General features: G+C 35.9%; 1 protein-coding gene across 2 annotated transcripts; it reads right to left on the bottom strand.

Moving 5' to 3' along the window:
* Positions 1-36016: 36016 nt before the first annotated feature.
* On the bottom strand, positions 36017-50595 carry LOC140142890 (uncharacterized). Of its 2 annotated transcripts, none has more exons than XM_072164912.1 (5): positions 50468-50583; positions 47305-47547; positions 43029-43139; positions 39253-39408; positions 36017-36294 (listed from the first exon to the last, which is right to left on the bottom strand). In XM_072164912.1, the coding sequence occupies exons 2-5, from the start codon at positions 47510-47512 to the stop codon at positions 36194-36196; spliced, it is 576 nt and encodes a 191-aa protein (XP_072021013.1). In that variant the 5' UTR covers positions 47513-47547; positions 50468-50583; the 3' UTR covers positions 36017-36193. The 2 variants fall into 2 exon arrangements, with proteins under 2 accessions (XP_072021013.1, XP_072021012.1); XM_072164911.1 differs by having other exon boundaries at positions 36019-36294; positions 47305-47540; positions 50468-50595.
* Between the last annotated feature and the right edge of the window lie 21494 nt (positions 50596-72089).

Here is a 72089-nt window from a genome sequence, read left to right as displayed (position 1 = left end):
TTGGGATGTAAACATCTCAAAGAAGTAATTAACCCCCCTTAAATAATGACCATTATTTCAAATACAAATCTGTCAAATGCGTTGGAAGTAAAATGTATTTCTGCACATTTTGACACCTCATTTGTAGCAATTGACTAAATATTGACGTCATAGCGTACATATAAGTCAATGTAACCCAAGATTTGAACGTTGCAGTAAATTGTATAGATTTTGTATTCAGTATAAATGGAAGGAAATCTGTGTCATGATATCTGAGTGTTTTTGTATTGTATGTTAGTGCAACTTTCAAATCTGTACCTCACTACATTAAATTGACCGGTGTTTTATTGTTTTTTGGGCTCTTGTATCAAATGAGATGTCAAAATGCGCTCAAATAAATTCTACACCTTTTTGAATAATGGCCATTATTTAAGGGGGTTAGTTACTTTTTTTGAGATGTTTATTATGCAAGGGGCAGGTTGAGTTAGTGGGTAGTAATGAGTATGTGGGTGTGGTATTACCATATAACATAACCATTGTAATTATGAGGTTTTAAAGCTGTGGCGCATGTTGTGATCGTTTGTGGGGAGGGGTGAGGTGAATGGGGGTGAGTTTGTTTGGTGTATGCGTATGTGGGTATGTGGTGAGCACTCTTTCCGTTTTCATGATTGTTGTAAATTATAAGTGGTAAATGTTTATATAGCGTGGTAGATGTGAGAGTGAGAATGTGGTGTGTTGTGTTGGGCGTGCGGGTGTATGTGTGGGTCGTTGGGTGTGTGCATAGGGTGTTTGTGTGCGATTAATTCCCCAAAGATAATGGATAAAAGGTGTTTTTTTTCGTTTCAGCAACATTTTCTAACGTCAAGCATTCTGGTGAGACTTCATGTTCATCACGTGTATGCGATTGGGCTGTGACAGCAGTGTTTTGTAGATATTAAAGAGAGTGTTTACCTGTGGCACTCATATAAAGAAATATTTGCAACAAACCAACCCGCCCTGGTAGACGAAGGTTTATGCAGGAAGTAAAGGGAATCTGGACCCGATCTTCCTCAAGCCTTCACAATTTCGTTGTGAAATTTTTAGAACCAAAATTTAATTAATCCTGATCTAATAAGTCCCTGCATAAACGAAACAGGCGCAAGATACATGACAATTTATGAAATAGAGGGCATAACATAATATCAGAATGTGGATAGTCAAACGATTAATGCTGATATAAAAAACGCTAGGCAGAGAAAGTGCATGATGAGGCTACGCGTAACAAGCAAAGTGTTAAGACAGTGGTTTTAAGTACTTCCATGCAGTCTGATTAGATACTTATCTGCCTGTAATGATAAAGAGTTATCAGAGTGAATATAATACTCTGGACACGACGTTACTTAGGGTAAATCCGGCTTAATTTGAACCCATTTCATTTGCACTTGAACCCATTTCATAGTACTTGCTATTTTATACAAACAGGTTACATTAGAATTCTGCTCTCTCTCATGATATATCACTTGAAATGAGAAGCTTAAATCGCTAGCGTGAACCATCCTTTAAGAGGACGTTTTAACAAGTACAAGGACCATTAAACACGTAACTATTATTTAACTTAACGTTATCGGAATCAACATTGACGATTCAAAACCTGTATTTTAATGGTAAAGATCTGTATAAAAGATACTGCTACTGTTGTTAGAAATGCAAATTGTTTCCATATTTTTTGTTATAAAGAACGGTTTAAGCAAAAATCTGAAACCTGGGACGTGATAATTATAAAAAAAATAACACGTCAGCAAAATATATCTATTGTTTTTGTTTTCATTATGTTTAATATTGGTAGCAATCGCACACTTATACTAAACAACAAATACCAGAACTAGGTAAATTCACCAACTGTTTACCCGGATTGTTTGCTTTGTGTGTATTTGGTCTTGCTTTATTATGTTCTTTGTACCTTTGTCTCATCATATCATACGAGGTTTGCCTTGTATACAGCTGATGATGCAATTATCATCTATCTCTAAAAAATACAATACATATATAGTCAGACAATAATAACATGAACGTGTACTCAGCTACATATACTATGAAAATTATTACTTGCTTGTAAATGTATAATATAGGGGCAAGAAATCCAGTTACTACACGGAATTTCAGTGACTCAAGACAAGCGGTACGTTATTTATGATAAGAAAAGAGGTACCGTAAGAATGTACCTCATTTCTTAACATATACAATGAACCACTTGTCTTGAATCACTGAAATTTCAGTGAAGTAATTGGATTCTTTGCCCCTATAATATATATAACGTTTGTTACCAGGTTGTAGTTATTGTTGAGAAAAATGTAATATAATCCACAACATTTATAAAGGGGTGTAGTACCACTTTAACATCGAAATGTCAAAATATGTTATTTAATGCAAAAACGTCAGTTAAAACATTATCAAATAATGTGTAATGTTGGTCAAACTTGGTAATGTAATATTTTCATGTATGTTTGCTCAACCGAAAGTTAATTGAACGTTATAGTCTATACTAATGTTATCATACATTTTAAACGATACTACATGTAAAAATGTTTTTTGAATCGTAATACTAGAATTGTGTTGCAAGGTTAAAAATTTGATACGTATGGATGAAAAATGCAAATCACAGATTAAGTTTACAATAATAATTGTAATTCTACACTAATTAATGGTGCCTTTCACTAATTACTCCGCCCGATTGTATTCAGTTTAAAAGCCCCTTTCTTACTCCTCCAGGGACCAATGTAAATGTATCCTTAAACGTGTAACATTATAACACTGAATAAACTGAACTAGTGGTGTACCATTTCAAAGTTACGACAGTGTGTACTACTGTATGCAGCAATATTACCAATAATTTATGCGTAAATCAATCGCTTAGTCCTGCAATCTCCAACTTTGTTAATTTTTAACAGACTGATTAGTACTTTGTCGGAGACTGTTTCAAACTATTTGACTCCAAGATAGAATTGTACTGGTATGTATTGGTATGTTGTTCCTACATTGTAAATGTGTGAGCAGACTGGTTAAAAACACCTGTTTGCAAGTAAAATACCGCATCTGTTTCATAATTTGTTCACATATGCTGCGGTTTTTATTTGGAAGGGCAAATATGAAATTAATTCACTGATAACGTAACTAATGTTTGAAAGTCGATAATTTTATAGTAAAAATATATTAAATAAAGTTCACATTAAAGATGCTATATTTTTGTTAAAATGTATGCTTTGTATGTTAATGTTACGGATTTCGCAGTGTTCGCATTGTGTCATTGTCAAGGTGGAAAATAAATATGAAATCTGTTAAGGTTTGGGTTCGAAGTCAATTTTGTCGCATTTGTATTTTGATGAATAGACAGTTCGTATTTAACAGCACACTTCAAAAATGTATAGACCGATCGAACCATACGGTGCTTAAATTAAGTTCACCCTTGTATTGTAGAACGCGCATGTAAAGAACGAGGAACTCAAAACTCGAACTCGAAACTCGAACTCGAACTCGAAACTCAAAACTCGAACTTGAAACTCGAAACTCGAACTCGAAACTCGAACTCGAAACTCAAAACTCGAACTTGAAACTCGAAACTCGTAAAGAACCATGTTATTTTTAACAACATCCCTTAGATAGAACCTCGTAAGCTTTCCTTTATCTCTATGGGGTATTGAATTCATTGTAAAGTATCAATGCATCTTTTTTTAATAGAGGTGGGTGGTAATTAAGGGTACTGTGAATCATACCCCTTCCATATACGTGCTTACCTCAACAGTTTGAGTATCAACGCACGGGATTTACATGGGGTTACACGTCGCTAGTCATAAGCGTCGGTAGTCATAAGGTTCATAAGTCATAAGGGTCGCTAGTCATAACGTTTAGTTTCCTATACCATGAGTTCGCTAGTCATAAATAAAACAAAAGGTTCGCTAGTCAAAAGAAAAAGGGTTCATTAGTCATAAGGCCCGCTAGTCATAATAGAAAAAAAAGGTTCGCTAGTCATAATAGAAAATGAGGACCGCTAGTCATAATAGAAAAAAAGGCTCGCTAGTCATAATAGAAAAAAAGGACCGCTAGTCATAATAGAAAAAGGCTCGCTAGTCATAATAGAAAAAGAGAACCGCTAGTCATAATGAAAAAATTCACGGCCGCTAGTCATAATATAACAAAAGGACCGCCAGTTATAATATATATATTATTTACGACGGGAGAATCGCTATGATTAACAGAACGACCGTGGCCCAATAGCCACGGATAGCAGACGGTGGCCAGGGTTATCTGATGTCAAATTACTAAAAACTGTAGTATGGACATGAAACGTGGTGGGTACAGTCAACACTTAGAGTGAAATTTTTGGAAGGTCATTTCAGGGTCATCTAAAAATCCGCCTTGTTTTTTAATGAAATCAGCCAAAAAATGTATCTGCACAAGGTCGCGTTAGTTGAGGCTAGAAATGTAATGAATCAAAGAATGACCACGGACTCCATAGTGGTCCAGAATTCAGACCCCTCAAATCACTCAATTAATTGCTGTCTTCTAAAGATAGCAATAATAATTGCACAATTACTGACCTAAGTGGACACCAAATGATCACTGACCACAAAGTGACCACGTAAGAATGTTCCTTACCAAATGACTCAAAATCCCAGAATAACCACCGACTCAACAGTGGTCTAGAATAAACAGACCCCACATGATTAGTAGGCCTATATACTAGTAGCTAGTAATAATAAATTAAATAATAATTGTCTTCAGTTAATAACAAAATTATACTAGTGTTGCATACAACACGAACAAGCCGGCCGGCAAAGATACCACATAATCTATACACTGGGTAACATGGGTGAGCATACAGGCTCTCTGCTATGTTTTTCCTGTCTAATGAAAATTGTTGACGGTATTTTGTTTTAGACCGGAAATAACCCCTTAATGACCTCTGATCCCAATTAAAATAATGTCATATTTACAATTCATATGTGAACATACCGTGACTGTGGTATGTTTTCTTGGCTAATAAAATTGTTGAATGTATTTGGTTTTAGACCGGAAGTGACCCCTTAATGACTTTTGACCCCAAATCAAAAATACCACATGCACTGCGTAACAACAAGTCATGTGTGAACATACCGGTTCCCTTGCTAACAAAACAAACAAGCGACCCTTAATGACCTTTGACCCCAAATATGTGAACACCCTTTAGACACTCGCTAATGTCGAAGCACATATGTGCAAGTGGAGTCACTCTGCTATGTTGTTTGTAGCAGAAGAAGCATTTTGAAGATTTTTGTCTTGGACCGGAAGTAACCCCTTAATGAACTTTGACCCCAAATTTGTTAACACCTTGTAGACATTGAATAATAACAATGTTTATGTGCAATTGTCGTCACTGTACTACTATGTAACTGTAGACAGAATTCAATTTTCATTTTTTTAAATTTCAGACCGGAAATGACCCCCTTGATGATCTTTGACCCAAAATTTGTGAACACCCCATAGACACTATGACTTGCTAGTGTCAATGCATGTGTGCAAGTGGCGTCACTGTGGTATTATCGAATACATTAAAAATGTTGAAACTTGAATGCAAATTAATTAAATATTTGGTGATTCGCAGCGAACGATATTTAGTATGTATGGCGAGTGGAAAATTGCTCACTAGAAATCGAGTTTGTGCGAGCGGAGGTGAGTGAGAGCAAGGCATGTATGCTACGAAGATCTAAAATGGTTAGAAGAACCGCAGGGTCAAAGTTCGTAGGCCTAATTATTTTTCATACGTAGGGGTTGAAGGCTGTTTAGGAGAGGTTAGGTGTCATTTCCTATAAACTTGTTAAAGTTTATTAGAGTACTTATGAGCTACTTGAACTTATTTATCATAAACATGATAAATGCACAGTTTTGGAATCGAGTTGTAGTGAAAATGTCTTAAGAGTCCGTGCGGGCAAAAACCGACTCTTTCCAAGAATATTTGAAGAAAAATAAATATTTCAATATTAAACATTAACTATTATTAAATAGAGAAGAAGTAGCTCTATTATCGAATATTTGCACATGAGTCAATACAAAATGACTGATGCAGGTTCCAAAAACAATGCATACGTTTGAAAGATGCTTCTTCATTGCATATATCAAAATTATGTTGATTTTTTAAAATTTCGTATGAGAAAGAATTCCATCTTTAATTGCACTATGTAAAATGTGGAAGTAGGAATTTGGACCGTAAACCTACACATTCTAGCTGCGTCTCGCACCGTACCGATGAACCTCCGAAACCCTTTCAAATTGTCCTTGCAAATAAGAAATATTTTAAATAGCTTTAAATGAATCATTGCAAATTATAGGAGCCTGGCATAAACGGAGAATGTTCAAATTGATTTCAAATTTTAACGACGCGTAATGAAAACAATAAGATACAAAGCAATCGTACCCTTCTTTTATCCAAATCTCATTATCATTACCATTTTAGTTTCTCATAGACAAGATGAGAATATTTTATCAATAAATTATGTAAATTTGTTTTTGCAATCGGCAGTATCAGCAAAGCCAATACAAAATGTGATCAAGCCTAAATGAGGAAAATATGCATACAACTATTAATGAGATTTTGCTAAAAGAGTGGTACAACATTGTTCTTATATTTTATTATTTTTATATTTTATATTTTAAATTTGATAGATATAATTTAATCATAATCATGAATATAACCAGGCATGATAACTGGTATATTTGCTTGATAATATAACACTTAAAACAGTTTGCAAGATAGAAAACAATTCAGGAATCCAAAGGTATGATCCTAAAATATTTTTGATATTTTATAATTACCTTAATAATTAGTACTCTTTATGTTGCCAAAGGCACAAAATATATACATTTAACAAAGAACATGCCACGAGTGATGAAAAATGTTGCCAAATTGAAATTAATTATTTTAATATGGAAAAACAGTGACATGATCGACGGGAATTATATAAATACACACGACGGCGATCCTGGTTAAAAATTTTTGTATAACATTTTAATATTACGTTCAGAGACCACGTTATACGTCGTTTATTTACATCAAAATATTACTACCGCATACGCAGGATCAAAATATTGGGTTTGTAATGGAAAGATAATCTGCACAAGTTGCAGTAGTTTCAATGTAAATAATGGCGATGTTAAGCTGATCTTCAACAATTGGTCCATGCTTGTCGACAATCGGGAACGATTTGTCGACAATATTTTCGACAACAACCTTGTCGACAACAGCCCAAGCTATGTTATTTGTAATGTTTGTAGAAGAAGCATTTTTAGTGTCAAAAATCATGTTTTTGGCAGTAAACCGGAAGTAGTTACCCCTTAATGACCTTTGACCCAAAATCTGTGAACACCCCAAAGGCACAGCATAACAACAATGCACAGGTGCAAGTGGCGTCACTGTGAGATGTTGCTTGTGGGAGAAGAAGCAGATTGACAGAAGAAAGAAAGAAATCGGCAAAAACAATACAAGCCGGCCTCGCAAAGACCGGCTTGTAATAAATAATTACTCATGTTCCAGTATTAGATTTAATATTTACAAAATAAAATACATTTTATCATAAATGTCTTAAAAAGAGTATAGTAAAAAGGAAGCAGCGTGGCACACTGGTTAAGGTCTTTGCCTTTGGTGCAAGAGGTCCCGGGTTCAATTCCCCGCAGGACCAAAAATGACCGCAGATGACCCATGATAAAAACCTCGTTTCAGTCGGTTCCAATCAGGGTAATAAGCCCGATTGTTGGCTATACTTGACTGTCCTGTAAAAAATCCCCCGACCAGCTATCTACGGCGACCCCCTTCGTTCACTGTTTACTTAGTGGGTAAAGTGGGTGAAGTTTGCATGTGCTGTTCATGTATCAAATCCAAATTAAAAGGTCGTTCATAACATAACCTTTTTTAATTGTTTATGAGTTTTTAAGTTGTGATGCAGGTTGTGATCGTTTTGGGGAAGGGTGGGAATGTGCGTGAGTTCGTTTTATGTAGGCGTATTAGTCCTGGCCCTGTCCTACAGACCCGTATACAATTCTCAAAGAAGAAAGTTCGAAAGATGATTCGAGTAAGGTATGCATAGGTCTTCCAAATTCTACTAGGTGGAAAATTCCAAACCCGGGCAAACTCTGTATATGGCCATTTTTCAAAATGGCCGCCAAAATGTACTTATGAACCAGGTAAAATGACTATAACTCTGAAACTACTTGACCTAGAGGGGTGATTGGGGTGTCTACCCCCCACTAAATCAAGGCTGTCTGATTGAATGAAGGGGGTTTCATGGATGTCTGAGGTCCAGGACACCTGGAATCCAAGATGGCCGCCCGTAGCAACCATAATCATCATATTAGCCAGATGATATGACAATAATTCGTAATCTGCCTGACCTACAAGGGTCATTGAGGTGTCTATCCCCACTAAATCAAGGCTGGCTGAGTGAATGAAGGGGGTCATGGATGTGTGAGGTCCAGGACACCTGAAATCCAAGATGGCCGCCGCCAATAGCAACCCTAAATCATCATATTAGCCAGGTGAAATGATAACCCATATCAAAATATAATAGGTATCGGGATAGTATCTGATACTAATACCGGAATAGTACCCGCTACCTAGTGGGATATTAGTATCGGTATAGTATCCGGATATGTTTCACATGCAAATTTTTTGCCCATATATGGACATATAGTATCGGGATAGTATCCGATACTGTTACTGGGAGACACTGACAAATAGTATCGGAATAGTGCCCGATACTAGTATTGGGATAGTACCTGATACTAGTATCGGGATAGTATCTGATACTATTTGTTTCGCATGTAAATTGTTTTGCCCAAATATGGTCATAGAGATATGTCCAGAGATTTACATGGTATACGGACAAGGTCACTGGAAAAGTTCAAATGATTATAGTCGTACATACATTAAATGTGAAATGTGTAGCAATTGATTATTGCACATACATGCAGCATTGAAATTTGTGGCAAAAAGCAATTGAAAATGTACCTTATGAATGCTCAATTGCATGCTAAAACATATAATATACACATTCACATTTATTGCATGCATTGAGCACCATTTTGTCTTGGGTGCAGAATTCAACATACTCCGTGGTTTGATATAGCCTACATTGTACGATGTTCTTAAGCTTATACTAAATTTAGATAAAATATAAAGTTCTGTTAAAAAACTGTCACCCAATACAACCATACCTGTATTGTGAAGCCCAGAAATAGAACACACTGTACAATTCCTTGTACAACAGTATATATTATCCTTTGAATCAGAGGAACTCATTCCCTGACTGTATAGCAATTAGGCTCCAAGCCGATATGGCAGTTATTCTAATTAGTCATGTGACATGGATTGGCGCCAGCTGAAAGCGGGTACTATTCCGATACTATATAGTATCAGATACTAGTATCGGGATAGTATCGGAATAGTACCACTATACCGATACTAGTATCCAACTAGTATCTGCTAGCAGATACTTTTGGATAGCTCCAGAATACCTACCGGATACTATCCCGTATAGTAGCCGCAACTATACCGATACCTTTTCTTTTTGCTATTGGAATGATTCGGAATCTGCTTGACCTACAAGGGTCATTGAGGTGTTTATCCCCACTAAATCAAGGCTGGCTGAGTGAATGAAGGGGTTTTCATGGATATCTGAGGTCCAGGACACCTGAAATCCAAGATGGCCGCCCATAGCACCCATAAATCATCAAATTAGCCAGGTGAAATGACAATAATTCGGAATCTGCCTGACCTATACAAGGGCCACTGAGGTGTATAGCCCCATTAAATCAAGGCTGGCTGAGTGAATGAATAATCATCATATTAGCCAAATAAAATGACAATAATAATCGGAATCTGCTTGACCTAGAAGGGTCATTGAGGTCTCTGTCCCTACTAAATCAAGACTGTCTAATTGAATGAAGAGGGTGTCGCGGTTGTCTGATGTCTAGGACACCCACAATCTAAGATGACCGCCCATAGTAACCATATAATATTCACATTAACCAGGTGAAATGACAATGATCTCGGTAACTATTTAATCTAGAAGAGCAATTAACTTCGCTGAATCAAGTCACACCAAATCCAGATGGCAGTCATAGCAACCACTATAAACCAAATGAAATATCATCAATTAGAACCAATGTAGGCCTACCTAAAATCAAGGCTAGTTTCCATGGTTATCTGAGGTCTTGGACCCCTAAAATACAAGATGGCTACCCATAGCAACCAAATGCATATTTCCACAGTTATAACTCTTGCAAATGATTTGACTCGGGGTAAAGGTACATGAAATGTTGCCCACTTAACCAATGTTACGTTATTGATTGTTAATTTTGTTTGTTAATGTTACAGGTGAGTAGAGATTGACAGACATGACAGGAAAAGAAAGAAAGTATACATCTGAGATCGATGGACTTAATCTCCCCAGCAAACACAAAAACGTTTTAAAAACGTTTTTAATAAGTTATATTTTGGCTTTTGGTTTACATAAATACGTTTTAATAACATTAAAATGTCGGGTTATATAAAGGTCATGAAAACGTTTTAAAACGTTTTGTATGAAAACACACTACAATAATGTTTTTAAAATGTTTTCAAAAATGTTATTGTAAACTATTTTTGCAAACATTTTTTGCCAAATATTTTGTCAACACTTAAATAACATTATGTTAAAATATTTGCACTCAGCAAACACAGAAATGTTCTTAAAATGTTTTTTTCAAAACGTTTTAATAACATTTAAATGTCGGGTTATATAAAGGTCATGAAAACGTTTTTAAAACGTTATTGCAAATATTTTGGGCAAACATTTTTCGCAAAATATTTTTTCAACTCCCAAAATAACATTCTATTTAGAATGTTTTGTATCAAGTTTTCAAAAATGTTTTTGGAATGTTATTAAAACGTTTTATACCTTTTATATAACCCGACATTTAAACGTTTTCTCTAAAACATATTTGTTTGCTGAGCAGTAGATTATAAAAAAATGATTTTTAATGTTATGAAAACGTTTTATACCCTTAATATACCCTTTATATAACCCGACATTTAAACGTTTTCTGACAACCTTTTATAACCTTTTGCGAATGATGTCGAAAACGTTTTGTGTTTGCTGGGTCCTTATTCCCAAGCCTGCTCATACTCCTCCAAATGTCTCCTAATGAAAAATGTATCATTTGTCAAAAGAAGAGCAAGACATCACAGTCACTTCAGAGTGGTGAAACTGGTAGGAAATGTGTACGAGCAGTGACGAAAGGAGCTGAACTCAAAAATGATGATGTTCACAAAAAGCTTAAGGTTCTTGGACCTGATTATACATTCAAGTACCATAACATGATTGCATGTTATAAAAGGTATATACAAATACACGACACGTCCACATACCACCAGAGGAACCTCGGGTAGATGAGGGTCCTTAAGCCCACCTCATGCCAGTCACGCGCAGCATCGTCGTTCCCCGTGCAGGGCCAAGTAGCAAAACCAAACCTATTTATATTAACTGTGCGATATGTTGCTCTGATAGGGTACGAATAAAAGAAACAAGAAAAGAAAAGACACATTTTCAGGGTCTGGAGGAGCATGAGCAGGCTTGGGAATAAGGAGATTAAGTCCATCGATCTCAGATGTACTTTCTTCCTTCTCCTCTGTCATGTCTGTCAATCTCTACTCACCTACAAATGTATAACATTAACAAACAAAATTAACAACTAACGTAACATTGGTTAAGTGGGCAACATTTCATGTACCCTATACCCCGAGTCAAATCATTTGCAAATGTTATAACTGTGCAAAATATGCATGTGGTTGCTATGGGTAGCCATCTTGTATTTTAGGTGTCCAAGACCTCAGATAACCATGGAAACTAGCCTTGATTTTCATAGGTGCATTAATTGGTTCTAATTGATGACATTTCGTTTGGTTTATAGTGGTTGCTATGACTGCCATCTGGATTTGGTGTGACTTGATTCAGCGAAGTTACACACCTTAATAATTATTGCTCTTCTAGATTAAGTAGTTACTGCGATATTGTCATTTCACCTGGTTAATGTGAATATTATATGGTTACTATGGGCGGTCATCTTAGATTGTGGGTGTCCTAGACATCAGACAACCGCGACACCCTCTTCATTCAATTAGACAGTCTTGATTTAGTAGGGATAGAGACTTTAATGACCCTTCTAGGTCAAGCAGATTCCGAATTATTGTCATTTCATCTGGCTAATATGATGATGATGGTTGCTACGGGCGGCCATCTTGGATTTCAGGTGTCCTAGACCACAGACATCCATGAAACCCCCTTCATTCACTCAGCCAGCCTTGATTTAGTGGGGGTATACACCTCAATGACCCTTGTAGGTCAGGCAGATTCCGAATTATTGTCATTTTACCTGTCTAGTTTGATGATTTATGGTTGCTGTGGGCGGCCATCTTGGATTTCAGGTGTCCTGGACCTCAGATATCCATGAAACCCCCTTCATTCACTCAGCCAGCCTTGATTTAGTGGGGATAGACACCTCAATGACCCTTGTAGGTCAAGCAGATTCCGAATTATTATCATTTCACCTGGCTAATATGATGAGTATGGTTGCTACGGGCGGCCATCTTGGATTCCAGGTATCCTGGACCTCAGACATCCATGAAACCCCCTTCATTCAATCAGACAGCCTTGATTTAGTGGGGGTAGACACCTCAATCACCCCTCTAGGTCAAGTAGTTTCAGAGTTATAGTCATTTTACCTGGTTCATAAGTACATTTTGGCGGCCACTTTGAAAAATGGCCATATACAGAGTTTGCCCGGGTTTGGAATTTTCCACCTAGTAGAATTTGGAAGACCTATGCATACCCTACTCGAATCAACTTTCAAACTTTCTTCTTTGAGAATTGTATACGGGTCTGTAGGACAGGGCCAGGACTAATGTAGGTACGTGATGAGTGCTATCTTTTCAATTACAAATCTATCAAAGCAAACTTAATAAGTACTCTTTCCGTTTTCATGATTGTCGTAAATTGTTGATGGTAAAATGTATTATGTAGAGTAGACGTGAGAGTGAGAATTTGGTGTGTTTGGGTGGGCATGCGGGTGGAGTGTGTGCAAAGGGTGTTTTGTGTGCGATTAAAGATAATGGATAAAAAGGGTGTTTTGTTTTTGTTTCAGCAACATTTTGTAACGTCAAGCATTCTGGTGAGACTACATCTTCATCATGTGTATGTGATTGGGATGTGACTGCTGGGTTTTGTATATAGATAAGTGTATGTTTACCTGTGACACACATATAAAAAATGTTTGCAACAAACAATACCGCCCCCCCCCGGTAGAAGAAGGTTTATGCATGCATCAAAGGGAATCTTGACCCTACCCCATTGATTTGATTTGATTTGATTTTAGTCAGCATGTTAAAATGGATACACATTACAAACATTATATTGCACTTACAGGGAAAATACTTATTATAAACATATAATTGTTTTACATACAGAATCCATAACACCATGCCAAGGATAGCCCTTTAAGCTTAAAAACTTATTTCCAAAGGGGTCCTTATATTACAGAAAAAAGATATTAAAAGTTAAGACTGGTAAAAAAAACAAAACAAAAACTACATTCGTTTGATTTAAAAGGTGAGGTTTGACATCTTTTTTAAACTTGTATTTCAGTGAAACAAATTTAATATCTTCCGGCAAGCTATTCCAGTTTTTGATAGCATCAAAATAAAACGAACCAAACAATTGAACCGGGGAACCTGAAAATTAAAGTCCCTTCCCCTTGTGTTATAATGATGCACACTTGATATTCTAGTAAAATTCTTAGTAAACCCAGAGTCTAAAAAGTACTTTTGTGGCATCCTTCATTACTTTGGTTTTAGTTTCAGGGTTAGTTCCAAATGTGTGGTGAATTAGTTTGTTGCAATACTTATATGGTAGAAAATAATGAAGTATCAAAAAAAAAATCAAAGTAAAACAAAGTAGTTGACGCAATGTCATTGGCATAAATAGGAATTTTGGTTAAATTATTTTGTCTAAAGCCAGAGAAAGTGCATGATGAGGCTAAGCGTAACAAGCAACGTGTTGAGACAGTGGTTTATAAGTATGTCGGTGTAGTCTGATTAGATGTTTATCTGCCTGTAATGATAACTCGTTATCAGAGTGAATACATAATACTCTGGACACGACGTTACTTAGGGTAAATCCAACTTAATTTTAACCAATTTCATTTGCACGTATTTGTTATTTTATATAAACCATGTAAACAGATTATATCAGAAATCTCTCTCTTGATATATCAAGGGAAATGAGATGCTTTTAAGCTTAAAAATCGCCTTAGCGTACACCATCCTTCAAGAGGACGTTCTAACAAGTACATAGATCATAACACGCAGAGAAAGAGAGAGAGAGAGAGAGAGGGGGGGGGAGGAGAGAAAGAGAGAGGGAGGGAGGGAGAGAGAGAGAGAAAGAGAGAGAGAGAGAAAGTGAGAGAGAGAGAGAGAGAGAGAGAGGGTCACCCTTGAACTGAAAAAATGCACATGTTTTATAAAAGCCCAGTTTCAAAGAACTATGGCTCTATTACCACGTTTTGCTGGATTATATTTAATTTGTTTAATTCACACTTTCACCATATTTTAGTAAATGGGATCTGGGCAAGAATTACGAAAGAAAATCAACGTACTCTCCACAAAATAATAGGTAAACATTTTATTTCAGGAAATGGCATATTTTTTTAATTAACAAAAATAACTTAAGCGATATGTTAAAATATAATAAAATATACAAACTTTCTATTTTTGAACTGGGAATTTTGTAAACATGTTGAAAAGTGATGATATTAAACACAATTTAATGAATAACAATGAAACCGAATTACACTTTAATGTAAAACAAAACAATATAGGGATGCAGTGTACGCATTTCACGCCAGCACACACAAGTGAAAAAATCCAAAAACAAATGTGACCGTACATCACGAATCGGCCGTAAAGTCGGCCCGGTCAATTTTCTTTTATTTCGTGTTTAGAAAATATATAAGACGATATCCAGAAGCGGGGTTAGGGTTTGTTGAACTCTGCTCCTTCAACAAAATGGTACCCTTTTTCTGTTCTACATTTGTCTCTTTTGCCACATTGCTAGTAATAAATATCAAACAGTCATAATTGGCGGTCATTTCAAATCATCCCCAAGTCAACGAGGTTCAGGAATGTCCTCTCATTGTTAATTGTTGGTTATACATACCTAGACAAAATACAATGCTTTGTTATCCACCACTTGAACAGGATTTAGCCAAAGCAAACAAAGACTACAGCTATATAAGGATTCTATAGAAATAGGTAGAAGCTTTGATATTATCCTCTTCAGCAATAGGATTATCGATTGGTTTAAATGAGATATATGTCGCACCAAATTGAGGTACCTATGAATACGACCTTCACGCACATGTTACACTATTACTCAGAATTCCATTTGCCGACTTTACGGCTCATTCGTGGTGTACGGCCACAAATATATAATGGAAGAAATGTATACATGCGTTCAACGCCAACACACACAGGTGGACGAAGCAACATACGAAAGCAGTGTCCGCTTTCCATGTTCAGGGTTACCGCATTTCATCACCATTGTTCTTGTGTGGGGGTAGGGGTGTAGGTGTGTGGAGGATAGAAAGGGTTGGTGGGGGTGTGTTTGTGGGTGTGGGTTATTATTTTATGTGTCAGTACATGCGTTGAGACAATCATTTTGTGCAGAAAGTATCCAACATCTGTCGCAAATATAATTGGAATAGTACACACTGCTACAAATAAATTCTTCTCCGTGTTGAAAAAGCACCCATAATGTTTGTGATTCTTTACTAATTTATGGTATTTTTACTGATATTACTCGATTGTGTTAATTTTGAGAGTGTTTGGTTACACGGCAATGTAAATATATCTTTAAACGTGATAACAATATAACACTATTATGAATGACCTGAACTAGCGTTCTGACCATCCCGAAGTCACAATAATGTGCATTAGGAATGCAGCAATATTACTAATAATTAACTTAAGTGTAAATCAATCGGGCTGCAATGTGAGCAGTGCACCTGGGGTTTATCTTTCTTACACACATACAGCTAGCTATTACGGTGATAATACCATCGGGTAATTTTGTATTGGTGAAGTCAGCTTTCCAAAAGCTTGTAATAGGCGATATAGAATGCTCAGAAAAAAAAACTTTAAACATAAATATATAGCCATTTCAGTGTATTTTTTTATCAAATATACTTGCCCTCTTGGATTTATTGATGACTTGATTACTCAATGATATTTAATTGGTAGTAATATGTTTCTTAACCCCTAGAACCTAAAACCACAACTCTAAGGTCAATAAGTAAATTACTTTAAGCCATTTTAGTGTATCGGTGGTCATCTTGGATGCCATAGTAGATTTTTAGGTTACCTGATTACTCAATGACCCTTCTACTGGCCACTGAGGTGTGGACACCAACATTACAGCACTGGCGTAAATAGTACAACCTTTCGGGGTTATTAGAAGCCATCTTGAACGCCATCGTTTATCTTATAGCAACTATTTTAAACTGTTGCAAATTGGTAGTTGGCGTTGGCAAAAATTACATTGATCATTTTATAGCGAACGTGTGAAGAATCAAAGATATACTTCTGTAGGTCACGTGGTTCTTGAGAGAGCTGAAACAACACCACTACTACGTACATAACTCTTTAACAACAATCAAGCAAGTTTTCAAAGTATATGATTTGTAGCATGATGAACTTAAACATCAAAGTGTTATTTCAAATAACATATTGATAAAGAAAACGAAAATAGATTTTTATTACGGAAGACCGATTTTCTTAGATTTTTAATGTTATTCTAGACTCCGTTGTCCACTTGCCCATTGTCATGACTGTGCATACTCTGGATATTGCATTTAAGCTTAACACTCCGATTTAATTAATTTGTGCACAATTGATAGATTTTCACAACTGATCATCTTTTCAGTCACCGTACTCCCTCTGTATGTTAGCTTCCCAAGTGGACTACTGACTTTGGATTGCGGTTAACATTTTTAACATGGGACTCTATGGAGAGTTGGTAACGGTAACTAAAATTGGTCATGATGTAATGCATCTTTAAATGAATCTGGCTTCTGATTGGTCGCCCAGATCTCGTTATTGTTTAAATCCTCCCGACACGTACCATTACCATTAACAATACATGGTACACATCTATCTTTGGAATGCGGCGCTTTTGTGCTGGCGCGAAAGTTGGTGGATGAATGTACGCATCTAGCGCGTATTGTACCACCATGCTTAGTCTTGTGGTTAGATTTGATTGATAAACAAGTATGATTGACAGTGTGTTTTAGAGAACGAAGTCCCTGGGTAAAGTTCTGCTTAAAAGTGAAAGTCCATAGTCGATTTTTAACTCGTAATAAACTGGCAGATTCTAAAATTAGAATTGTTCAGTATTAAAGTACCATTATAGTTATGCCATTATGATATGTTGCATTCAATAATATAAGCCTACGTATACTTTACTTTTACTGTCACAAATATAATTATATAAAGTTTTTCATAACCATTTTATACTAGTATTTTGATGTAATAAATATCAGTATTTCAACTGAATGCGGTCATCACGATTAATAACGTATTTTTATGTATCAAAAATCGACTATGGCATAGTCTAATGTTATTCCTGATGTCAAATACAACCAAAACCCGTTGAAAACCCATTTAATTCGTAGCAATTTGTTTGATGCCTCCAAGATTAAAAGTGTAGTGTCCGAGTAAAGGGAAAGTCATTATGTTCTTAATTAGTTCACACTGCTTTTGTACTTAGGAAGGCAGACATGGAAATAATTCCGCTCATTGATAACATAACAGATATTTGAAGATCGATAGTTTTATAGTACACAGGATATCGTTATAAACGTATAGTTGACATTAAGGTGGTACTACACCCCTTGATAAATTTAAGATTATGTTTATCATAGGGGCAAGAAATCGTGTTACTACACTGGCATTTCAGTGACTCAAGACAAACGGTACGTTATTTATGATAAGAAAAGAGGTACTGCTAGAATGTACCTCATTTCTTAACAAATATAATGAACCACTTGTCTTACATAACCTTTGTTACCAGTGTGTAGTTATTTTTTGAGAAAAATGCAAAATTAGTCACAAAGGTTATCAGGGGGTGTAGTACCACCTTAAAGATGATATAATTATTATTGTTAATATATTTGCTTCTTATGTTAAAATTGGGAGGTGTTCGTATTGTGTGCTAAGTTAATATACATGTATCATGTCATTGCTAATATATATCAAGGAAAATCAAAATAAAATCAGTTCAAGTTTTGGATTGGTAGCATTATTTCTCTCAATTGTATTTTGATGAATGGAGAATTCGCATTTTATAGAAGATTTCAGAAGTATAAATTCAAATCAAGCTATTACGTTATTGACGTACATCCATGCAGCCTAGGTAGTGGAACGTACCAAAGCAACAAAGTTAGCGATTGTTTTACTACATTCCTTTCATAGAACCACGTAAGAGTAGCTCTCCCTAATCTCTACGGGGTAGACACCATTAACATTGATTGCTGTACTCTGGAGGAAAGAATAATCAACATTGTATGTTTATTAATAAGGGATAGTATCTATATTGGGTGTTAAGTTGGCGCAAAGAAGTAAGTCAGTGTTTGTGACCTCGTTTTTATGTTTCAAAAATGCCGACCGCTTTTGCGATTTGGTTAAGATTCTTGTCAGATTTCATCTTGGACATACCTGTTCGTAGTTGATGACTTTTATTGAATGATCTTTTGAATGTTTGTTTCTCCTTCTCAATGTTATACAGCCATGCACCGCGAAATTTCTTTTTACAGCTTTTAATGTAATTTAAGGGGATACACTATAACATAAGCAAGTATAAATACTTGTACAAGTGACCTAACGTGTAACTTTCGATAAACCAAGGTTGTCAAATTGTCACGGGATACACTTTCATACCATTCTCACTGTGCTCCAATAGCGTTAAAAGATATTTCGATAAATGGATTGAATCATTTTCATATATCTGAGGATAATCATGTGCTCGGTTGATTGCTGTACTCTGGAGGACAGAATACTCAGCATCCTATATGTATTACTATGAGATAGTATCGATATTGGGTGATAAGTTGGCTCAAAGAAGTAAGTCAGTGTTTGTGACCTCTTTTTTGTTCGCAAATTCATTGGCCTTTAAACAGGTAGTATGTCTACTTATTGCAGCTGAGCTGCGTAGACATCTTTTCAGTTCCTGTAAGTCTATTGTTCGGAAAAGAATTGATCTGTAACTTGAATTCATTGATAAGCTTGAAGTATCAATGCATCTTATTTCAATTGAGGTGGGTAATAATTAAGGGTGCTGCCAATCATACTCATATGTATCTGTCAATAAAGGCTGGATAAGACAAGATTACAACTTGTGCACGCCGGTGTTTCAGTCTGTGACCATTTCAGTTAGTTCCTCGTTACATCGCCAATATGACCGGCTTTGCTTATTACTTGGCAACGTGGTTATTTCGACTATTTTAACGAGGCATAGGTGGGTCAATTGAAGCCATACAACTTATTGCAAATTCAAGACCGTAAAATTTCGATACTTTTGTCTAGATTGGTAACAACCCTTTCATCTAAAGTTTTCATGTCAGAAATTAACATAACTCATCAAACCGATAGCCAAAATTCACTTCCTTCAACTTTCAAGTGAGCAACAAAAAACTAGAAATAAAGAAGATCGAAGACTCAAGGTAGTTTTATCAAACCCTCATTTCATATCAGTGATTATGGTGATGTCCAAATAACTCTCTGCTATAATTGTTTGAAAGTAAACCTGTCAAATTTTAAAGTGAATTCGAATTGTTAATTGGTAATATGCTATCTTGACCCAATTTTAATGCATATACAAAATTAGAAACAAAGTCTTGAACAAAAGTCATCTGCATTATAAAATTTCTTGACAGAGTCTTTGTCATCTTGTAATGCAAAAAGCCACTCAGTAAAATATATATTACAAACTTTACCGGGAAACTTTAAAGCATTAGCCATATCGACTTTTGACCCATATCGTTATCATGGTTATAGCTTTCTTACCATGCTTTCCAATGCCATATCAATATGATCAAGCAGCCTATTCGTCCAATTTCCTGACCGCTTAAGGCTTTTATTGAATGATCTTTTTAATGTTTGTTTCTCCTTCTCCTTCATTTTATACACCCATGCACCGCATATTTTCCTCGTACACCGTTACCTAATTAAAGTGGATACACTATATAACATAGGCAAGTATATGACGATCAAGTACAAGCAACCTTGCGTGTTTTCAATAAACCAAGATTGTCGAGTTCATCGACTCTTATGGGTACACTTTCTACATCCTTTACTCGCTAAAGTCGCTATGCTCCAATAGCGTTAAAAGGTGTTCCGATAAACTGAATGATTATTTCATCAGAAGATAATCATAATCATGTGCTTTGTATGACTCTGCTTCGGGTATTGTTTCAATTACTTAATCTAAAAAAATTAGCAGTCAAACAACCGTCCTAAAATGTTCAAGATATCTGCCTATACGGACCAAAAGTGTTTATTATAAACGTGTTATATCTCGGCTCAATATTTATTGCTTTAATACTCGGGGAAGCTAAAAACATTATGTACCCTCGTATGTGCACAGTCCATTACAAAAATAAAAAACAACCATCGCTCAAGTGTTGTTTATTAAGTTTTCTATAAGTTAATAACTGAAGTGATATTACTGAAGATTACTCACTGAAGTGATATTATATTAAATGAATAAGAAATATACATATCATGAGAAAATCTCCGAATGGGAGACAGATATGCCAACCAAGTAGAGAATATCTGTAAGTTTTGTATGTACAAGCTTAATACGTCATCTTTCCCAATGAGTCATATACACTTCTTCAATTTGTGAACTGACTGTAAACCATGTAATCAATCATTTGATTACGAATTCTGTCGGAAACATGACGATTCCTGCACGTCGCGGCCGGGAATTTTATGACAATCCTAACGCATCTAGAATTTACCTCATTTAAAAAAGACACTGACTCCATTTTGTCATCAATAAGAGGATGTTATCAATTTAAAGTTATCACCTACACGCACCTCCTTATATATCTGAGTTCAGTTGATTCACTAAATCTACCTCCTAAATGAAATATCTACCACCTCGAGGTTTACATTGATCTTACAAAGTATCAATCATTAGCTACATGCCGACCAAAATAGATATAATACTAAATAAGTAACCCTAATGTTACCGATCATTGATAGCGATTCGTCTAATGATTCGTTTAATGAAACAAAATAATTCACTGGTATTGTATGTCTATATTGACGTCAGACATGTATTTGAAGTGATATTTTTGAATCGACGAATAGTTTGGTGAAAAAGAGTCACAATATTTATATTTAATTACATTAAAATGCTACATGAAGCACAAAAGACACATTACTTTCGTTTTTAAGGTACATGTATTTTCTTTTCTTCAAATTAATACGGGCCTAGCAATGGTATTATCCTGCAAAATCTACCTTCTAAAGAAGGGTAATTCACTTCCATTTGCATTTCACCCACAGATATAAATCAAATAATAAAAAAAAATCCACAAATTAGATTTGAAGAAAAGAGCCACATATATATTTCGTTAATTACACTGGCTAGACACAAATTAGTGGTAGACGCATGGATGATAGCGCACCTTCCGGCATAATGTGGATGTAGATAGAATGGGGACAAATTACCCAATACTAACAGGCTGACACTTCATAAGCACCCTCCCACATTAACATTAAGCCTTACGTATTAAAGGTTTTGCTCTATCTCAACACACGTGGTTTACTGCTTGATTGTTATACCCATCTTATTTTATTTATGTTATTGTGCATTTTAGCTTTATCGTTTGCACAGTCACGACAAATATATTGCAAAAAGCATGAGCCATTCTTAGAATCTCACACAACCACCATCCTTCACACACCACCATCCACGCACCAACACCCCACCCGCACCAACGTTAGTTCTATCTCAGTATTACCATGTAACATAACCTCTGTAATTATTTACGAGTTTTTAAGTTGAGGTGTTAAGGTTTATGTGTATGTGTGTGGGTACGTGGTGAGTGATATCTTTTCAATTACAAATGCGTCAACGCAACATCAATAAGTGCTCTTTCCGTTTTTATGATTGTCGTAAATTATTAGTGGTAAAATGTTTATATGGAGTAGAGTAGGTGTGAGAATGAGAATGGGGCGTGTTGGGGTTGGCGTGCAGTATGTGTGGGGGTGTGTGGGGGGTGGGGGAGTGGGTGTGTGTGCATATAGGGTGTTTGTATGGGATTAATTCCCCAAAGATAATGGACAAAAAGGGCTTTTTTTTTGTTTCAGCAACATTTTGTAACGTCTTTGTAAGCATTCTGGTGAGACTTCATGTTCATCATGTGTATGTGAGTGGGTTGCAACGGCAGGACCCGGGGGTGGCACTCGACTTTGGAAGTGACGGGGATGTGCGGACAAAAGTTCGAAACTAGGGGTCTTTCGGTGAGAGCCTAGACACCGAAAAAGTGGGGTCTTTCAGTGAGCAGGTTCCAAAAAAGGTGGTCTTTCCGTAAGACTGGGGGAAATTCAGACCAAAAAAGGGGGTCATTCAGTGAGACTGGGAAAAAATTTGGGTCAAGATATAAATGTTGATAAAAAAATTTGAAGAAAAATAATGAAAAAATGGGGTCATTCAGTGAGAGATTATCAGAATTTCCCCCGAATTTTTTGAAAAAAGGGGTCTTTTGGTGACAGGAAAACAAACAAGGGGGTCATTGGGTGAGAGGGCGTTCAGTAAACAAAAAGCTTTTGTTTCAATCCGAGCGCAAGAAGTCCAAAATTGATAAATCGATCAATATTGATCAATATTACAGATATTTACACAATTGATATACAAAATGATTATTCTTGCCTATACCCATGTACCTGAGAAGTATCAGTATTATGGCTTTTTGGGTTTCCAAATTATCTTATCTCAAAATGCCAAATATGGACTTACGGTCTTCTTGCGCTCAGGTCTTCACTAAGTTCACTTGGTACATAATTTGTTACAGCAGCATTTGTGTCCAAAGTAACTAATCAATATTTACTCCCTGAGTAAATCCAGGTGATGAGTAGAGTCTAAGAAGTACTCGGCAAAGTAATTTGTTGCAATCCTTACAGGGTAGAAAAGTATGAAGTATCAAAACCATTCAAAGTAAAACAAAACAGTTAACGCAAGGACAGCAATAGACATAAATAAAAGGAGTTTTTGGTATAAATTATTTTGTCTAAAGCCAGAGAAGTGCATGATGAGGCTAGGCGTATTCAGCAAAGTGTTGAGACAGTGGTTAAGTACTTCCGTGCAGTCTGATTAGATGCTTATCGGCCGGTAGCGTTATCAGAGTAAATAAAACACTCTGGACACGAAGTTACTTAGGATAAATCCAGCTTAATTTGAACCCATTTTATTTGCACGTATTTGCTTTTATATATAAACAGATTACATCAGAATTCTGCTCTCCCATGATATATTACTGGAAATGAGAAGCTTAAATCGCCTTAGCGTGTAGTACTATCCTTCAAGAGGACGTTCTAACAAGTACACGGATCATAACACGCTCATATATCATATACAGTTCCTGGCTAGCTACTTGGTCGTACATTGACAGAATGACCTTGGGTACAAAACTCGTGCCCTGAAACATGGGGACATATTTGGTCTTGATTGGTGAATGGCGGTTAACGGATTGTGCCATTGGCAAATGACACCATTTTTGCTCATAGAGAGAGAATCACACTTGAATTGAAAAATGCATATATTTCTTACAGCCCAGTTTCAAATAACTATGGCTCTGGTACCCAACAAACACAAAACGTTTTTAAAACGTTTTTATATATTTTGGCTTTTGGTTTTGGTAAAAAACATTTAATGTCGGGTTATATAAAGGTTATGAAAACGTTTTAAAACGTTCTGTATGAAAACACACTACAAAAATATTTTGTAAATGTTTTCAAAATGTTATTGAAAAATATTTTCTGCAAACATTTTTTTTTTAATATTTTGTCAACAGATAACGATATGTGAGAATGTTTGCAGCAAGTTATCAACAAATGTTCTTGAATGTTAAGAAAAGGTTTTATACCCTTTATATACCCTTTATATACCCTTTATATACCCTTTATATACCCTTTATATATTCCGACATTTAAACGTTTTCTGCCATTCTTTTCTAATGTTTTGCGATTGATGTCGAAAACATTTTGTGTTAGCTGGGTACCAGGTTTTGCAGGATTTTATTTAATTTGTAGAAACAAAAAAAAAACATTTTCACTTCAGCACACACAAGTGAAAAACAAAAAAAACAAAAACAAAAAAAAACAACAACAAAAAAAAAACAAACAAACAAAACAAACAAAACAAACAAACAAAACAACAACAAAACAAAAACATAGTGAAGCGGTGGAACGGTTTCCACTTAACTTCTAAGTGGACAAAGCAACACATGGAAACAATTGTGTGCGTTCAACACCAGCATACACAGGTGGACGAAGCAACATACGAAAGCAGTGTTAGCTTTCCATGTTCAGGGTTACCGCATTCATTAAGCATTCATCACCATTGTTCTTGTGTGCGGGTGCACGTGTGTGGGGGAGGGAAAGGGATGGGGGTACCTATGGATGTATGGTGTTGTCGTGTGTCAGTACAGGCTTTCGGACAAGCATTTTGTGCAGAAAGTAGCCGACGTCTGTTGCAAATATGGAAGAGTAGACAAATAAATTCTTCTCCGTGTTGAAAACTTCAAAGCTTGTTGAACACTTGAAATCAAATAGGAATAAAGAGCACTACGTGCATGATTCAGTAACGCGCGTGGCAGCTTTAAGAGACTCGGGCTTGCGATAGCCTTACGATAGCCTTACGTGATTTATTAACATGGTTATCGGGTACGCTAGTGTTACTACTCCAGAGAGTTATCAGTCCGACTACTATCTATCAATCAAAAGTCAACGTTGTACAAATTTACTTGACATACAATTATTGCAGAAACTCTTAAACCAAATTAAATCTCTTGAATTGAAAATACTTCACTACAAAGACCATTGTCATCTAAAATCAAATAAACATATTTTTTTCCAATTGCATTCAATGTTATCTTACTACCTATATCTCTTCATATTTTTGATATACGTATATAGGGAGAATGGTCCGTTCAACAACCTCGTCTCTACCTTTTCTCCATTAATATCAAATCATATTAAAATACCAAACTATTGGTCATTCAAACCAAGTATAAACATCATGTGACGAAATTTAACCAACCTCTTTTTATGTTGAGTAAATATTAAGTAATAAATAATTATATAATTATGATCCAATTTTTACTTGTTAGTTATTACAAGACCATGGCGCTATTTTTTAATAAAGTGTCGTGAATGAAATTAGTTATTATTTAAAAAGTACAGCCAATCGAAGTCGCGGAACCAATAAAATCAACATTATATTGCAGAAAAGCTATAAATGTTTCATCCTGAAATAATATGTCGTATTATTGGTCAATAAATTTTCAACTGTTTGTGCAAAAGGAACACTCCCAAGTGATGGCAAGAATGTGTTTAGAAACATTATGTTTAGAATATGGATATCAGATGTTTAGAAATTAAACACCATCACTGATCAATGTTCAGAAATTTGACATATGATATGTTTAGCTTCTAAATGTGTGTACAAAGTGATGGCAAAATTGTGTTTAGAAAAGTATTTAATCGTTGTGAAAAAATTCGTCCGCTAAATTCAGTGTCATCGACATTGTGAACATTGTGTAACGTTGGATAAACTTTAGTGATGTATTGATTTCATACATGTGGTTTTAACCGAAAGTTGCCTAACTAAATGACAATATCAATGACAGATTTGGGATCCAAAAATTCAAAAAAGCACCCATAGTAGTTATAATTCTTTACTAATTTGTGGTGTTTTTACTAATATTACGCGATTGTGTTCAGTTTACGAAGGCTTTGGTTACTCGGCAATGTAAAGATATCTTTAAACATGTAACATTATAACACTATTATGAATTACCTGAACTAGCGGTCTTACCATCCCGAAGTTACAATAATTTGCATTTTTAAATGCAGCAATGTTACTAATGATGAACCAAAGTGTAAATCAATCGGGCTGCAATGTGATCAATGCACCTGGGGTTTATCTTACATACACACATACAGCTAGTTATTACAGTGATACAACCTCATGACCTCCGGGTATTTTTTGTATTGGTGAAGTCAGCTTGTAATAGGCGATATAAAATCCTCAGAATAAACACATTTTATTCATAAATATCTAGACATTTTAGTGTATTTTCTGATCAAATAATAAACTTGCCCTCTTGGATTTATTGATGACTTGATTACTCAATGATACTTTAAGGTTGGTCTGAACCCTGGAATTATGGAAACTTTCGGGCCTCATAACTTCTAAATTGTTGGTCTAAAGTATATAAAAGTATACATATTTAGAATGGCAAAGACTTGATAAGTTCATCTGTGAGGTCAAATTTGGGCCAAAATGGCACTTTTGGCCCAAAATCCCAAAAATAACGGTTTTTGGCCCACTTCTTTTTTGTGCACCGTAACAAAAAATTTCTTGGGCCAAAAGTTTTTTGAAACTAATTTTTGAAAACTAGATCAAAATATCTAGGACCCGTTTTTTCATTTTTTTGAATTTTGACCAATTTCACCAAAAATATTTGAAATTTGTGCCAAAATCGGGCTTTTTTATGATTTTTTGAAAAATCAGCATTTTTTGACCATTTTTGGCGCAAATTTCTCAAAGTTAGTTGAAATTCAAAAAAATGAAAAAACGTGTCCCAGATATTTTGATCTAGTTTTTAAAAATTAGTTTCAAAAAAATTTTGGCTCAAGAATTTTTTGTTACGGTGCACAAAAAGAAGTGGGCCAAAAACATTATTTTAGGGATTTTAAATAAAAGTGCCATTTTGGCCCAAATTTGACCTCCCAGAGTAACTTATCAAGTCTTTGCCATTCTAAATATGTATACTTTTATATACTTTAGACCAACAATTTAGAAGTTATGAGGCCCGAAAGTTTCCATAATTCCAGGGTTCAGACCAACCTTAATTGGTATTAATATGTTTCTTAACCGCTATAACCTAGTGATCATAGAGACCAAAATTATACCTCTAAGGTGAATAAGTAAATGACTTTAAGCCATTTAGTGCATTGGCGGCCATCTTGAATACCACCGTGGATTTTTAGGTTACCTGTTTACTTAATAACATTTCTACTGGCCTTTGTGAGGTGTAGACACCAACATTACAACACTGGGGTTGTTAGTAAATTATGTAATAATGAATGGTTTATATCCCTTCCATAGTATTGGAGGCCATCTTGGACGCCATGTTTCATCTTAACAGCTTTCCGGAAGTCCGATTTTCTCAGATTTTCCTTGTTATTCCTGATGTCAAATACAACCAAATACCCATTCGCCGCAATTTGTTTGGTGCTTCCAAGATACAATTGTAGTTTCCGAGTAAAGGGCGGTGTCTGTTTACTGTTTGTACTTGGGAGGGCAGACATGGAATCCGTTGAATAAATTTCGTTTGTCTATTGCCATTTGGTCTAATACCATTTCGTATAATACCCACTTAGTCTACATCATTTCGTCTATTACCAGAAAGGCTAATTACCGTTTAATCAAATAATCATAATAACGTCGATTTAGTCTGATACTGTTTGGTACCATAACCAGTCGGGTCGGTCTAAGAATATAGATGTAGACTAAGATTAATGGTTATTAGACGGAATGGTATTAGCCCAAATGGCAAATTCCCATTCTGTTCACTGACAACATAACTGATATTTAAATTAAAGTCGATAGTTTTATAGTAAAAATAATATCATAAGTATAATTCACATTAAATATGATATATTATTGTTAAAATATATGTTTTTTATTGTGTTAAAATTGCGAAGTGTTCGTATTGTGTGCTTAAGATACATTTATCATGTCATTGCTAATAAACGGTTCCAAAAAAGTCCCCCCTACATGCCCTAAGACATTTGAGTATAATCCAAAAACGGCTTGATCAATTCTATTGTTTTAAAGTTTGGAACATAGACTGGTTAGTTATCCATCAAGTGAGCGGGTTGTTGTTGCTACTTTTTATCATCATTGCAAAATGCAGCCATTTATGAAATTTTCGGCCAAAAAAAAGTTACATTTTTCGACATAGGCTTTTTATGCTTCAGTTTGTGTTTGACAATTGTTTTCCCTTTAAGTGAGTAATCTACTCAAAAAGAAGCATAATTGAATTTAATTAAATTTAAGCTTTTCCTGATTTAGGTGTCACACATTCAAAAACATTTTTTACGGTTTAGTGAATAAATTAAAATGAATGCTGCAGCTTATTAATGTCTTTCAATAATGAATAGGCCTTCCTTCATGTGAGATGGCTTCCAAGTATAGTTCTTCTCTGTTGTTGGTCATGCTGGTTACCCGCATGCTGCAGGATTTGCTGCAAAGTTCTTTTGTGGTGCTGTCCCTCATTTGTCCGCTTGAGTCTTGATAACGGAAGTCGTGCATAAAAAGCACATGTAGAAAAGTGCAACTTTTTTTGGGCCGAAAATGTTATAAATGGCTGTATTTCTCACTGAGGATGATAAAAGATAACAACAAAACACCGTTCACTTGATGCATAACTAATCAGCCTATGTTTCAAACTTTAAAACAAGAGAATTGATAAAAATTCTTAAGGGGGGACTTATTTTTTGGAATCGTTTATATGTCAAGGAAACTTAAAATAAAACAGACTTCTTTGTTGTTTTCATTTTGCGGTATATTTTGTTGTTAGTGTTGTTGTTGTTGTTTTGAAACTTTTTAAGGTTAGGACAGGGGGTTCTTAATACAGGCCATCCTGCCTTCCGAGAACCTCCTCATGCTATGTATGTGTTATTTGTTGTGCTGTTATGTTTTATATTTGAATGAAATTTAGATGAATGAATGAAATACAACTCAAAAAAAAAAAAAAAAAAAATTGGTTTTTAATTGGCAGTGTTATTTCTCGTGATAGTTCGTGTTTTATAGCCGACTTCAGAAATGTAAAGCCAAAACAAGTTAATATTACGTTACTTTAGAAGTACATCCATGCAGCCTATGCATTTTTGACGTGCATAAGCAAGTAAGTGATAGAGCAACGTAGCCACGTACCGGAGTAGCTTTCGTTAATCTCTACGGGGTAGACACCATTAACCATTAACATTGATTGTTGTAATCTTGAGGACACAATAACAGCATCGTATGTTTATTAATACGGGATAATATCAATATAGGGTGTTAAGTTGGCGCAAAGAAGTAAGTCAGTGTTTGTGACCTCGTTTTTTTTTTTTTTTTTTCACGGAGACGTTTTTCACCAAGCCTTCATATTTAGCAGATAGGCGAGGTCTGCTTGTTTTCTGTAGACAATGGGCAGTCTTCAGTGAACGGATCTTTTCAGAGCCACCGAACCTTTAAAATCAGCAGACAGGCGAGGCCTGCTTGTTTCTGTAGACAAGGGGCAGTCTTCAGTGAACGGTTCTTTTCAGAGCAACCAATACCTTTAAATTAGCAGATAGGCGAGATCTGCTTGTTCTCTGTTGACAAGGGCAGTCTTCAGTGAACGGCTCGTTTCAGAGCCATCAGTAGGCAAGGGGCTGTCTACATATCTCATTCTTAGGTACTTTGTCCTGAAGAAGTCAGAGCTACTCCTGACGAAAGCTTGACAGTTCTAAACTTGTCCAACGGCGAACCCGCTAAAAACCCATTAATTATTAATACGAAACTTGCTACGAACAACAGTGTTAAAAGTATCTTTTCGGTTGCTTTAATCCGAAAGGTCCATTATTGTATCGACTAAAGGGCGACTGTATAGGTCCTTGACATTAATAAACGCAGCTCGAAGACTTTTTTTATTAAGCCCTCATCTCAAATCAGTATCATGGCACTGTCTAAATAACTCTCCCAAGCTAATATCTGCTATTACCGTTTTTAAAGTAAACCTATCAGACTTAGATTGAATTCGAGGTGTTTTAGCTTCTTTGCTATCTTGAACCAATCTTAATCATGTTAATGTATTATACAAAATTACAAACAAATACTAAATTTTATTCAAAAGTCATCTACATTATAATTTTTCCTGACAGGGTCTTTGTGTTCATGTAATGCAAAACCTTTTCCGTTAAATATTAGCTTCACCAGGAACCTTATAGCATCGCATTTGTAAACACAACATTATAGCTCTACCAATGCCATATCAGCATGATGAAGAAGCCAATTCGTCCAATTTCCTGACCGCTTAAGGCTTTTATTGGATGATCTTTTTAATGTTTGTTTCTCCTTCTCTTCAATCGTATACACCCATGCACCGCACAATTTCATTGTACAGCTTTATCTAAATTAAAGGGGAATACACTACAATATAAGCAAATATAAGGACGAACAAGACATAGTACAAATGACCTGACGTGTAACTTTCGATAAACTAAGGTTGGTGAATTGCCACGGGATACACTTTCACACCATTTACTCACTGTGCTCCAATAGCGTTAAAAGATATTCAGATAAATGAATTGAATCATTCTAATATATCAGAGGAAAATCATGTCCTTGGTTTAAAAAAACAATAATGATTGGAATCAGCTGAATTCGTCGTATTTGTAAGCGTTGCAATTTGTTAATTAATTTCTTACCCCCAGTTGACGGTAGACGGAGGCGTGATTGCGTACATCCACAACCAGCCGCGCCAATGCCATCCCTTGGCAAACTCATCTTCAAAGACCTGAAAGATGATGGCATCAGACAATTTGTGAAGTAAAGACTTACAGATTTGCCGAAGACAACAGAGAAAGGTCAGCTCAATGGAACCTTGAAGACGTGGATCTGTAATAACGCTATCATACCAATAATGACCTGGTAGTTTACCGTCTATAATTTTCCAATCATCTACATTGAGAATTGCTAGCTTGAGAACTTGCTTCATTGGAAAGCTGCTTTTACCAAGTACCTGAAGAGATGGATTGGAGCATGCGCGTATATGGGGGAGGGGCTCTATTATGCTGACACCCTAGTTGTTTCCATTCCACGTTAATGTAATCCACGACTATCCTCCACAAACCTGATTTTTTTTTGGGGGGGCAACCTGGATTTCTACCAACTATCCTAGCAAACACAAAAACGTTTTTAAAACGTTTTAAATAAGTTATATTTTGGGTTTTGGTTTAGGAAAAAACGTTTTAATAACATTAAAATGTCGGGTTATATAAAGGTCATGAAATCGTTTTAAAACGTTTTGTATGAAAACACACTACAACAATATTTTAAAAATGTTTTCGAAATGTCATTGTAAACTATTTTTGCAAACATTTTTGGCCAAATATTTTGTCAACACTGAAATAACATTATGTTAAAATATTTGCACCCATCAGCAAACACAGAAAGGTTCTTAAAATGTTTTTTACAAAACGTTTTAATAACATTTAAATGTCGGGTTATATAAAGGTCGTGAAAACATTTTAAAAACGTTATTGTAAATATTTTGGGCAAACATTTTTTGCAAACTATTTTTTCAACCCCAAAATAACATTCTGTTTAGAATGGTTTGTACCACGTTTTCAAAAATGTTTTTGGAATGTTATTAAAACGTTTTTATACCCTTTATATAACCCGATATTTAAATGTTTCTGTAAAACATTTGTGTTTGCTGTGCAGTAAATTACCAGCAAATGTTTTTTAATGTTATGAAAACGTTTTATACCATTAATGTACCCTTTATATAACCCGACATTTAAACGTTTTCTGACAACCTTTTATAACTTTTTGCGAATTATGTCGAAAATGTTTTGTGTTTGCTGGGATGCTATCACAATCACTGAACACTGCTTCATATATTCAATGGTTGCAGCTACTATCTGCAGAGTGTGAGATACAACTGTCTACACGACCAGACCATGAAGTCGAGTTTAGATGGCCCTTCATCGGAGTGGCAAATGAGAAGAAACATGCATGAGGAACACAACCAAATAGTTTTCCCTCCTCAAATTACAGAGACAGACACTGGGACAGACATGCGTCCTGATATCATCATTGTTATCATCGAACTTACTGTCCCGATGGATGAACACTTTTCAAATGTCAATGCCAGAAAGAAATGCAAGTACCAAGAACTTATAGCCGAATGTGAAAACAACGTTAACATTGATTGATGTACTCTGGAGGACAGAATACTCAGCATCCTATATGTATTACTATGAGATAGTATCGATATTGGGTGTTCAGTTGGCTCAAAGAAGTAAGTCGGTGTTTGTGACCTCCTTTTTTTTTCGCAAATTCATTCTGCCTTTAAATAGGTAATACACGTAAGAGAGGCTTTCGTTAATCTCTGCGGGGTAGACACCGTTAAACATTGATTGCTGTACTCTGGAGGACAGAATACTCAGCATCCTATGTATTACTATGAGATAGTATCGGGTGTTTAGCTCATAAAAGTAAGTCAGCGTTTATGACCTCCTTTTAGTTTCGATATTTCACGATGCCAGTATAACAGGTAGCCTATTTACTTATTGTAGCTGTGTAGACATGGTAGAGATTCTTAGGAATTCAAAAGCTTGCACGCTCATGCATGTCGAAAGTGTCAGGTTCAAAAGCATTGATGCTGGCTATTTTGTTCTCAGGATTTTAATGTTTGCAGCGTTGTATGTGAACCATATCTCAAATAAATTGTGATCTTTCTTTCAAACGAGCCATGTCCGCCTAACGGTTGCTTTAATCCGAAGGCCCATATTTTGTACAGACTCGCATGTTTAGAAGCCCAAGGGCGATTTATAGGTAACGTGACGGTGATAAAAGTAGGTTGAATACTCACGGTAGTTTTATCTAGCCCTCATCTCAGATCAGTGATAATAGTGATGCCCAAATAACTCTCCGCGGCTAGTAATACCTGCTATGAAATAAATCTGTCCGACTTTAAAGTAAATTCGAAGTGTTTTAGCTTGTTATCTATGTTGACTAAACTTAATGTATTTTACAATCATGACAGGTTCTTTGCTCATGTAATGCAAAAACCATCTCCGTGAAATGTTACTACCTTTTACCGGGTACCTTCATAGTATTAGCCATATCGCATCTACACACAACATTATAGTATTCTTACCAATGCCATAGTACATGATCAAGCAGCCAGTTAAATTTCCTTACCGGGACTATGCCTATATTGCGTGATCTTTTAAATGTTTGTTTCTCCTTCATTTTATACTCACGTACACCACACCATTATCTTTGTACAGCTTTACCTAAATGTAATTAAAGTGGATACACTACAACATAAGCCAATATAAGGACGATGAAGTACAAGCGACCTGAATAACGTGTTTTCAATAAACCAAGATTGTCGAGTTAACCGACTGTAAGTGGGATCCTTTACTCGCTGTGCTCTAATAGTGTTAAGATGTTCCGATAAATTGATTGATTATTTCATATACGTATCAGAGTATAATCACGTGCTTCGTCTGTCTTTGCTTCGGATATTATTTCCGTTTCTTAATGTAACTTAATCTGACAATCGTGCAAACCAATCACCACATCTGTACTTGGCAGTGTAAGTATTATGTTGCCAAATGACACTCATCTGATTTACAAAATTAATGTTGTGTTTGCAAAAATGCCAATGAATATGTGTAATCATTTATATTCTATGAGTTGTGTATATTCAACATTGTGTGACCTCGCGGCCTCACGTCGCGGCCGGGAAGTTGATGAAAACCTTTACTCATCCAGGATTTATCTCATTAAAAAAATATTTACTGACTCCATTTTGTCATAAATGAGAGGGAGGATGGAATCAATTTAAAGTTATCACCAACACGCACCTCTTTATATATCTGAGTTTAGTTCATGTACTAAATATACCTCCTTAATGAAATTTCTACCACCTACAGGTTCACATTGATCTTACAAAGTATCAGTCATTAATAGCTATTGTACCGACCAAAATAGGTATAAAGCTAAATTCGCAATCCTAATGCTATAGCCATTACTAAAAAACGATTTTTATCTGCTGACGACCCCAAACACGGATATACGAGGGTCAGTCAGTATGTATTAAAAGTTGACTCGTGACGTCATATGTGGATTGTTTTCATGGCATTTCTCAATGATTACCTAAACACTGTACCTTTGTCTTTCAAACAACCCTTGCAAAAATTATATCACACACATGATTACGTAACAGAATTAGCATACAATTAATAGACTAGGGACACTGCCAAATCACGCAAAATTGTTTGTGTTTTATAATAAATACAAATGAAAGATTATATTCAATTACCAGATTTTCCACCATACGTTGGAGCAACCAACGTTGCGGCCAGTACCATTGGCCTTTAGCTGGGTTGTGATGTTAAACACATTGAGTCACGATGACGTCACCTTGTGACGTCATTGATCGTTGTGAATCTGTCAATTGGGCGCGCATCCAACACGGCGCCAACGGGCAGGTACAGTGCTCTTGTCGTGAGTCCGGGGTGTGGGGGACAACCTAAGTTGTAACATTAGGCTACTATGCAATTTAGCCGACTTGGCCTTGCAAGTTTCTCTTCCCTTTTCTTCTTTGCTCCTTTCCTTTTTCCCCTTTCATTTCCTCTATCCCTCTCTCTAACTCTTAGAATCTTACACAACCACCTCTACTTACACCGGGATTCTTGTGGGATCTAGCATTATGTGTGTATAAATAGGCCTGTGGTTCTTTGTAGGGTATAATTTCGTATCACAGCATTCTTGTGGGGAACGTCGTTTTATACCGACCCACCTTATCCCCACTCCTATCCTATGAGGTACCTTTAAAAATGTTTTTTTTTGCGTTTCAGGCCTAATTATGGGGTCCTATAAGCTATTTAAACTGTACCCTTAAGCTATTGCTGCAACTTACACAGTACCCCACAAGAATGCTCGCACAAGAGCATCCTCCTACCGTATCACACGCTAGGAGCACACACATACACATTTCACATTTTGTGAGCAACATTTAAGCAGTATAATAAAGTCAAACACAAGGTAATTATGCTCATATTGAAAGTTTTTATTACCATAAATCCCGGAGAAGAAGAAGATACTATTTCTAATATACTTCACTTGAATGCTTTAAAGCCATTATGATGATAAAATAAATGATATGATAATAATTAGCAATAACGGTCAGGAATAATATAGTGGATCACTGTGAAATGCAGGGAGGTAAATAAGGATCATTTACTGGGTGGGCAATTTAATTTATTTTTTGCTCTCAAATCAGGGAAAATAATTTACTATAATTAAATGACGTCGGTCACTATCGTCTGGTTCATATGGCACCTGGGGTTGGTTAAAGTTTTACCCAGCAGTTTTAACAGTGTAAGATTGACAGGATTAAATTGAGCCGCTTTAATATCTTAAATTATTTAATGATAGGGGCACAATCAATATTTTAAGCCATTTTTATGGGGTTTTATAAATTTTCAAATTGAATGGGGACACGTGCTACCTGTGCCCCTGTGACGCATCGCCACTGATTCAGGCAAGACATGTGGTGATATTGTTTATGTTTTCTATCATATGAAGTGCAGGCCTAAAGCGAATTACTCACACTATACATCGCTGAAACAATATGGCTAAAATGAGTTGTTTTCTACAGGACAACAATGAGAAACTAAAAAGCGAGTGGAAATTTTACTACCACAAAGATACTATAATTCATCCCGTGTTCCAATCGGTCCGGGTTGACTGAAGACAGTTCAATCTTCGTCGGCATTTGATTCCACTCGGCAAAACTGTTGATTAAGAGAGAGAGAAAGAGAGAGAGAGAGAGAGAGAGAGAGAGAGAGAGAGAGAGAGAGAGAGAGAGAAAACGACGTTTTTAACAAAACCTGATTTCAACCTGATTTCAACCTAGAGGTTGGTTAAAATCAGGTTGAAATTTCAACGTTGATACAACGTTGAAATTTCAACCTGATTTCAACAACTTCCAAAGCATAAATTAAATTAAAATTAAAATTTCAAGCTGATTTCGACGTCAAAATTTAAACGCGATTTCACTGGTACGTGATGTAAATGTCAGATGTGCCCACTGGGCACAATGAGGCGCAAAGTGAGCATAAAGTTTCTTCTGGTTTTGGCTCGACTTTGATGGAAGCTTCAATCGTTAAGAGAGAGAGAGAGAGAGAGAGAGAGAGAGAGAGAGAGAGAGAGAGAGAGAGAGAGAGAGAGAGAGAGAGAGAGAGAGAGAGAGAGAGAGAGAGAGAGAGAGAGAGAGAGAGAGAGAGAGAGAGAGAGAGAGAGAGAGAGAGAGAGAGAGAGAGCGTATAAATAATACTATGAGTATACTATGAATAACTGCAGTCGGTAAATTCAGATTTGACTGAACATGCTGAATATTCAGTTAGAAAAGATTTGTTGGTGACTTACATCATTAAAATATTGAAAATCAGCGACGGCGGAAGCATTGGTGGTAAAACATTTTAATTTCAGACTGTTTTAGTAGCCCAAAATGGAAGCTAAATTTGATTTTTGACGGGTCAGTGCGCGCCCGCAAAATCTTGCAATTTTACTCCATTTTGGCCCACAACGTGTGTGTTTTTTAACGCTGTAACGGTACCCCGATATTGAAACCAGCGAAATCTGTGCCACCAACGATCGCGCTCGTGAACTTTGGTGACACGAAGCGAATACTACCGAAGTTCAGATTCAACATTCGTTCAAAAAAAAACCGCGACAATTTTTACCCATAAAACTACAGAAGAACATAAAAAAATGTATTTTAAGTAATATTTATGATCAACAATGTCTTTTGAGAACGAAAAGTAAAAATAGCACTAAAAACCAAATTTCGCTGTGGGGTCGCGAATGCCATAGCAACATACGCTCGCCGTGGGTCTGTGTGAAAGGTTACGCTACTGCTTGTGGCAGAAGCAGCTATCATGGCGGCGCCCATGAATCGCAGTAACGAAGAATTAAAAGTGCTTTTTCTTTGTTAGGAATATTCCGAAATTCATATAGACCGTCTGGTATGTTTAATTTAGGGGTATATAACTATATTAGCCATTGATTAGTTTATGGTACAGATTTCCTTTAAACCAACATACCCTGCAGACCCTTGGTGCTGTAGTTTTGTCAAAATCCGAGATTTTGTATAAAACATTAACGCAGGAACCGTCGTTTTATCATTACGATGTAAATATTAGTCGAACGCATACGCGATATTCGTAACACATTACGTACATGCCGGCCGTGACGGTTATGACAACGAAGGACCATAGAGTAACGCGACATCGGCGCTGGTAGTAATTTCCAATTTCCTTTGCTTTGCCTTAGTTGTTCGGCTCAAAATTAAAAGGGGATATATTTGACAGTAAAAGCTAACATTTGATGGTAAAGAAATACTAATCTATTTTGTATGATAATGTTATAATATGGCTTTAAGATAATCCCATAAGAACTCTGGCCATTTATGAGATTTATAGATTTTGTCACATAGTACAAAAGAGAGTAAAACCACAACCTTGATGGGCCAGCTTCGATCCTTACTCCATCTTCACAGACATGGGATACATATAGCATATAATTCTAATAGTGAGTGAAACATCGGTCACTGACACATGCTCCATCTTTTGCATGGGATTGGGATGGGATCATCCCATGCAAAGATGGGAGGGATTTCTTTCACACGCCTTAGATACAATACGGCTCTTTTCAAAGACACTAATCGTACAGGTTTGAGAAATGTCAGCATAATGTGAACTTTCTATAGAATTACGATCCAGGTCTTTTGACTATTCTTTGTTAATCAATGTGCGATGTAGAGTAACAGCGTACGTCAACATTATTCAAAAATTGTATTCATCTATCTCTATGGTAATTATTAATACTGTTACATCACTACTTCTTTTGACTATTCTTTGATAATCAATGTGTGATGTAGAGTAACAGCGTACGTCAACATTATACAAAAATTGTATTCATCTATCGCTATTGTAATTATTAATCCTGTTACATCACTACTTCTACGGCGAATATCACCAGCATCGGCAATTGCAATTTTAATGCTAAGAATTGGTCAGAATTAGAACAGTTTTTGCCCCGGTTTAATTTGGCCCCGGTATACTTTTGTGCCAGCATTTAGAGCCTTTTTGTTCTGATTTCGAGCCAGGATCATTCCTAGTATTCATATTTACTTTAATTTCGTCGTGTAAATGCAAGAAAGTCGTATGTACAATTATATCTCATGTTGTATTTTGAAATTACATTTTGCAGAGAAATCCTAAAAGTTTCCTAAAATGTTAATTTTATGGCATTCAGTTGGTGATTGTTCGTCACATAATCAGTGTTGGTTTCTGCTGGTTCTCAAGTAGGAACCTTAAAGCAATTATGTGTGACTGGCATAAACAATAGATTTCTAGTTTAAAACGAAACGCAATAGAGAGGTTGCGAAATGACGTTACTTTAACTTTAACTTTAACGTCTAGAGGATTATAGAGGATTATGTATTCAAAACCAAGGTGGTTTTGAATACATAATCCTCTATAATCCTCTAGACGTTAAAGTTAAAGTTAAAGTAACGTCATTTCGCAACCTCTCTAATATGCACACCGTTTATACGTCACTGATTCAATATTACACATACATGCGATGTGTTTAGTCACCACTCGTTCGGTGACCTTGGAATCAACTGGAGATCTCAGGATTTAATATAGAATTTAAATTTTAGGCTTAGTCTTTCAAGTGGTTATTTAGTATATCATTGGGCATTATGTGACAATCATGCCAAAAGTAGAAATTCTACGAAAAAATGAGGGCGTCGCTGTGGAGCAAATCACACATTATGGGTTTAACAGCGCTATATATTTTAATCAGCAAAAGACAGCTATTACTCGCACATCTTTCTTGCACTATATTTTGTACATTGGCGTATTCAGATGAGGTAGGAAATAGGGGGAAGGGGAAAAGCAACTTTCAAGAGGGCAAAATTTGACAGAAATTGTAAAAAATGGGCTAAAAGTACAAAAAGGCATACAGGCCTTACTAAAGAGGGCGGCCAGCATCCCACGGGAGTCAAAATGGGGGCTAGTGGCAAGACAACTGGGGTGGAACTTACAGTCTACTTCGTTTTCTGTAGCACCATCTGTGATTTTAAAACTTCCTATAGCGTACTCCCCAACATGGCCGAAGACATTGTGTTCGCATTCTATAATGTTGAACTCCAACTCGCTGTCACCTGTCAACTCAAGTTTGATGTATGAGACGTACAATGCTGCATTTATGGAAAACATAATACGAAAATCTGGGTTTAGGCTACATTCTCTTTTTCAAAATCTGTAAATTTGATGCAGGTTACCACCTTCAAAATTATATTTTTGAAAATAAATATGGTAGTAAGAACATTTGCAGTGGTTTTTTTTTCTTAAGAATCTATTCATTTGGAAAGCTTAGGCCTACTATAATCGAGTTTGAATATGCGTTGTTAAATATTAGAAAATAATGTTAATCATTCATAAACTTCCGTTTGAATCATGTTGGTGAGTCAGGTGCCTGTTTTACCATTGTGTGTCAAATCAGTTCTAGGTTTACTATCTCAATTGTATGCCAAAGCTAAATGTATATCCAAATTCAGTTTCAAGAACAGGTAAAATAGACAAAATCTTGAATGTCTCCAGCCATATAAAAAGCTTATTGTCTTGCTGCCCAGGATTGACCTCAAGTATTTGACCCACAGATGACCTTATAACCTGACACAAAAAGCCTCATTTTTGACACCTAGCCATTCATAATTATTATCTGTACAGTGATTTGAGTGTTTTGAAGGTTGAAGAGCTTAGATACTTTCAAGACAATCTTTACCCACAAACCAGTGCAGTACAATACATAATTATGTGCTGATGTGTAACAAACTATACCATCCTACGTCATACGTAAATTCGCCCAGCCACATTTCCCTAATATGAAATCTTAAAAAAGTGAAATTGGTTTTTGCAGAGGTGGGCCGCTATCATGGCTACAGTATACTTCCAGCGCCCTAGACCAGTTGGTCACCTGACTTATTGGCAGCCATCTTGAAATTTGAACATATATACGCAACTCCAACATGGGAATTATTATACGTTCCACAACTGTTTGGAGTAACCTGCATTTGTGTGCAGGTATATAAGAATCCAACGAGCCAAGTCATGGTCAGGATTTGGTCGGCCATTACTGGGTCCCCGCAGCAACAAACTGGTGTTGTGATTGCCCAATTGGGTGGATTAAAGCCGCTTAAAAATCGATGTTATGTTTTTTTGTGTAAACTGTTATCATTATTTTGTCTACGTGTAACACGGGTGATACAATGCAGTTTAAAATACTCTCTAAGGCCGCATCATTTCACATTTTAGGTGAGATGGAGCCGATGCACACCGACATCGCCTGGTTAATAATTATTACATTGTACAGCAGAGACACTAAAATCAGTACCCGGGATGGATACACGTGATGCATGATTTGATATTCAGACGATAAATCTTTGGATACCGGGGTAGAAAATAATGAATATCTCCCGTATTTTTTTTATTCTAAAGAAGCCATATTTGTTTGCTTGCACTTGAATATATGTGTTGAAAGGATTTGATAGTCGTTAGCTTGCGTATTGAGAAAGAACCGTGCGCATTGAGCGCAAAAACTGACAAAAATTCTGATTTTATATATGCCGAACTATAGCGCAGCGTAGGCCATTCGTGGAAGCAGTCTAAAAGCAGATGACCACACAGCGTATAATATGCTCACTCACACACACAGAGGTCAGTCACCAGGCTATTGTCGGATGTCTCTCGGCCCATTATGCGTCACAAAACTATTAAACAGGTCGGAACAAAATGGCCATGTGTGGCTGTGGATTCAACCTACCATGGCGATGTGCGACGGGGATCAATCTATGGCTGCCATTGAGGTGTAGGAATGCGTGAAATTAGATTCGTATATCGAGGTCCTGCATGCGTTTATCGATTGGCTCCAAACAAATGATTTGAACCGGTGTCTTTCACCGTAATCATGGCACAGTGCAGTCCGTTCAATCAAATGTTGTCATCAACCTACGAGCGTATTTGATCGTAGTGCATTTGATATGTGTGTGAGACGAACTGGTAGAATGCAATCATGCTTTTGTTGAATGCATTTGAGAAGGCCGCCATTCGTGAAAGCAGTCTAAAAGCAGATGACCGCATGGCGTACAACATGCTCACTCACACACACACACCCCCACACACACAGAGGTCAGTCACCAGGCTATTGTTAATGTGTGTGTTTTTGTATTTGTTATGTGTGTGAGATGAACTGTCCCGGTAGATTGCCATCATGCTTTTGTTGAATGCATTTGAGAAGGCCGTCATATGTACGGAATGATACGTCATATGCACAACCTCTATTATTATCAGTTGACGGGCTCGCTGACTCAACACTATGCAGTAAGGAAGAGATTAATAATTCCGTTACCTATTTTGGACAATAGTCCAGGTCCAATGACCGTTAACCTTTTCCCAACACTTCAAGTTGTTATGGAATCAATTATAACAATATCATGACAAGCTATGACAGAAAACAAACCATATTTTGAAATTTTATGGCGTATTTATTTTTGGCGTATATAAAATTAAAATAAATTACTCTGCCTCCAAAACGGCATCAGCTCTATCATGATTGAACAAATTCATTAGGATCGGTAGGTAACTAGGTAACCATAACCAAAGTTCTTTATATCTGATCCAGAAGTTGTAAAGTTTACTTTTTTATACGTTTCAGCAACTCTGCTGACTTTGACTTGATGATGAGTGATTACTACTGGCAACCGACGCTAGATATATGTCCAGCCTAGGTCTTGGTGTTGCCAGTTGAGTTTCCATCTGGGAATTTCCTGGATCCCAGTTCTAGAAATTCATCAAGTTCTAGAAAATCATAAAGTCTTGACAAAGGCAAGAGTGTTGCTGAAACGTACTAAAAGTAAGTGCAACTTCTGGATCAGATATAAAGAACTTGGAAAAATGGAAATGGAAATGGGATAGAATAAAAGGAGACGAGTTCGTCTACGCCTGAGTTTGACATTTTCTTGATACCTAATGAACACTAAGATGTACTCTTTCACTTAAACTGATAAAATACAATACATTGCTTGATATATTTTGCTCTTTTCAACTCTAAAAAGTCACATGGCTCAAGACAGCTTAGTAAATTGGCGGGAAATAATAAGTCAGTAATGCGCGGAAGCAAAAACTTGTGATTACTCGCGCGTGACGCGGCGCAATCTTGCGTGTATGTCCTATGTTGTGTAATACACATTGTGTATGTCCAACTCAGTCAAGGCGCATTCGGTATGTTGTTAACACCATGGAGCAAATTGTGTAAACAAAACAAGTTCAAAATGCAACTCAAATTTTAAAATTATTTTTAATTTTGGCGCACTAAAAGTAGACATCATGGATTCATATGTGCAAAAAGATGCACATTTAGACCATGCACCAGATAAAGCTTTTACAAGCATGAAAGGCTTACCGTTTTAAAATATGAGGACGCTTTGTGCATAATTTTGACATTTTTTTAAATTAAAACGTCGATTTCTCAGATTTCACTTTTGACAACATTGCACGATTTTTGTGACAAGATAACTCGAAAAATATGAACGTTTTAAATAAAAATATACGTGCAAATTGCTTTCTTTTCTTTAAGATTTCGAAATAGAGACTAATTAAAAAATAATTAAAAAAAACTTGCCTAAGTTCATGCTTCTTCTTAATGAGGACCCAACTGATGTTTTTTTTACACCGAAACTTTGGAACATGTTGTCTGCAGTGGACACCTTTGAGAAAAGGGTTCTCCTAAACATCCATTTTGGAAGATTTATGAACTGACCTTCTTTTGTGAATCCACCTCCAGTACATAAAGTGGGACACGCAGTAGAACCAGCACAGATCTTCTGAATTCCTTTTTCAACAGCGGCATTGATTGCAGCTATCTTGGTATCTGAAACACAAGATTAATAATTACAGGGACTATACTTGTATTAGAAATTTTCTGTACAAAATATTGTTTTTAATAGACTGGTTCTATTTTGAAAAACTCGTGTTCCTAGCGGCAAGTTTGCGTAAAAGTTAGCAACCAGGTTGTTTTTGTTTGATTTGGGTATGCTGAACTCACATATGTTGTCTGCCAAACAATATCATGAGACCGCGCCCCTCAAAAAGACCCCAAAATGACCCCATTGGATCGTATAGTGGGCAAAAATGTATGTATATATTCCAGTGACACTTTCAAACATGTCAAATTGTGCGTCTAGCCCCGTGGATCCCAGAAATGTAATGTGTGTGCGTATACGACCTATCGTTGAGAAGTTTTGGGGCACAAAAGGTCACAGGTCATTTGCTTGTTGAGTAGCCTATGGGTCAAAAGTTAAAGTTGCTCCAATTTTCGTAAAAGTTGACGACAATTGCTCGACTAGCTTAGACATTTAGAGGTTTCAGAAAAGGAATAATTTACACTATCTGCGATGTCTAGTTACCATGTTACACAACAAAGAGTCAAAAGATATGCAGGGTTGCATAGGATCCAATAGAATTTGCATTTATGTATCATCTATCTTCTGAACTTAAAATCGCAGATAGTAAAAATTATTATTTTTTTCTGAATCCTTTGAACTTGAGGAACAGTTTGCATCCATTATTACGAAAATCGGAGCAACTTTAATTGTCACCTGTATAACATGCAAATTGACCTTGGAGCTGTTGAGCCTCGTAACTTGGTAACTATAATGCCGTACGCGAAAATATGTTACATTTTTGTAATTCTTTGACCCAGACGAATAATTTGACATGTTTTTATTGAATTTGGGGCATGTTTAATTTTGCCCCTATATGAGCATGTAGGAGATTGGCCCCGGGGTTTTTATACGGCCATTGTTAGAATATGGTGATGTTGTATGGGATTCGTTTTTGACATGTAAACAGGTTAATTCTCTTGAAAAAGTGCAAAAAATGGCTTGCAAAATAATACTTGGCAAGAAATACAACTCACATACTGATGCAATTGAAGAATGTGGAATTCAGAATCTTTCTGACCGTAGGAAAAATCACAGTGTGAAATTTGCTCAGTCTCTGCCAAAATGTGATCGTACGAGCAATCTCATTCCCCCTACAAGGCGTTCTATGCATGGCAGTGAATTGCGCAATTCAAATTCCATCACTCGTTTACCTTGTAGAACTGAGCGGGTCAGAAAGAGTCCAATTCCACACTTCATCAACTTACTAAATGCTTAAATTGATGTTTTGTTTCACCCAATGATGCAGTTTAATAATTTGATGCAATTTAATTATTTTGATGTGACAATTTTTATGGTATGGGTATGAGTGTGAATAGGGGTGATTTGGTATGTGTGCGTATTATTTGGGGTGACTGTGTTTGGGAGTAAGAGGGGCACTTAAGAGTGAGTGAGGGGATGTGTGTATGTGAGGATAAGTGTGGAGATAAGATTAGTTACGGGGTGTGCTTTCATAATTATGTGCAACTTTTATTTGCCACGATGTTATTTTGAATAAATATGAAATGAAAAATGAAATAAAGGGTCACGGGGTTCCAATGCACCAGTGTACATTTAAAATGAGAATTCTTTCAAAGCGATGAGAATTGGACAAAGGTATGAGAATTGAAAATTTTCTCATTGCTATGAAATTTTCTAATCCAAATGAATAAGAAATACTAATTCACCTGTCAACAACCTGTCACAGATGGCTGTTTGACACTGAAATTAATGTGAGCTTCAATTTTCTCAAAAGGAATTATTATGATTTTTAATACATTGTTTTGATGCAAAACACATATATACATTGCGTTATTTGGGTCCAAATGGGTGAACGTAAAATCTAAGGAAGGCATAAATCAGTATCTTGAGACATTGCTAAACTCACAGATTTCATTTTTGATCATAATTTTTAAAAACCGAATCGATAAACTCCGCTATCGTATATGTCATCTGAAATTTAATAAAAGGGATGAAGAGCAGATTTTTAAATGAAAAAATCGGCGTCAATGGAACTCGAACTCTACACCTTGTGATCACAAACATTAACGAAACCACTACACTGTAGTAGAGCCGTTCTCAGTCGTGCAAATTTATCTATAATAAGTATAACAGGTTGATGGCCTAACGGTGGACACAAACATTGTTAAAAGAAATTGATGTAATTTCTTTATTTAAATTTTGTCCACCGTGGGAAAGTGCTTGAATCAAAATTCTAAGTTTATTTTCACAACCCTAAGTACATTGCCAACAAATATATTCGTAGTAAACCGACGAAATTATGTGTATTTCAGACGTTCCAGTTCAGTATTCTACCACGCCACGGGCCATACGTACATTGAATAACTTAATATAAAGTCTGCACAAAAAGTAGCTCAGCTGTTATGAATACGCATATAGATTCAGAACAAATAATTGTTTTCACAATATTTCAACATAGAGAGAAGGATGATTTATTTACACGCATTTTGATACCCTTCGTCAAATGTCGTTCAATATTAACAACACAGTAGTGCTTTTATACAGAAAAATACCCGAATTTAGAAGTTGCAGTTTACAGAGATGAATGATTATAATGCCAGCACTGTAACACGTAAAGCCCGCCATTATCTTCGCGCTTACTTCAAATCAATACAAATAACTGCAACTTTTAAATTCAAAAATTGGGGTATTTTTCTTTCAAAACACTGCTGTGTTGTGAATATTGAACACAATTGGACAATTGGGGTATCAAAATGCGCGTAAATAAATCATCCTTCTTTTTATGTTAAAATATTGTGAAAACAATTATTAGTTCTGAATCTATAGGCGTATATATAATAGCTGAGTTACTTTTTGTGCAGACTTTACATTACAAATCGATTAATTTTTCATAGCGTTCCTCGTGGTGCAGCGGTAGAGAATCTGACTTGTGAACTATAGGCTATATTGAGAGTCATGAGTTCGAATCTTCTGTAGTGTTATTTTGTTATCATTATTACTTTTCCTCTCCTCTTCTGTAGGATATGTTTAAAACCTTTCTTTTTAAGCTTTTTTACCTCAACTTATTTAATCAATTATACAACTGCATTATCGGCATATGTTTATGCCAAAGGTCTATGAGTAGAATTGGAAGGTGAGCGGGTCTTTTGGTGACTCAATTCTTTCTTTCTTTCTTTCTTTCTTTCTTTCTTTCTTTCTTTCTTTCTTTCTTTCTTTCTTTCTTTCTTTCTTTCTTTCTTTCTTTCTTTCTTTCATTCTAAATGAATAAATCTGGATTGATTGATTGATTTTCATTTCCCTTTAACATGTTAAATTTTCTTATTATAAAAATTCATAGACCTAATAACTGTATATATGCATATTTCGCACCCTCGGTTGAATAAAACCGTTCATATGAAGTTCGCCATAGGATATTTTACTATTTTGTATAATTTGCAGCCTATTTTGAACCCCCTCCCTCCCCCACCTACCAATGTTGGAGCAAACATATCGCACATTTTAAACAAATGCGGCGTTTGGTATACAACATTGAATAAGGGAAGCGGGGAAAGTAAGTAATCATAATAATTCTTTATTAGACAATTGAAGCTCACATTATATTCAGTGTCAAACAACCATCTGTGACAAGTTGTTGACAGGTGAATTAGTACTTCTCATTCATTTGGATGAGAACATATCATAGAATATTTTCAATTCTCATACTTTTGTCCAATTCGCATCACTTTGAAAGAATTCTCATTACAATTTTTCTACTAGTGATGGCAGACAACGTTTTTATATTCAGCATACCCTAATTAACCAAATTGAGCTGGTTGCCAGCTTTTACGCGAGCTTGCCGCTAGATGCTTAAATAATAATCTCGCCAGAAGCATCACGAATTATTAAGTCAAGTCCTATGCCACAATAGGTGATTCTTAAGAAACCATTATGTTATTAATCATGCTTGGTGACGCATTCAGTTGAACTCAGCTGTAAAGTATTCAATAAAAAAAGGTTTATATTAATTGCAACAACAGTACAGTATACCTATGTTATTGAATGAAATAGTTATGATTTTCGAGTTTCGAATTGTATTAAAGATGGAGATAGGAATATCGAGTCTTACTCGATCGATTCTCGAGTGTGTTTACGTACCTGTCACACATTTAAAAGTCTCAAATGATGACTGTGTTACATAAGTACATATCTTAATGCATTCTCCAGCACTGAATGTAGCTTCAACACAACTTTCGCTGTCACAAATTGTCTGGCAAACTGGTGACACCGTTGGCGGGTCTTCAGGATGAACACCAACGATTGCTATAAACATGAAGGCTATGATGATGCGTTGTGGATTGGCCATGACGTAGAGCTCTTGTTGACGTTATAATCTGAAATCTGAAAAACAAAAACAACAACAAAGAAATAAATAAACAAAGAAAATCATAATGAAAGATCATTTTCATTTGCTCATGCATTGCACTTGACTTCAGCTCAAATCCCGGCAATTCACTCTCTAAAATAAGCTCAGCATGTAGGCCTACTATTAATATTTCCAATTTATTTAGGGTGGGGCAATAATTATGTGTACCCCTGGAGAGGAGAGGGCAAGCATTTTTGGCAGGTCGAAAGGGGAGACAAGCGATTTTTGGCTGGGGCGCCGGGCAAGCGATTTTTGGCACAGATGTTTTGGACAACGTTTCTATATAATATTACGCCTTAAATTTAGATTGCAGGGAAAGTGTTAGAAACACGTTCAAGTATGCAAAATTTCATGCTCGCTGTGCTCACATTATTATGAATGGCAGATACCTTCAAAAAATGCCTAAGATAATACGCCTAACCTTAGTCTAAGAATTTAGTAAGTTATTTAGTATTTAGTTATAATAGATTTAAATCGGCGAATCACAGAGCCAGTAATCGCAAACAGCTAATCATCTTAAGGATCTGGAATGAGCGTTTTGAGCGTTTCGACAGTATTTTTCGTGGGACATGAGAGCACATCAGACATATCGAATTGTATTCTGAATACGAAGAATGTCTTTCTGATATCAAATAATTTTCATTTTTTGAAATTCACGATATAATACAAATTATAGGACAAATTATTAAAATTTGATATTTTCACATTTTTGATATATAACAGTCCTCGAAGTAAATTTTATAAATCTAATGATATATTCTTAAAGTGTATGTAGCTGGGAGGAAAAGCCGACGATCAATTGAAAATTTTGATGAGGTAAAGTGGGGGATGAGATTGTCAATCAGGTTACCCACCTTTAAGACATCTTTATTATCGTGTTTAGCTGCCAGAAATTATAAATGGTACAAATGTAGCTTTGGTAAAAAGTATGCGTTACCTCAGAATACATGTTAAAAGCTGTGTCATTTCCACAAACTGAGAGAATAGTAAATAATATTTAAGCAATAGGTGCAGGGTAATACACTCTTTAATACTACCCGATTTTTGCCTACAAATACAATTTGACATCATGGCAGTATTGTGAAACATCGCCATTCATGCCAATGCCCATATCCGTGCATAAAGAAGGCCCATACGTTCGCTATCAAATCATATGTCAATGAAAGTTGAAAATTCACATACATGACTGCCATGCAAAACTGAATACGGCTATATTGTTAAAAATATGTACTGAAATAGACGACGCACCTTTGTTCCATAACCATTAAGGTATAGGACATGTTTTGTTTTTGCTGTAGCCCCCGAATGAAATGTTTGTTTGTACTCACTCAGGTAGAATTTTACATCCGAACTAGGTGCTATTCTTTTTTATGGGCATTTTAGTGTCTAAAATGGCCCAAAAATGAGGTTTTTTCAATATTGCCGTCCATTTCTAATCGTCACCCCCATAGACTTTACATGTAAAATGAAAAGGCTCGTAACAATTTAATAGCACTTAGTTCGGATGCAAAATTCACACAAAATGCTTTTTGAGTGATTACAAAGATAATTAAATACTTTTCATTCGGGGGCAATGTGTAATTTTTTTTTAATGTATTCCGTTTACAATGACATTTTACAATAAAATGTACATTACCGACCTTCTAGATTCTGAGTAATTTGTGTCCAAATTGATTTATTGGAAGGTAACTTTTAACGTTTTCGCCAAGGTTACCTACGAATACCATGGACAAAAACGACTGTTCGTATTGTCTCATGATCTAAACAACACCGTAACGGACCTTGGTATAAAGCTAATTGTAGTTGCCCTCAACCGAAAGGCCGCAAGACGTAACTAACTCCATGATGGACTTCACAAGTCTGTAATAACGATTTTAAGCAATTTGTGTGCAATCAAGCAAATTAAAAGTTATTTTAGTGTCTTTGTTTCTTACTTAAATCCTCATTCAACCGCTGTGAACCGACATTATTAATATATGATAGGGTCTCTTGTATCAATAAACACACATAAGGAAAAGAACATACATTCAAAGTGATTTATAAAATGAAAATTGTTACCTACAAATACTGAAATGTTACTTAAGAATACAGCATAATACATGATATTGTGAAATGAAGTGTCCCTACCAATGTAAATTAATTGTCAAAACTTTACGCGGTACTCCCGGACAATATTATTCCCCATATACGGATTCATTTAACACTTATGTATTACGTAAATTTGCTGTTTAACTATTTGTATATGAAAATGAAGTGTTCAAAATGTTGCTAAAAACATCAAAATATATTTGATCTAAGGTAATATCATTGATCCTTTTGGACGTACCATCTAAAACAGATCTAAAACTACCATTTTATCCATTCATTAACATAATAGCAAAATTTGAACCGCTAAACTCAATTATAGATATTGTTAAATCGATCATATTACCTACGAATACCAGGGTTTCTTCACCTATCATTATATAGGTGTATGCTTATAATTCCTATAATTCCAGAAAACAGATATCCCCTCTTTCTTATACAATATGCAAATTGATTCCTACTCAAAATACCTACCATGCTTCAAGTTAGCGTGAAACACCCTTTCATGTACCGCCAAACGGTATTATAGACCATAACAACTTAGTTCGTGACAACCAATCAAAGGCGTCAGCATAGTGTAATGAAGCATATTTGGCAAATTGAGATCCCCACTATATTCACAAGACATGTACAAATGTGATTGTTTCAAATGTGGTGTCATTGTAAACAAGATTTTAAGAACAAATTAGCTGTCAATTAATATACAACATACGATATACAATTACACGATATGAACACGTCACAAATAATGTGAGATTTAGATGCTTGAAAATACTTTCCAAACTTTTTTTTGAGGAGTTTATTACTTACCCCGATTTGCTGTACTGAACTAGGCGAATTGGATACCAGAGATAAGATAACGACGGTACGGTTTACCAGTAGAAAATATTGCGATGAAGCGTTATGCTATCTCATTGATTTGTTTCCATTTATATACTTTCAGGACGTCTGTGATTGCATTGCACTTTTGCGCTTAATTACCGAGTATGCGAATTGATACTCAAATTGAAAGATTGGATAACTACAGCCTGTCTAAAAATTATGCAAATGAAAAGCGCCATATTTGGCAATTAGAAAATAATATTGTGACATGATGCTTACATTAACGTCAACGGAGTAGTCCTGGCTTTTAAATACCGATTGTTTCATTCAGTTTGGTTTCGGCAATCCGGAGATCTGCTTCACTAAACACAAATGTATGAGGCCACTTAAAAAAATTGAATAGAATGTTAGATCCATAATTTACCATTTCGTTATTAACGAAACATATCTCGAGATTAAAACAAGCACATTGAACATAACAAACGGCTTTTGAAAGCTAAAACTGCACCCTTGACGTTTATGTAAGCATCATGTCACAACAGTATTTTCTAATTGCCAAAGAGGGAGCTTTTCAATTGCACAATTTGTTTTGAGACCTGGCGGTATATAGTGATATTGCCTATCTGTTTATCTGGGCAGTCAGATCGAGCCATCGAAATGTAAGGCAATGAAATATTAGGCCCTGGGGTAGGAACCTACCCCCAGGGATTTTTGGAGACAACCTATTTTGGAAACCTTACCCATATGGGAATTGAAATCAGGTTGTTTGCAAAAATGTCGAATCTGGGTTAAACAGTGATTGCGGGTTTTTTTCAAAATGGCCACCAGAATCCCATATAATGGCATTTAAGTACCAATTTGAAGTCATTGTGAGATTTTTTATTTTATTTTCTTCTTCAAGTATGGTGTAATATTGACTAAAGTCAACTTTTGCAAATAAAAAGTATTGATAGAGGACTCTATTTTCAAAAGGGTCGCCAAAATGCCTAAAAATCCCATATAATGGCATTTATATAAATAGTAATTTGAAGTAACGGTTAGATTTGTCAATTTTATTGCATTTGCAAACTATGGTATATAGACTCAAGCCTACTTTTCTGAATGAAAAGCAACGATAGAGGGCGCTTTCTAAAAACATAGCAGCCAAAATGCCGTTTAAGGACTAAAATGTACTACAATAAAGCTACTTTTAAATTATTACCATAGCTTTTGTGTAATTTCGTACAGCAATTGGGTTCCATAGTAAACACGTCGTCGTGCTATTTAATTGAAAGGTACTGCTAGAGGGCTGTTTACAAAATGGAAATCGAATATCCATTTAAAATAATTGACATTTTCGTTTTCTCAAGCAGACATAGAATGTAAATATGCATTACTTGTCTATACAAAAGTATCTTCCATCTTATATGGCATAAAACTCTTGTCAGTGTCCAGATAAAAATGACTGAATGAGAAAACAGGTGTTGAATGAGAGGTTCTTGGTGCACTTCATTTACGCCGGGACATGACCCCAAAGAAAAAGTAATAATATTCATCATCCATTTGAGGTTGATTGTCCCGTGCATGCAACACCAATTAGTGATGTTGAGGAAAACCTATGAACACTTGTATATGAAAGTCTAGGCGATATGACATTTGTGACGTGTCATGTCAAAAGCAGTCACTTTTGGGCAGGTTATCAATTTTAAGGTTTTTACATATCTTAATTATAGAGATATTTTGCTCCACCATGCCGTTTTCCCCCAATGAAACCGGACATTCCTAAGCGAAGAGATATTGAGTTCGTAAGTTATGGTATTATAAAATTGGAAATTGAGATATCGGCCTTTAAAAATTTTGTTGACAATGTTGAGAGTAGGAATTACCTTGAAAAAAGTCTCCAAAAAGATGCCAGTTATATTCCGGTCTGAAACTATCAGACAATATGTGACTCCTCGCCACAACTGAGCCCGGATGTCGCCAATCATCATTTTTGAGATATTCAACCAAAATATTCTGCTTGAAATTAGCTTTAAAATGATGTATATCATGTCTATAGTACTTGACATTTAAGTAGTGAAAAATCAATAAAACAGTCAATAAATCCTTTCTTTCCTATTGTTTATTGTTAAGTTCGATGGAGCATATCTCAATAGTGGCACTGCCTCATTTCAAATATATAGTTTTAGTTTTGGTTTTGGTTTTGGTCACGTGGTTTCCTATTGTCCTGCCTAACCACTTGAATCACAAGATATCGATCTCTTTGTTTCTACCTTTTGTTTAAAACTAAACATTTGTGACAGGTAGTTTCGGTTTTGGTTTCAGTTTCTTATAAGTGGTGTGACGAATAAAATTACAGGATTTTCGAGTTACCTGATCTAAGTATACAAAAGAAATGTTTAAATTTCGCAGTGCAATATTCACGAGCAGAGAAGTCGAACAAAACAGTCTACATTTGAAAGCATTGATTTAGTTTGAAAGCATTGGCTTGAGACTACGAAATAGCCTAAGCTGATATCACTGTGAAAATATATAGACCATCGAAATATTTGCATTCGACATTACAAAAGGGCCACTACTGTAATTGTATAGGTGCTATAAACAAAATCGATTCATGTCCTTAATCCCATGTACCAGAATCGATGGAAGGCCATTATATGACCTCTAATAACCTAATGACTTTTACTGAAGCAATTTTTACTGCAAAAAGTAGAAGATAGAGGGGAGAAGATTGGGGTATGTGTGTGTGTGTGTGGGGGGGGGTTGAAGGGCAAGGGGATATGGGCCGGGAGAGAGAAACATATGAGAGAGAGCATTGGAAGTGAAAGAGAAGGGGAGGAGAGCTCGAGATGAAGATATCGAATGTAGGGGAGGAGGAGGGGAAAGGGGTAATTTAGGAAAGAGGTGGTTATATAAGGAGGGAGCCCCCTCTTAAAGAGGTATGGGTTGTGCTTCCCGGGATAATAAACTAATTCATAATCAAATCATCTCCATGCATCGTTTATGTTTCATACAAACAAACAAATCCCCCCCAACCCCACCCCATCCTTCAGTATACGCGCATGTATATGATTTCTAGGCCTAGAAATCGTGAGTGTAATATGCCACCTACCTTCGACAGAGAGCATCAACTGTCGTCCGCGGGATAGATTTCCGATATCAATCATGATAATAATTATGTTAGCACAATAGGCTATTGTATACTTCTGGTTATATACCCTATACTGTGTCCTCCCAGCATAATAGTGTTATGATTGCAGATCAGATCAGCTCTACTTTTTAATCCCTTGATTTTTGGTTTCTGAACAAAAGAGAAACCAAAACTATATATTTGAAATGAGGGACTGGCGACATCCGGGCTCAGTTGTGGCGAGGAGTCACATATTTTTAACATTAATAACATCACAAATTCGCAACAAACCCAAATTGTGAAAAAATCACCTCCGGGCAGATTTTTGGCTATTTCTCCATTTACGATCCTGCCCAAAAGTGTCTGCTTGAGTGCTTGCAAACCTGCAGAGTCATTAAAAGTTGCAGCAACTTGCTGATGACAAAACATAAATGCAAGAAGGAATGTCTTCTGTCAGCTTTTTCTGGTAGGTCTACGATAACAGCTCAGCTGCATAAGATGGGTAATTAATAAGTATGTTAGTTTGTCCCCTGCTATGGGCATTGGCCGACTGCTGCATACTCCCTAAGACCCTCTCCAACATTGAAAGATGAGGTATGGGGAAGGATGAGATACAGGATGGAGTCTGTATTTCAAAAGTTCTCAGTTCTGTATTCCTTATTAATTTTTGTGATGCCTATCAAGCAAAATCAGTCGGAACTCGAAAATTATTTAATTTTCAGTTTCTTACAGGATAGTAAAAAATATAAAACTGAATTTTGCAGAAAACCCCAATGATATCAAATAATCAGTTCCAAAGATACGGGCAATTATATGGTTTCCAAAACAACAGGAAACAAACGGAAATGTTTCCTTGTTTGGCTATAACTCAAAATCAATATTTCCGAGTTCCGACTGATTTTGCTTGTACCACATTTATAAATAGCAATATATAAATTCTCCATGGGGTTTTCAACGAAATAGTTTTCCTGTCAAAACTGAAGCATCCTCTCTATAAAGGAAAATATGAATATGTGGCACATTTGATGTCGTTTATGAGGCAGAGAGTTTTATTTCAATTTTATATACGCCAAAATATTTTGTAATTGAGCAAGAATAAGGATAGAAAAAACGTTGCAAATTCTATGTAAAAATTACATTAGACCCCGCCAAAGATTACTGTTTCGTTTTTATGGTAATCTAATCTTTTATTTCCTGAAAAAACATTTGGGGTCTAATGTCGATTTTCTATATAATTGATAAAAACATCGAACGTGTATACAAGAAAATTGGTAGGTTCCTCTATAGTATTTTACTGCCATGGAAATGTACTTACACACGAGCACGTGTCAAAATCGATATAATGTATTGTCCATATAGACGCCCATTTATCATGTTTATTGTCGGATTTCTGTATGTATATAGAACACGCAGTTAACACATTAAGGTTTTTAGGCAAATAAAATTCCAAAATATGGTACGTTTTCTTCCTTTGCTTGTCACGTGGTAGGCCTATGTTGAAGTTGCGATTATATCAAGTTGATTTAATTAAAATCTAGTCAACTGGACTTACTATTTATTGACTGGCGACGTTTCACATCCTATCCTGGATGCTTCCTCAAGCCGTCTGATTTTTCGGCGGCGATTGGTCAGTGACCCGTGACGGGGTCACAGAACTGAGACGTCGAGGATCTTTTGGATAGCTGAACTGTAGGCCCCTGCCAAGTTGTGGCGCAGACCTCCTCCTCTGTTCAGAGATGGCTCCTCCCGCTTCACATAAACAGCCTCTTTCACACCTCTTTCAAACCACCGCGATTCTCTGTCCAATATGACAACGTCCTTGTTATCGAATGTGTGGTTGGTACTGTTGAGATGCGAGTATACAGCCGAGTCTCCACAACCGGATGCGCTTGCTCTTCTATGCTGATACATGCGCTTGGCCAGCGGTTGCTTGGTTTCCCCTATATATAAGTCCTTACACCCATTGTCTGTACATGGGATAGCGTAGACAAGGTTATTCTGTTTGTCTTTCGGGACTTTGTCCTTAGGGTGAACAAGTTTTTGCCTCAGTGTGTTGGTGGGCTTAAAGGAGACAGGGATTTGGTATCCTCTAAAAATTCTGTGAATTTTCTCGGAGAGCTCTGACACATAGGGGATGGTGACGTTGTGTCGTCGCCTACAGTTCAGCTATCCAAAAGATCCCTCGACGTCTCAGTTCTGTGACCCCGTCACGGGTCACTGACCAATCGCCGCCGAAAAATCAGACGGCTTGAGGAAGCATCCAGGATAGGATGTGAAACGTCGCCAGTCAATAAATAGTAAGTCCAGTTGACTAGATTTTAATTAAATCAACTTGATATTTTATTTACCTGGATGACTGAGAATATACACAAATATATAAGTTGCGATTATATCTTCAAATAAGTTTCAAACGGATACCAACAAGACAAGTGGCCGAGCGGTCTAAGGCGTTAGGCTCATAGAGCATCCAAAGCGGTGCGCCGTGAGTTCGAACCCCGCCTCCGCCAAATTTAAATTTTCCTTTTTTTAAATTTCATATTGGGGAAATGTGACTGGGAGAATGTATGTATGACGTGGAGTGGTGTGGAGTCAGTCTATCTAAACAGAGAAATAATTCTGCCTAATTACAGAGGTGTGAAAACAGAAAATTGCTGCGATAAAACTGATATACCACAAAGCCCCTTTGAGACACTAACCAATTAACAGCCATCTTGGAATACAAGGCAACTTTATCAGTGAGAGGGGGATTAGTGATATTTAATTTACACAGGGACACAGGGGCTAATCAATTAGTGAGCGATTAGTGGTTTCTGTTTCCATAGACTGACTATACCTAGACAAGCATTCACTCCATACGAATAGGAAAACAAGATATTGGTATTCATGAATTGTCACAAAAATGACACAGGCAAAAAATCTGAAGATTGGGGGAACCTGTAATTTACATAATGTTATGACAAACTAATTTTCGAGAAAATTTACCAAAAGCGTTTACAAATTTATCAAGCGCCATTTATTTTATATTGTTATTCGGTAAAATATACCAAATGTTGAGCGACAAGTTGCTGACGTCAACTGTATTACCATTGAAAAGTGCAGGAAGACCACCCAATGTCCTAGAGGTCAACTCTCCAGCCATAATGACAACCTCCAGTTCTCGCTATCAAGAAATTATAAATTGCTATTTATAAATAAGGAATACAGGACTGTTTTGTTCAAATACATGATATATTTGATTCACTCATCATACCATTGTATAAGGGAGTGTTCATAAATACTTTGGTGGGGGTTGGAAAATATGGGGGAATCAAAAAAATTGGGGTCCTAAAAAGGGGGTCAAAAAATTCAGTCCTTAATGGGGGGGATCAAACAAATTTGAGGGTAAAATTTCGGGGTAAAATGTACGAGAATGTTCAGTATTCAATTTTGTAATCTCAAGCTACAAATCAACAAACAGTGCGCACTTTACAATTTGGGTGTAACACTATGACTCCAATGAGTACTAACTGCAAACGGTAATTTTTAGCTAATTAGTTAATGGCCATAGGGGTAGATCCCGGGGGATAGGGGGATAAATCCCTCCCTCCACCAATATTTTGATAGGGGGAATGATCCATACAATCATTCCCCCAATGTTGACGCCTGTATATGGGTTTCTAACCAAAATTAACCCCATATTTGGTCATTTTAAACTAAAAAGTGCGATATTTTTTGCGCGCTTCGCGCGCATTTGTACCATATTATTTTTATTATTTTGTCGGCAAAAGGTGCTGGATTCACTGGACTTCAAGAAATTTTGTCCAACCCCAATGTCAAAGACAAATCTATGCCACTGTTAATGATGTATATTTTTGGTTTCTTTTTTAGAACAAGAAGGGGGGGATAAAGCCACCCTTTTTAGGGGGATCAAAAAAAGTCCGAGGTTCCAACTTTTACACCCTCCCCCACCAAAGTATTTATGAACACTCCCTAAAAAGGGTAAATTTTGTCCATTAATTTAGACTATTGATATCTATATTTACGTTGGGTAATATTTGCCCTATTTTTGCAGTGAATTTGCTCAAAAATTGACCTTTTTAGATTTGGGATTCGAGATACAACAATGATAAAGTAAAAATCATGCGGCAATCATAGCAATGGTACAAGTATGACTATACACATGACACATGTAGAAAATAGATGCAAATGGCTAAGGGAATGAAACGAAAGATGATTGCTAGGAATCATGAAGAAACACGCGGAGAGCTTAATGAGTCCTCATGATAATATATAGAAATATGCAATTGAAATATAAACCAAACAAGATAACCAAAAGTATAAAAAACAAAACAAAGTTATGATATCATTGAGAAAAAATATAAAAGCAATTGATATCCATCTGCAATCTGTAATTTATTGACTTTTATCGACATAACCATTAGAGCAACATTAATTTAAAGTACAATGATATTGGCATTTGCTAATCACTATCGGTAATGGATAACAGTTAATTGCAAACACCTGTTGATGTCTGGATATCGACATGAAATACACAAATCAAATAATAAAGTTTTATTTGAACTTGCCTTCAGTTTTTGTATTTGACTTGAATTTAAATGTAGTTTTCGTTGTCTGCTTTTATATTTTGTTGTCTGTCCCTGAAGAAGAGCTGTTTATCAAATTAGTTCGATATTTTGATCGACCATCGATGCTTGGTCGATCCTTAATATTTATGAAGTCAAGCAATCATTCAATCAAGACTATTGTTAATTGTGATAACATATGAATCTTTGTCTTTATTCATATCGACCAACATAGATTTAACATTAATTCTGATTAATTAGTTGTTAGTTCATTAATTACAAGCATCTAAGCAGCATCGACGGTCGATCCAGAGATCAAACAAATTTGTTCCTGGTGCCTAAGAAATATCGGCAAAAAAACAAAAAAAACATTGCATGTCATAGTGGCGTATACCTCGCTACATAGCATAGTGACGTATCGGACCTATACGCCACTATGGAATGAAGCCGATGAAAAGTAACGCCATAGGGATTATCCCCTATCAATATGGCACGAAATGGCTTAATATATGCATGTAAAAAAATTATTTACACAAGTAAGGTCTTATCTTTGGAATAGTTTTGATAATTTTTCACTTCTCTATCAACAAAACACCTTTTTTCCTAATACAACTACCATTAACACATCATAAAATGGTTTAAAATGTTGGAAACCTGCATATTTTGACCATTTTAGGCCAAATTTTGCCCTATAAATAGCCCAAAAATTTCCATAAACTTTTTAAATATGGTCCAAAGTAACTCGGATTTCTTTTTATTATATGTAGAAACACGGCAGTGTATTTAAAACTGCATAAAAATGCCACATTGATGTACTCATACACTTCAAAATTGTAAATGAAAATTATTTTTTGATCATATTTGGCTATGAGCTCATTAATTATTCATGAGCTAATTTGCATAATATTTACATAATTAAATATTAAACTTGTTTTTCTAAAAGCTTAAAGTCCAAGCTTGCCAATGGTATGCCACTTATTGGTTTTACCCAACCAATAACACTGCAACGCAGTAGTTAATATGATACCTCCACACCACTCAAATATACCACTTTTGTGGGGGTAATAGAATAGGGTTATGTTAGGGTAGTGCGTTTTGCGTGTTTTCCATAGTGACGTAAAGTTTTGTACTTATTGTTTTCAGTTTGCCAGCAATATTATGTATTTATTTCTTTTGAAAAATATATAGAAATAAAATCTATTTAGTTTAATACAGAAATTTAACATCATTTACAAAATATGATGAATGTCTGATTTACACAACTCGATTTTAAATTTGCATTTCTTCAAACCCGATTTTATTGAAAAGTTGTTTATTTGCGGTGCCCCGCTATACGCCACTATGGAATACAGACGACGAATTGTTTGATAGCTCTTTGTTGATTTCATACAACCATGATTGCATTCCTCAACCACTGTACCATCCTTTTATTATTTATTTGTAAAATTGTTTCATCGGCTGTTATTATGTACGGGGAGACTTGTGTTAAAAACCTTTTTCAAAATTGAATATAATATAATTTGTTGTGTAATCAGCAGAGATAATTTGATGGGAACTTCTTTGTATTTATTATCGTTTGTATTTAAAATGTGACTTTACCATTATGGTACACTTCAACCTAAAATTAATAACATAATTCATTTACAATTTTCCAAATGTTGACGTACTATCATCGTATGGACAACTTGTTGTTATTTTGGTAGGTTTTATATTGGTTTATTGGTGAAAAATGTGTGCAAAACTTTTTAATATTACGTCCAGAGACCACGTTATACGTCGTTTAAATACATCAAAATATTACTACCGCATATACGCAGGATCAAAATATTGGGATTGTAATGGAAAGATAATCTGCACCAGTTGCAGTAGTTTCAAGGTAAATAATGGCGATGTTAAGCTGATCTCTAACATTTTAATGACTGGTTTTTGTCAATTGGTCCATGCTTGTCGACAATCTGGAAAGCTTTGTCGACAATATTGTCGCCAACAGCCTTATCGACAACAGCCCAAGCTATGTTATTTGTAATGTTTGTAGAAGAAGCATTTTTAGTGTCAAAAATCATGTTTTTGGCAGTAAACCGGAAGTAGTTACCCCTTAATGACCTTTGACTCAAAATCTGTGAACACCCCAAATGTGTATACCAACAATGCACAGGTGCAAGTGGCGTCACTGTGCGATGTTGCTTGTGGGGGAAGAAGCAGATTGACAGAAGAAAGAAAGAAATCGGGCAAAAATTCTACGGCGACCCCCTTCGTTCACTGTTTACTTAGTGGGTAAAGTGGGTGAAGTTTGCATGTGCTGTTCATGTACCGTATCAAATCCAAATTAAAAGGTCGTTCATAACATAACCTTTTTAATTGTTTATGAGTTTTAAAGTTGTGATGCAGGTTGTGATCGTTTTGGGGAAGGGTGGGAATGTGCGTGAGTTCGTTTTATGTAGGCGTATGTAGGTACGTGATGAGTGATATATTTTCAATTACAAATCTATCAAAGCAAACTTAATAAGTACTCTTTCCGTTTTCATGATTGTCGTAAATTGTTGATGGTAAAATGTTTATATGTAGAGTAGATGTGAGAGTGGGAATGGGATGTGTTTGGGTGGGCATGCGGGTGGGGTGTGTGCAAAGGGTGTTTTGTGTGCGATTAAAGATAATGGATAAAAAGGGTGGTTTTTTTTTTTTTTCAGCAACATTTTGTAACGTCAAGCATTCTGGTGAGACTACATCTTCATCATGTGTATGTGATTGGGATGTGACTGCTGGGTTTTGTATATAGATAAGTGTATGTTTACCTGTGGCACACATATAAAAAATGTTTGCAACAAACAATCCCGCCCCCCCCGGTAGAAGAAGGTTTATGCATGCATCAAAGGGAATCTTGACCCTACCCCATTGATTTGATTTGATTTGATTTTAGTCAGCATGTTAAAATGGATACACATTACAAACATTATATTGCACTTACAGGTAAAATACTTATTATAAACATATAATTTTTTAACATACAGAATCCATAACACCATGCCAAGGATAGCCCTTTAAGCTTAAAAACTTATTTCCAAAGGGGTCCTTATATTATAGAAAAAAGATATTAAAAGTTAAGACTGGTAAAAAAAAACACCAAAAAAACACATTCGTTTGATTTAAAAGGTGAGGTTTGACATCTTTTTTAAACTTGTATTTCAGTGAAACAAATTTAATATCTTCCGGCAAGCTATTCCAGTTTTTGATAGCATCAAAATAAAACGAACCAGAACTAAAACACTTGATCCGGGGAACTTGAAAATTAAAGTCCCTTCCCCTTGTGCTATAATGATGCACACTTGATATTCTAGTAAAATTCTTAGTAAATTCTTAGTAAACCCAGAGTCTAAAAAGTACTTTTGTGGCATCCTTCATTACGTTGGTTTTAGTTTTAGGGTTAGTTCCAAATGTGTGGTGAATTAGTTTGCTGCAATACTTATATGGTAGAAAATTATAAAGTATCAAAAAAATTCAAAGTAAAACAAAGTAGTTGACGCAATGACAGCAATGGGCATAAATAGGAATTTTGGTTTAAATTATTTTGTCTAAAGCCAGAGAAAGTGCATGATGAGGCTAAGCATAACAAGCAACGTGTTGAGACAGTGGTTTATAAGTATTTCGGTGTAGTCTGATTAGATGCTTATCTGCCTGTAATGATAACTCGTTATCAGAGTGAATATATAATACTCTGGACACGACGTTACTTAGGGTAAATCCAACTTAATTTGAACCCATTTCATTTGCACGTATTTGTTATTTTATATAAACCATGTAAACAGATTACATCAGAAATCTCTCTCTTGATATATCAAATAAAAGGGAGAGAGAGAGAGAGGGAGAGAGAGAGAAAAAAAAGAAGTGAGGGAGAGAGAGAGAGAGAGAGAGAGAGAGAGAGAGAGAGAGAGAGAGAGAGAGAGAGAGAGAGAGAGAGAGAGAGAGAGAGAGAGAGAGAGAAAATGCACATGTTTTATAAAAGCCCAGTTTCAAAGAACTATCCCTCTATTACCACGTTTTGCAGGATTATACTTAATTTGTTTAATTCACACTTTCACCATATTTTAGTAAATGGGATCTGGGCAAAAATTACGAAAGAAAATCATCGTACTCTCCACAAAATAATAGGTAAACCTTTTATTTCAGAAAATGACACATTTTTTTAATTCACAAAAATAAATGTTAAAATATAATAAAATATACACATTTTCTATTTTTGAACTGGGAATTTTGTAAACATGTTGAAAAGTGATGATATTAAACACAATTTAATGAATATTTAATGAAACCGAATTACACTTTAATGTAAAACAAAACAATATATGGATGCAGTGTACGCATTTCACGCCAGCACACACAAGTGAAAAAATCCAAAAACAAATGTGACCGTACATCACGAATCAGCCGTAAAGTCGGCCCGGTCAATTTTCTTTTATTTCGTGTTTAGAAAATATATAAGACGATATCCAGAAGCGGGGTTAGGGTTTGTTGAACTCTGCTCCTTCAACAAAATGGTACCCTTTTTCTGTTCTACATGTGTCTCTTTTGCCACATTGCTAGTAATAAATATCAAACAGTCATAATTGGCGGTCATTTCAAATCATCCCCAAGTTAACGAGGTTCAGGAATGTCCTCTCATTGTTAATTGCTGGTTATACATACCTAGACAAAATACAATGCTTTGTTATCCACCACTTGAACAGGATTTAGCCAAAGCAAACACAGACTACAGCTATATAAGGATTCTATAGAAATAGGTAGAAGCTTTGATATTATCCTCTTCAGCAATAGGATTATCGATTGGTTTAAATGAGATATATGTCGCACCAAATTGAGGTACCTATGAATACGACCTTCACGCACATTTTACACTACAGCGTGGGCCAAAAACAACTTTACCCAATTTAAAAGGTTCATTTCTCAAAATTGAAAAGTCTGCTGCAAATTGTTTTTACATATTCGTAAAGAACATCTTCTTTAAAGTATTTGGTGAAAAAACTAATCCAAAAATGTATTAAATTAAAAACGTGATGCTAGTTTTAAATCAAAGAGTCAAAATTAACTTTGTCCACGCGAAGGCCTACTAACTGTCGCGTCGCATCACTTGCAATGGCGAATTCGATTAAGAATGAGAACAACTTAGTATACGCACACATTTGTTCAGCAATTTTATATAACACAATCAAATAAATCAATCATGAACAATTTAAATGTCAAGCTATGATATTTCGCCATGATATGCAGCTTTCACGCTGCAAAGATAAACACAATTCTCTTCAAATATGGCCAAAGCAACTGTAACCTCAGACCTGATTTTTTGTCAGTACGAAATGTTATCTACAAGAAAGTTTGAAGTTATTGAACTTATTGCGTTCGTGGTATGTTCGGCAAATTGTTGCGTCGACAACTGACTCTGGGGTTAGCTGCAAGTTCCCTTTGAACCGCTGCAATATTTGCAGCTGAACGACCAGTTCTTGGACTTCCGCTCCTTGCTTTGCATCTATTCATCACACTTCCGAGGTTGTGAAAGCTGTTTGTATGTAGAGTCAAATGGTATATTTCGGTGGGATCTTACGTTCGGGAAACGAATCCGAAATTGACGCTGTCAAAGCTTTCTGTTCTTAATTAAGTATACCTCTGCCATAAAAGTCATCTCTTGTGTTGTGAATTGCCTCATCTTGACACCTTGCCAACCTATTTAGAAATAAGCCACGCAGTCACAAAACGCACGAAGGCCTATTTAAAATTCAAACATTTTGCCAGCTAATTTTATGCTAATTGTTCGAGTACATGACAAGTAAATGGGGTTTAAATCGATTATATTTCTTGCATGTAAAACAATCATCACTTTTCAAAGACAAGCCAAACGTGTTTACCAATTACTTGTATGCCTAACGCATATGTATGCCGTACTCTTGGCAATCGGACACATACCATTGAATTACGTGTGGACAAAGTGATTTTCGACCCTCGGACGTAAAACTAGCACCATTTTGTTAGTTTAGCTTCTTTTGCTTTCATTTCTTCATCACATACTTTTAGAAACATATACATTTAGAATATGTAACAATATTATGAATAGCTCTTCTACAATTCGAGCAACCACCCTCTGAAATTGGGTAAAGTTGTTTTTGGCCCACACTGTATTACTCAGAATTCCATTTGCCGACTTTACGGCTCATTCGTGGTGTACGGCCACTGGAAGAAATGTATACATGCGTTCAACGCCAACACACACAGGTGGACGAAGCAACATACGAAAGCAGTGTCCGCTTTCCATGTTCAGGGTTACCGCATTTCATCACCATTGTTCTTGTGTGGGGGTAGGGGTGTAGGTGTATGGAGGATAGAAAGGGTTGGGGTCCCGATGGATGTGGTGGGGGTGTGTTTGTGGGTGTGGGTTATTATTTTATGTGTCAGTACATGCGTTGAGACAATCATTTTGTGCAGAAAGTATCCAACATCTGTCGCAAATATAATTGGAATAGTACACACTGCTACAAATAAATTCTTCTCCGTGTTGAAAAAGCACCCATAATGTTTGTGATTCTTTACTAATTTATGGTATTTTTGCTAATATTACTCGATTGTGTTAAGTTTGAGAGTGTTTGGTTACACGGCAATGTAAATATATCTTTAAACGTGATAACAATATAACACTATTATGAATGACCTGAACTAGCGTTCTGACCATCCCGAAGTCACAATAATGTGCATTAGGAATGCAGCAATATTACTAATAATTAACCTAAGTGTAAATCAATCGGGCTGCAATGTGAGCAGTGCACCTGGGGTTTATCTTTCTTACACACATACAGCTAGTTATTACGGTGATAATACCATCGGGTAATTTTGTATTGGTGAAGTCAGCTTTCCAAAAGCTTGTAATAGGCGAAATAGAATGCTCAGAAAAAAAACCACTTTAAACATAAATATATAGCCATTTCAGTGTATTTTTTTATCAAATATACTTGTCCTCTTGGATTTATTGATGACTTGATTACTCAATGATATTTAATTGGCAGTAATATGTTTCTTAACCCCTAGAGCCTAAAACCACAACTCTAAGGTCAATAAGTAAATTACTTTAAGCCATTTTAGTGCATCGGTGGTCATCTTGGATGCCATAGTAGATTTTTAGGTTACCTGATTACTCAATGACCCTTCTACTGGTCCACTGAGGTGTGGACACCAAAATTACAGCACTGGTGTAAATAGTACAACCTTTCGGGGGCATTAGAAGCCATCTTGGACGCCATCGTTTATCTTATAGCAACTATTTTAAACTGTTGCAAATTGGTAGTTGGCGTTGAGCGTTGGCAAAAATTACATTGATCATTTTATAGCGAACGTGTGAAGAATCAAAGATATACTTCTGTAGGTCATGTGGTTCTTGAGAGAGCTGAAACAACACCACTACTACGTACAAAACTCTTTAACAACAATCAAGCAAGTTTTCAAAGTATATGATTTGTAGCATGATGAACTTTTGCAAAACATCAAAGTGTTATTTCAAATAACATATTGATAAAGAAAACGAAAATAGATTTTTATTTACGGAAGACCGATTTTCTTAGATTTTTAATGTTATTCTAGACTACTCCGTAGTCCACTTGCCCATTGTCATGATTGTGCATACTCTGGATATTGCATTTAAGCTTAACACTCCGATTTAATTAATCTGTGCACAATTGATATATTTTCACAACTGATCATCTTTTCAGTCACCGTACTCCCTCTGTATGTTAGCTTCCCAAGTGGACTACTGACTTTGGATTGCAGTTAACATTTTTAACATGGGACTCTATGGAGAGTTGGTAACGGTAACTAAAATTGGTCATGATGTAATGCCTCTTTAAATGAATCTGGCTTGTGATTGGTCGCCCAGATCTCGTTATTGTTTAAATCCTCCCGACACGTACCATTACCATTAACAATACATGGTACACATCTATCTTTGGAATGCGGCGCTTTTGTGCTGGCGCGAAAGTTGGTGGATGAACGTACGCATCTAGCGCGTATTGTACCACCATGCTTAGTCTTGTGGTTAGATTTGATTGATAAACAAGTATGATTGACAGTGTGTTTTAGAGAACGAAGTCCCTGGGTAAAGTTCTGCTTAAAAGTGAAAGTCCATAGTCGATTTTTAACTCGTAATAAACTGGCAGATTCTAAAATTAGAATTGTTCAGTATTAAAGTACCATTATAGTTATGCCATTATGATATGTTGCATTAAATAATATAAGCCTACGTATACTTTACTTTTACTGTCACAAATATAATTATATAAAGTTTTTCATAACCATTTATACTAGTATTTTGATGTAATAAATATCAGTATTTCAACTGAATGCGTTCATCATGATTAATAACGTATTTTTATGTATCAAAAATCGACTATGGCATAGTCTAATGTTATTCCTGATGTCAAATACAACCAAAACCCGTTGAAAACCCATTTAATTCGTAGCAATTTGTTTGATGCCTCCAAGATTAAAAGTGTAGTGTCCGAGTAAAGGGAAAGTCATTATGCTCTTAATTAGTTCACACTGCTTTTGTACTTAGGAAGGCAGACATGGAAATAATTGAATAAATTCCGTTCATTGATAACATAACAGATATTTGAAGATCGATAGTTTTATAGTACACAGAATATCGTTATAAACGTATAGTTGACATTAAGGTGGTACTACACCCCTTGATAAATTTAAGATTATGTTTATCATAGGGGCAAGAAATCGTGTTACTACACTGGCATTTCAGTGACTCAAGACAAACGGTACGTTATTTATGATAAGAAAAGAGGTACTGCTAGAATGTACCTCATTTCTTACCAAATATAATGAACCACTTGTCTTACATAACCTTTGTTACCAGTGTGTAGTTATTTTTTGAGAAAAATGCAAAATTAGTCACAAAAGTTATCAGGGGGTGTAGTACCACCTTAAAGATGATATAATTATTATTGTTAATATATTTGCTTCTTAAGTTAAAATTGCGAGGTGTTCGTATTGTGTATACATTGTTAATATACATGTATCATGTCATTGCTAATATATATCAAGGAAAATCAAAATAAAATCAGTTCAAGTTTTGGATTGGTAGCATTATTTCTCTTAATTGTATTTTGATGAATGGAGAATTCGCATTTTATAGAAGATTTCAGAAATATAAATTCAAATCAAGCTATTACGTTATTGACGTACATCCATGCAGCCTAGGTAGTGGAACGTAGCAAAGCAACAAAGTTAGCGATTGTTTTACTACATTCCTTGCATAGAACCACGTAAGAGTAGCTCTCCCTAATCTCTACGGGGTAGACACCATTAACATTGATTGCTGTACTCTGGAGGACAGAATAATCAACATTGTATGTTTATTAATAAGGGATAGTATCTATATTGGGTGTTAAGTTGGCGCAAAGAAGTAAGTCAGTGTTTGTGACCTCGTTTTTATGTTTCAAAAATGCCGACCCGCTTTTGCGATTTGGTTAAGATTCTTGTCAGATTTCATCTTGGACATACCTGTTCATAGTTGATGACTTGTATTGAATGATCTTTTGAATGTTTGTTTCTCCTTCTCAATTTTATACAGCCATGCACCGCGAAATTTCTTTTTACAGCTTTTAATGTAATTTAAGGGATGAGTCTATAGGAATAACGACCAAACAAAGAAATTCTTGTTTAAGCCGTAATATTGTAGTCTTTCAACCCTTTCACAACTTCAGCTGTGTAACTTACAAAAATTCCCGCTAAAAAGTGGTTCTTTTAATTTTAGAAAATACATTAATAATCGCATTGGACTTTTCGTACTGATCGTACTATAAGTGACCAACAGCCTATAATGTTCTAATCACACTATAGACTGGGATTACATGTGACGTCATTGCCAGGCAATTGGTCTCTATTGTTCCTTGTCCGGAAATATGCCCACGCAGTCAGGGACCGTGCTTTTAAAACTCCCGCCAGATCACAATAAGGCCATTGAACTGCATAGTAGCCATACGTACTCATTGAAGTATAACGGTAGCACGTTCCCTTACCGACTCATTATTAATGTGTGGAAAGGGGTCAGGGACGGCATTCTGATCATTCTAATCCTTTCTTTTGAGGTCAATAGATAAAAGAAAGGCCTTGAACACAGGTGCCGAGTTGTAGATAATATTTAATCATCAAAGCTGATGGCATAAGAAATTTCGAGGAGGCAGCGCTTATTATTTCTTGTAAACACAATCTAATGTGGTACTCACTACATGTAGAAGGCCGGGCGGGTCTGCAAATTAGTGCATGAAGCTAGTAAAGATATAGCTTTATGTTCAGTTTAATCAATTAAAATACTATGGCTGGATATCAAAAAAATCGCGAGGCATTAAGTATTAATTTTTATATTATTATGACAAAATCCAGTCCCTTCTCAATTGAATAGGCTCCGAGATTAGACTTTCCTTTCCAAAAATAAATTATATGGCCTAGAGGACATGATATAGGCCTAATCTAAACCTATATTCGGTATCCAGAAACCTTCACAGTCTGAGCGGCGCTTGCATTCGCATCGCATTAAACTAGACAAAGTTCGCTAAACTGAGGCCTGCTTCAATAGACCTTTTTCCCTCTTTCCCATCATGCACTATTCCAGGGGGGTATGAGTGTCGCAAACTACATCATCTCCCGGGGAGTACAGAGTTAAGTTCATTACATTCTGGAATACGGACATTTCGGCTGGTGCCTTCATCACAAAAAAGGAATCCCCAATAATCACGATAATGGCGCCGCGATCACTAATACCTTTCGGAGGCAAAAAACAACATATTTATGCCTTACGGACATGGTGTCCTCAGCCAAAAAAGTTTCCTGCTATTGAAACCTAACTTTGTATACATTTTATAGACTTAATGGTGAAAAACTAATGACGGGACACGCAGTGATATTTTGGCGGCGTGTGGGAAATGTAGTCTCGGTACCAGCCGGTTTAGTGCCCTCCGTCACCGTTAGTGACGGAGGAGCACAAACCGGCTGGTACCAAGACTAGGTGAAATGGTATTGAACAACGCAAAGCAGCCAAATTTGTCATAAGTTTGAATAGCCATTAGAACAACCGTGAATATAGTGTCAGAAAGTCTTACACATCTTAGTATAACCTTGTCGTTTAGTGTGATACTGAATGCAGCGCCATATTTGGAATATATTCGTACACGGTGTGGGCAAATAGTTGCTCAAATGTAGGCTAAGTAGGCCTAAATCATGAAAATCGCTTAATCGGAATAATACTAACCAGTAACGGACACTGAGACAGCACTACGTTTGAAGTTTGAGGTAGTAAAGCTTTTCCTTGTTATAAAAAACAAGGAAAAGGCAGTCATTTTTATCACAACGCGATATTTTAAAAAGTACATTTTGAGAGGGCCTACGCTGGTTCTTTTGATTCTAGTGTAAAATCTGTTCATCACATGTAGTCCGATTTGGTATCTATGGTCTCATCAAAGTCTTGAGAACTCTTTTGATGTTATGTTGGTTAACAAAAACGATACTGTTAAAAATAGCGGTATTTATGCAAGCGACGTATCTATTGTGTAAAATGCATTGAAAATTGTCGGCTAAAGAGGGTATAAATTAAAATCGCGAAGAGTAATAGCAACAATAACTATCTACATTCCAAGCGGAAACGCTTTTCAAAAACATACCACCTTTTTCGGGCAATCGCTGAAACCGAAATATGAAATTCCAGGCCATCTGTAAAAGTGCGTGAGCAGAAATGACCATGAAAGTCACCGAAACAAGTGTTTATATTGGTGTCAGGCCTATCATAGTGATACAACAATTAGCCCCCAATAATGGCTTTCATTTGAACCGTTATTTGTTAAACTGCGATTTTTACTTTTTGAGAAATCAATGAATGTATCAAAAAACTTTTCGAAAGTCGATTTAAAATGGCATAACCCGTTAAGGGGATACACTATAACATAAGCAAGTATAAATACTTGTACAAGTGACCTAACGTGTAACTTTCGATAAACCAAGGTTGTCAAATTGTCATGGGATACACTTTCATACCATTCTCACTGTGCTCCAATAGCGTTAAAAGATATTTCGATAAATGGATTGAATCATTTTCATATATCTGAGGATAATCATGTGCTCGGTTGATTGCTGTACTCTGGAGGACAGAATACTCAGCATCCTATATGTATTACAATGAGAGAGTATCGATATTGGGTGTTAAGTTGGCTCAAAGAAGTAAGTCAGTGTTTGTGACCTCTTTTTTGTTCGCAAATTCATTGGCCTTTAAACAGGTAGTATGTCTACTTATTGCAGCTGAGCTGCGTAGACATCTTTTCAGTTCCTGTAAGTCTATTGTTCGGAAAAGAATTGATCTGTAACTTGAATTCATTGATAAGCTTGAAGTATCAATGCATCTTATTTCAATTGAGGTGGGTAATAATTAAGGGTGCTGCCAATCATACTCATATGTATTATTTGTCAATAAAGGCTGGATAAGACAACTTGTGCACGCCGGTGTTTCAGTCTGTGACCATTTCAGTTTGTTCCTCGTTACATCGCCAATATGACCGGCTTTGCTTATTACTTGGCAACGTGGTTATTTCGACTATTTTAACGAGGCATAGGTGGGTCAATTGAAGCCGTACAACTTATTGCAAATTCAAGACCGTAAAATTTCGATACTTTTGTCTAGATTGGCAACAACCCTCTCATCTAAAGTTTTCATGTCAGAAATTAACATAACTCATAAAACCGAAAGCCAAAATTCACTTCCTTCAACTTTTAAGTGAGCAACAAAAAACTAGAAATAAAGAAGATCGAAGACTCAAGGTAGTTTTATCAAACCCTCATTTCATATTAGTGATTATGGTGATGTCCAAATAACTCTCTGCTATAATTGTTTGAAAGTAAACCTGTCAAATTTTAAAGTGAATTCGAAGTGTTACTAATAGGTAATGCTATCTTGACCCAATCTTAATGCATATACAAAATTAGAAACAAAGTTTTGAACAAAAGTCAAATATATATTACAAACTTTACCGGGAAACTTTAAAGCATTAGCCATATCGACTTTTTACCCATATCGTTATCATGGTTATAGCTTTCTTACCATGCTTTCCAATGCCATATCAATATGATCAAGCAGCCTATTCGTCCAATTTCCTGACCGCTTAAGGCTTTTATTGAATGATCTTTTTAATGTTTGTTTCTCCTTCTCCTTCATTTTATACACCCATGCACCGCATATTTTCCTCGTACACCATTACCTAATTAAAGTGGATACACTATATAACATAGGCAAGTATATGACGATCAAGTACAAGCAACCTTGCGTGTTTTCAATAAACCAAGATTGTCGAGTTCATCGACTCTTATGGGTACACTTTCTACAACCTTTTACTCGCTAAAGTCGCTATGCTCCAATAGCGTTAAAAGGTGTTCCGATAAACTGAATGATTATTTCATCAGAAGATAATCATAATCATGTGCTTTGTATGACTCTGCTTCGGGTATTGTTTCAATTACTTAATCTAAAAAATGTAGCAGTCAAACAACCGTCCTAAAATGTTCAAGATATCTGCCTATACGGACCAAAAGTGTTTATTATAAACGTGTTATATCTCGGCTCAATAGTTATTGCTTTAATACTCGGGAAGCTATATAAAAACATTATGTAACCTCGTATGTGCACAGTCCATTACAAAAATAAAAAACAACCATCGCTCAAGTGTTGTTTATTAAGTTTATTATTAAAGTTCAGTTAATAACTGAAGTGATATTACTGAAGATTACTCACTGAAGTGATATTATATTAAATGAATAAGAAATATACATATCATGAGAAAATCTCCGAATGGGAGACAGACATGCCAACCAGGTAGAGAATATCTGTAAGTTTTGTATGTACAAGCTTAATACGTCA

Source organism: Amphiura filiformis, chromosome 20 (assembly GCF_039555335.1).
Source record: "Amphiura filiformis chromosome 20, Afil_fr2py, whole genome shotgun sequence".
NCBI lineage: Eukaryota > Metazoa > Echinodermata > Ophiuroidea > Amphilepidida > Amphiuridae > Amphiura > Amphiura filiformis.
Note: the sequence above shows the minus strand (reverse complement) of the source record. Positions and strands in the feature narration are given on the sequence as shown.

Excerpts from the sequence above, each read along its gene's own strand:
- LOC140142890 (XM_072164911.1), bottom strand. The coding sequence starts at position 47,512 with ATGGCCAATCCACAACGCATCATCATAGCCTTCATGTTTATAGCAATC. Across the intron at positions 43,140-47,304 it reads GACTTTTAAATGTGTGACAG|ATACCAAGATAGCTGCAATC; the intron begins GTACGTAAACAC and ends CTTGTGTTTCAG. Across the intron at positions 39,409-43,028 it reads AGGTGGATTCACAAAAGAAG|CATTGTACGTCTCATACATC; the intron begins GTCAGTTCATAA and ends CCATAAATGCAG.